This window comes from Chenopodium quinoa, unplaced genomic scaffold (genome assembly GCF_001683475.1).
Source record: "Chenopodium quinoa cultivar QQ74 unplaced genomic scaffold, ASM168347v1, whole genome shotgun sequence".
Classification (NCBI taxonomy): domain Eukaryota; kingdom Viridiplantae; phylum Streptophyta; class Magnoliopsida; order Caryophyllales; family Amaranthaceae; genus Chenopodium; species Chenopodium quinoa.
In genome coordinates, this window is record NW_018742418.1 from 1,042,783 (window position 1) to 1,104,863 (window position 62,081).

Sequence of the window (62,081 nt, forward strand, 5' to 3'; positions counted from 1 at the left end):
AATAATATAAGAAAATGTTATTCTAAAAAAACGAATAAATAAGAAAATGTAAAAAAAAAATAAAAAAAAAAATTGAACAATCACATGACGGCACGTGTCACAATTAACCTATCAAACAGGTTACCAACCGTGTCAAAGGCCGTTTTATTCCGCAATTATCAAAAGATTGTTTTATTTTTGAAAGACCGCTGAAAGGTCGTTTTATTTGTGATAATTTTTCCTTTAAGTTAAAGCCATACTTCTCTAATAAGATGTAGAGTCAAATTTAACATATCCTTTATTGTAGTTTTTCTTTAGAATTTCATTTGCATGAAAACTTTGTTTAGCTACATGGTTATAGCACGATCATGATGTAAAAAGGGATGTCAAAACGGATGTGAGTAGACGCGAAAACACAAGGGTGGAGAGGTTGGCTCGTCGAAGCCATGGAAGAAGGGAAACCATTTTGTCAAGGAGCTAAATATGTTCTTCAGTTGTTGCACATTGCTTCCGCAAAAAATAACAAATGCCTTATGCAGGTATGAAGTTTTCCTGGACAGCTAGTGTTCCTATCGTCCCCTTTCAATTTATGCAAAACAAGGTGACAATTCCATATACAAAGCAAAATTACATCATTTACAAAGTATACGCAAAATCTCATTGCATCGGACAACATTTTAACTAAATATGGCAGATCATTCCTACCTCTAACGTTGATGCATGAGGAACGCTGAGCGGATAAGAAGGCGCGCGACAATTTCTTCTCAAGAAATCATAACCTACATTAATCACAAGCTTCTTAACCCAACTCGAACCTGCCTTTGCTCTTACATGAGCATGCCCCAATATGTATGCTATTCCTGCCTCTCTGGCTTCCATTAGATCTTGAAGTTCTTCCCTAGATTTATCTTCCATCTTTGGTGTTTCGGGTAACAAAAATCTGACCCTTTTCTTTGGGGTGGTCAATGGAGATTGTATCTCTTTCAGCTCGGAAGTTCCTGGCAAGTCTTCGTTGCCTTCATCCATGTCTTCATGCATCTTTATCCCATCCACATGAGTTGAGGGACTTCCAACTACGGTCATCTTCTCATCGTTATCCTTGTCTGACTCATCCTTCAACCCATTCATCTTATTACCTTCGCCCCTTATGAACTCTGCTACGCTACACACGAGATCATTCTCAAACTCAAAGTCATCCTTGTGAAAATCGCGGTACCCATATCTCACAATACATCTATACAGCCGATATTCTTTTGGCCCAATGTGACCGACAAGGAATCGTTCTTCAGGCTTTACATGTGGAACAGGCACTGATTTAACACAGAGGAAGACTAGGACTTGATGGAAAGCAGGGAGATTGGTAACGAAGTGAGAGAATATTGCTGGGATACCAGATACAAGCTCAGTGTGGATCAAACCCATACCACGGACTCGTACGATACCCAAGCTCGGCCCTAAGCTAAGCAGCCAATTGATGGACACCTTATTTTGGACATCAAACTCATACTTCTTGAGAGTGCCATAGTGCCAAATGTACATTATAGCCATGAAAATTAACGAAAGGGCAACAGGGACCCAAGCTCCTTCAAGAAACTTGATCAGGGATGCAGAGAAGTATAACGCTTCAAAGGCGCCAAAGAAGAATACAAAAGCAAGTGCTACGAAGACACTTTTGCGCCAACAAATGACAATGACGAGTGACATTAGGCATGTTGTCACAAGCATTACTGTAATGACAGCCAAACCTGTTTAACCCATGAAACAAAATCTCACACTTAGCCTCCAATCCCACAATAAGGGGGCAGGGAAAAAAAAACATTTGCCTGATTCTAAGATTCTATGAAAACCTGAGAAACATACCTGATGCATTTCCCATACGCTTTGTGTCTCTAAAACCAATAGTGACGGCCAAGCATAATATCATCAATGTCCAATTAATCTCTGGGATGTATATCTGCCCATGAATCTTGGAAGATGTGTGCACAATCTTAACTCGCGGGAAGCATCCAAGGGCCTGACATTGCTTAATGATGGAGAAGGTGCCAGTAATTATGGCTTGGCTGCCAACTACAGCAGCTAGAATGGCTATTCCAAGCACTGGCCATCTTAATTTTTCTGCCAGATACAATTTCAACTCTAGATTTTAACTATACGAACAGATTAGCTCTGAAGATATACTCTATAAATCAGGGTAAAATGGCTACCTGGCACAGAAACGTAGAATCCAATTTGGTAACTTGTGGCCATCACATGGTGTTTTGATAGATAGGCGGCTTGTCCCATATAAGCAAGAATCAACGACGGATACACCAAAAAGGTAAAGGCAATCTGGACAGAAAATTCACTTTTAGACTAATTTAAATTTGCAGCCTCTAACATTAGGCTTAAAGACAGTGAAATGGATAGTGCTTTTAATTATTCTTAAAAAGCAGTCAAAAGAAGTGTCTAAGTAGTTTGTAATACAGCCTTCGTGCAGCGACCACTGTGGTTTTGAGAATTTAATACCAAATTACAACATCAAATTCCAAATAATGATTTGGAATACTGTGCATTTGGACTTCCGAAAGAGTAAGCTTAAAAAAACAAGACAAAGTAAGATGAAAATCAAAGTCACTCCTAGGCTAAAAGGAGGAAATAGTAGAACATGTCATACGAAAGAAAGTGTATAGCAATTGGAATATCTTGCTATTGAACCCAGAATGACTGACGAAAATGGCACATCACTCCACTTGTCAAAAATTATACTAAGAAGAGTGTTTAAAGTTAAATGTACCTTGATTGATGATTGTGAAAAGTGCCCGAGATCAGCAAACATAGCCTCTGAACCTGTACTTATAAAATTTCACATTGTGAGCTTAGCACCACAAAAGAGATAAAGGGCTATCACAAACGATTTTAGTAAAAGACTAAGATTTTTTACCTGTTATACACAACAAAATTCCACCCAAAGACATCCAACCCCCGGTTTGTGTTTTCTTCAGAAATTTGTACATGTAATAAGGGGAGAGTGCTTGATAAACATGTGGGTTCCAGTGTATAATATTATATAAACCGATGGCACTGATGCAGAAAAGCCAGGTCACGACTATAGGCGCAAACAAGAACCCCACTCGGTGGGTCCCAAAATGCTGGAGGGCAAACAAGCCAATAAGTATAATGCATGCAACTGGGACTTCAACATCTGCCTTACAAAGGGAGTACGAAGCTGTTAGGGGCAAAGATCTAATAAAAGCAGATAAAAAAGACTAACAGAGAGGTAAAACCAAACATATCAACCCTAAAAAACTGATGTGAATTTCACCTATTCAAAGTATATGAACAAGTTAAGATATTACTGAAATGCGATTCAACATTGATTTTTGTTGTCCCAAAGTGGGGGACAGCATAAATTCACTAAGCTACTCTTTCATAAGACTTTATAAAACATTATTATCCTTTGCCTTTAAAAGTGGAAAGACAAATGAAACCACGCTTCCTAATGTTTCCTGGAAGGTGATAGTTTTAGCCTGAGCAAGAGCTTCAGCATATAATGGTATCAAGATCGAAATGATTCCCGGACAGAATATATAATAACATGTTAAGTCACTACAGCTAAGTATAAGCATTAAATTGAATTAGGATTCTACAGACTGCAGAGTGACGAAAGTGCTAACTGTATCTATATTATTATTATAGTAGTTCAAAAAAGTCTAATAACAATAATTCAACAATAGGCGGATGCTAAAGCACAAGCCTTGATCACATCATGGAACATCATCCGAAATCCGAACATACTATTGGAAGGCATCAATGATAAAATATATGGTCATCTCATTGAGAAATTTTGTGCCTTGTGTTTAAAGGTTAAAATTTTGGTAGAAAGATACAGCATTACCTACTTCCAAAAGTTATTTGGTAGGCACATATCCCAGACAGTCAAAGATTAGCCGCTTCATAAAAGATTAAAAGATGCATCCTTTTCATTTTAAAGATTAGAATAAAAACAAGCCAGTGCATCCAATTTGGTAAATAAAATTTTCAAGCACCATCCTGGAAACATTCTCCCTTCTAACTTATATACAAAGCGGCTGCTGCTTTATTCGGGGGTCAGTGGTTGGTGGTCATACTGGTCAATGACATGTTCTTAAACACCCCAGTTGATAAAACAAAATTAAAATATATCCCAAATTAGCTCATCAAGTTTTGTAGCGAATGTAATGGCTGATCATTTCAGTATATTTTGTAAAAATTCCGGAGGCTCGATAAAAAATCACAGTTTGAGATGCTGCCAAATAATAAGAAACAAAGGATAGAACAATATTTGTCTCAACCACTTGGTTATATGTTATGGGTGAAAAGTTGACACTACCAAATAAAAAACTGGAGTAGATATGTTAATATTCTTTCAATATATCCTCTCGAATAATAAAAATTACAGACAAATTGATGCAAAATCACAATCACTAAAAAATATATGGAACCTAATCCACTAGCTATACAAAAGCTTAACACTAAAAGAAAGTAATGAATTTAGGAAATTTTGTCATGTTTAGAAAAGGTAACACAGTTTCAAATTAGACTATACTAGAAGAAGAACAAAACCAAGGAATCACAGTTAATATAACCTAACTTTATATTTAGAAAAGATATGACAGTCCATTATTCTAAGGCATCTAACAAAAATAATTTTATAAATTTAAATCTCATACTATATTTAAACCATAGGTCATACTCAAAACTGTTTAGTCTAAATCTCTGCCTAATTATAGTATTACCAAATAGTTCCTAATTCATGCACAACAGTAAAACAAGATAAAATAAAAAAAAAAAAAAAAAAAAAACAAGGATTCTTACATTTGTGATGCTCATGTGACATTGAAAGCTCCAACCCAGAAACTGCTGAAAAAACTGCAAATTCCAATCACACGCACAAAAAATCAATCAATCAACAAATAAAAATCCAACAATCACAAACCCACCTCCAATAACAAACCCCATATTACCCGGGGTGTTACCCAATACCAGAAATCAAATCTCGACTACATCAATGCCCTTTGATTCGCCGAAAATAAAGAAACAACCAATCCCCAAGTTCATTAAACCCATATAAAATGAAATTACCAGAAATTGCAGGGGTTAAGACACCATCTCCAATCACCATACAAGTTCCAATCAAAGCTAAAACAAGCAACAATTTCTGCAAAACTCTATACTTTTCCAAAATTGATTTAAGCCTTGACCCAATAGTTGATTCAGAAGGAATAACAACCCCATCTTTTTTATACTCAGACAAATCTTCATCTGCTAATTGACAATTAGGAAGCGAGTTAACTCGAGCATGTCGACAAAGTAGAGTATACAAAGCAAATGTCCCTCCTTCACCATTATCATCAGCTCTAAGAACAATGAACACATATTTAAGTAATGGAACAATTGTTAATGTCCAAAAAACAAAGCTCAAAACCCCAAAAATCTCTTCATTTGTTTCAGAATGTTGAATATCTTCTGCAAATGCACTCTTGTAAACATAAAGTGGGGATGTGCTCAAATCTCCATACACAACTCCTAAACTTTGATAGGCCAAGATCAGAACTTGTCTCCATGATTCCTTTTTCTGCATCATTACAGACACCCATTAGCATTGCAAAATTAATCGAGACCGTGCTTGATGGGCACGGCTCGATTTAAGATGAGTCGGAGTTTAATTGGGTCTGAGAAATTTTATTTTATATAAAACATGCAAAAGAACTCACCTTTACTTGTTGATTTTGAGAAAGCCCACTTTCTGGATCCATCATAAACTCCTTCAAAAAGAGCACAATATCATTTTTCTTGATAATTCAAGTGATTCAATCAAGTACCCACTTTTGCAAATACAGTTACCAATCAAATTTAATTTAAAAAAACAGAGTATATTTTGTTTAATGAGAATGGTGTATAAGACTGTGAGTTCCTAAAGCAGTTGAACAAACAAAGGCAGAAACTTTAAGACACTTTTTAGAGAGAGAAAGAGACAGAGAGTGGGTGATTAAGAGCGAGAAAGAGTAGAGGAGAACTTGGAATCAGAGAGTATATAAAAATGGGGGGCAGATTTTAAGAATATTTTGCGTGAGGAATGAGGAGTGAGAAAGACAAAGACAAGTATATCATGATTTGGTGACCCCCTCCTTCCTCCATTTAAATTTTTTTTTTAATCGTAATAATTGAATTTCAACGCCAATTAATTAATTTGTGCGTTTTGCGTGCGGCTAATCACTCCATATGACCGCTTATAAAATAATAGAATAACACTAACTGAGTAATTCCTGTAATTCTGAACAAGTAATACCTAAAACACTAACCGAGTAACCTCTATTACACACAGTGACCAAGTAACCTTTGTACACTGACTGAGTAACCCCCAATAACACTAAAACCCTCATAATGGCTTGTCAAACGGTGTGGTTATCATTAATAAAGATAATAACGATTGAATTTTTGTATTGATAAGAGTGAATAAAAAACAAGTCAATTTAAAAAAATAAAGGAACTAAAAATACAGGTAAAAGCTAACGAACTTCTCAGGGGCGTTGGATAAGATAATTAAAAGTAGAAATATTAACTTGAAATAAATATTAATTACAACGATCGACGCGTGATTTTGACATGCATTCTCAAATTAATACCATTTTAGAAACTATTTTAAAAGGTTATCTAACATCCCAAAGGCGTTCGTTAGCAAGATCCTAAAATATATAATAAAATAAAGTTGAATCCGTAGTATATATAATTTTAGACTTATGCATTTAGAATTTGACATATGAAAAACTCAAAATTGTTACAACGATAAATTACCTTTGCAAAGATGTGACTATAATATATTGTAGGACAAGCGAGTAGTATTATTTGATTTAGAAGAATAAACCCAATTGTAGAATATACAACCGTTATATACAAATTTTGCCGGTATGATTAGGAGAGAATTATCCCACCTGGCTTACAGAGAGTGAAGTGGTGGCAAAAGAGGTGTGCAAGTGTATTAATAATTTCTCAGCGGATGCGGAGGAATTGCATCTAAATTTATATCTCTATTATATTCATTTCATTCACACTTCAAACGGAACAATATATTGATGTTGAGATCTCTGTGTTTTTATGAACTTTTTCTTGCTCTCTAGTATAGTATGTGATTCTTATGCCTTATGTGCAACTGTTCACTTGTGGGATTTTTGGGTTTAAATAGCTAACCATTTACGAGATTCCATTCTCAAAGATGGGCTCATATACAGAACGGATAGTACCTATGACAATTACATGACATGAGATTAAATCTCGTTTTTTATCTGAAAAAGAAATAATGCTTCAAAAAGTAGGGGTAATTTTTTCATTGCTCCCAACAAGTAACAACCATGGTTATAGAGGAAGAGTAAATAATTAGGTTAATTATTGCAGCCAAATTTGGTAGGATAGTTATTACTAGGGTGATTTCTTCTTAGACTTTGGTACAAGTAATAAATGTTATTCCCTTGGTTCTTAGCTCTTAAGTATATTTCCATTTTAGTGGGCTTTTGCATATAGGGAATATATAATTAAAAGTGTAATTATTGGAGTATTATTTAGCTTAAAACTAAGCTACAATGCATATTACATGAGAGCTTATCTCCTCAAAAGAAAAAAGATAAGAGTTTTGAATTTTTGATTACCAATGACGAAACTAGGAGCGATTACCATTGAATTTGCTAAATGAAATCAAAATTCCACAATTATGCTACACATTATCATCTTTTAATTTTTTTTTCCGGTTCAGAACAAAACTGCTAATTGAGAGCTTTTTTGGATCGTTTTTTGTTTTATGTCCACACATCATTCGTTTTTCGTTGTTTGGAAACTAGGGATCCATTCGGTAATACTGTAATTTTGTGTTTTTTGGTATTTTATTTTTTCAGAACCATATGATATATAATGAATTAAAAATTGGTTAAATTTATTAAAATTCTGATAATTTTGAAATCTGACAACAATAAAGTGGAAACAACTTTTTCTAATTTCCTATGTTTGGGTTTGTGTTTCTAAAAAATTGATAACTGAAAACAAAAAACGATCACAAACAAACCCTAATTAGTTATGATAAGTTCAGGTAAGTGAAAAACAGATAAATAAAAACATACATTTAGTTTAAAATGTAGGGCATACGTTTATTACCTTCCAAATCTATGAGTATATGCTTAGGTTCCAACTTCCAATCTTAGTCTGATAATTCACACTAACCAAAAGAATACAAAAATGGAGTTTATATATACATAAACTACAAAGATAAAATAGTTATTCAAAAAAAGAAAAAAAAAAGAAAGATAAAATAGTTGGTGGTTGTGATTTAGTTGAAGAATGTGTGGAAAGAAAAATGTGTTGTAGTTCTACAAGAGTCGTCGAGTCCATGTAATTGAACGAGTGCTAGTTTTGTTAGCTATAGAGTTGTCCCATTTTCGTTTTTACTCCACGCTAAGGAATTCTTGCCTACTATATAAGTCAAGTTACTTGTCTAGGAGAATTAATATGATGTTCGTGTTTTCTTGTATTTGATTGTATAACCTGTCCTTTTTACGCATTAAATTAACTACTTTTGCGTCAAGAAAAAAATATATAAAACACCATTAGATTAATTTAATTGAAAATAATTAAACAGAAGAATTGTACGTCATCCATTCCAAGAAAACATGCTTCAATGAAAAACGAGGAGCTAGCAAAATAGTAAATACTAATTGAAGTTTGTGGACTAATATAGAATGATATAAGGAGTTGCCCAGTTGGGAATTCAATTTATAATTCTCTATTCTCTATTTCCTAATTTTTTTTTTTTTTTTTTTTAAATTTATATATTGTACGGAGTATACAAGTAATTGATAACGAACAAGAATTTATCTAAATTATTTTTTTTATCGAAATATTTTGTCCTCCTTTTTGTTAAGGGATTTGTTAAACATCGCCCACAAATTTCTACATAAAGTCCACAAAATTAATATGATTTGACAGTTTTGCCCCTTTGTCAATTTTCTCTTAAAACGAAAATTTCACTCACTGAAAAATGTGGAGTCGTACGGGGATGCCGGGGGAGGCCGGAGAGCCGGGGGACGACGAAGAGCAGTCGTCGTCGCAGCAAAACGAGGTGAGAATTTAAATGTCATCGGAAAAGACGCCTGGCGTCCGGAGGAGCCGCCACCACCGTGGCACCGGCGCCTGGCCGGGACGCCGCCACCATGGCGATGGCGCCTAGCCAGGACGCCTGTACCATGGTTGAGGCTTCTAGGCCAGGCGTCATGACCATGGTATTGGCATCCCGGCTAGGCGCCACCACCATGGTACAGGCGTCCCGGCCAGGCGCCGGTTCGAGGGTGGTGGTCCGGCCAGTTTTGAATTTTTTTTTTGGTTTTTTTTTTTTTTTTTTTTAACATTTGACTTGCTTAATTTTCAAAATAAATAAATTTTCTCAATTTCCAACAAAAAAAAAACACAATATTACACAAAAAAAGAAAACAAAAAATTATCAATTTCCAACAAAAAAAAACATGATATTACATAAAAATAGAAAAAAAAAAAATTCTCAATTTCCAACAAAAAAAAATATTATACAAAAAAAAAAAAAAAATAACAAGACAACCACGGCTGGAGGTGGGGCGCCTGGCCAGGACGGCCGACGGCTGGTGGTGGTGCCAAATCCGGCAGCCACGTCCACCGGCCTAGCGTCTGGGCAGGACGCCTAGCCACGGTGACTGGCGCCTGTCCCAAACGCCACTTACCGTGGTTGGGCGTCCTGCCCAGACGCCAGACCGGTGGACGTGGTTGCCGGATCTGGCGCCACCACCAGCCGTGGTTGTTTTGTTATTTTTCTTTATTTTTTTAAAAAAAAATTTACCTTGCCGCCACGAGCCAACCCTCCCTCCTCCGCAGCCGCCGCCAACTCTTTGCCTTGCCGCCTCGACATTCCCGTACTTTGATTTTTTTTGAGGTTGTGTTTTTTTTTTAGGTCAAGGGCAATATTGTAACTTCAATATAAGTTTGTGGGCTTTATGTGGAGATTTGCGGGCAATGTTTAGCAATCCACTTTTGTTAATCATGGTCTATTTTATTGCTTGAGTTAATTAATTTTAAATTTCACAGGAATTACATCTATAATTTCTTTCAAAAAGATACTCCGTGGAATTCATCTTTACAATACTAATACTCCACCACTCATTTTGTAATAATATCTCATCGGTTAAAAAACTTTTATTAATAAATCCGTGAAATATACATGAATTATATTTACAAAGTATATGTTTTCATTTACATTCTCATTTCCCCACTTTTACTAGTAGTAAACCCGTAAAATACATGAATTATTATTATACTCCATTGTACATACATATTCAATTTTTATTTCCACCAGTTCCCCTCTTAATTAACACTTCACTAATATAATTAGTCAGAAATCAAATTGGATTAAGATATCGTGCTCGAGTTAATTAGCTATTCATTAATCTCAATAGTCAGAATAATCATCAATTAAGTATATATCAAAATGGCCCATAACAAGTAAACAATAGGAGTTAATTAGAAGAATAACTAAGAAACTAACAAATTATATAAGTGATTAAGAAGCTAAGCACCCCAAAACATCACTTTCAATAATTAATAATTGGAAGAAATGTCTGGAAGAAAAGGTTTTTAATTTGTTTGATAAGTGATGTTAGATATGAAGGGTTAGCTGGGCAACCTTTTGTGTTTTTCTTTGGTAGGACCATTTAATTTTACTATCAAACACAAATCTAAGAAGAGAAATTTGTCACGATATTTTTCCTTACTACAGTATCATTAGCTAATAGTTGTTGATAGTTTTAACAGTAACTTTGATGTCTAGATTTAAGAAATGTGATTAGTAGAGCAATCCCATCTCATAGTTATTTGACTTGCATTGTTTCTTAGGGAGTTACTAAGTTAGGGTTGTTAGTACGTACTTTAGACTAGGGTTGTGCATAGGTTGAAAATCCGAATCGTTATTGTTTCCGGATAGATTATTCAATGCTTAATATTTTGTATGTATCCTATAATGAAAACAATAATCGTTAGGCACGATCCCATAGGATTAAGATACCAAGAATTTTGGATTGAATATTGAATATCTATCCAATATATATGATCCAAATTAGCTTAAAATTTATTTTTATCACATCCCTATTTCAAACATAGTAGCTTAAAAAATAATCACACTTCATTGTATTATAAACAAAAAACCTATTATTATTTGCTCAAACTAAATGCAATTAGTAACAACTAAAGAGTTTATGCTTTTCTGAAAAAAGCAACGAAAACTAGTACAAAACTTAAGAAACAGCTTATTGGATAGGTTACTAGGTAGCCCTTTTAAAATGATAATTGTGAGTTTGTAACCATACATAATAACTTAATGTTCAAATTTACCCTAATTTGTATATAGTATTGCACAAGCACAACCTAGTTTGAATGGTATAGTTTCATATATGGCCATATTAGGCTATTAATTTTAAGTACTGCTCTACACTACTATTTATAGCTTTTAAAAGACAAAACCAAAACTAAACTATATAAAGTTAAATTTTATTTTCTTCTCTGTCTTTCTTTTCTTTTCTTTTTTGAGCAAGTGACTACAATAATATGAAGTATATAGATAACTATAACTAACGACCTAACGTATATAGTAATTAACATCTAATAGCTACTCCGTATGAAGTACAAAATAACAAGTAATATCAAGTTATATGATAGAAATTATCCGTAGTATTCTCCTCCTAGGTTTAGGATATATTTTGTATAAAAATAGTAATATGAAGTACAAAAAAATAGGTATTGACAACCCTGTGCAATCAAAGAATCGAATGTGGTTGGATCTAGAATCCTAAAGACGCCCTCGACATTACGTCACGCTTTCAACATCTAACTACTGTATGTAACACACACATTGCTCTCTTGGTTGACCCTTAGCCATTTTGCTTGCTCCCAAGAAAAGAAAAGAAAAGAAGAAAAAAAATTGATAAAAAGGGGTTATCGTTGTATAAGGACACTGCCAAATTGTATGATATGCTGAATTGAATTTCATTTTGATTTGGTCATTATCTTATGATAAAAATTAAAGTATATTCTAATTATTATTTGTGAAGATAATTGCTTACTTTATAGTAGGTCATCTTTTTTACTTGATAATGGACCCTTAATAGCTTTAATTATGGTGACATTTAGGTGGACAATAATAGGGCCTTATTTTTTCACCTGGTCCCATCAGTTTTAGCAAAATAAACATAACTTTTGAACAATTACACCTTAAGTGAGTTTATTTTTAACTTTATATGCATGTTTAATTTAGAGGTCATAATTAAAATTATCAGTAACATAACTTTTGAACAATTACACCTTAAGTGAGTTTATTTTTAACTTTATATGCATGTTTAATTTAGGGGTTATAATTGAAATCATCAGTAGTTTAGTCACCGACCTACGTGATAAGTTTACTTTAGTTGGAATTAATTACATTGTTTAACCCCTTCTAAATTCTAATTACGCAACTATTGGTTTTACTAGTATCTTAATTATAGTTTCAATGAAACAAAGTGAAACTTCATGGGAAGCTTGACTACTTTCAATGAAACTTACCATGATCAACCAAATGAGTTGTTGTAAGTATTTATTTTTATGCAAATTGAATGAACCAAAAGAGCATTACAAATGGAATGAAGGAATTAAGCCCATGATATATCACTTAATCTTAACCACTGGATCAAGAACTCACCGATAATTGTTGCAATACATGAGTTGGAGAATGAAATTACATGGACAAATCAGCTTTATAGGTAACATAATGGCATTAATTCCTACATTCAACCTAGTGAACGTGCCAATTTTAGCCGTTCATACCCATAATATGCAAATCATAAGATTTGAATAATGACGTACAATTCGCTATCGAAACAATTATATTGTGATGAAGAAATATTTGGGCACAACACTAAGTAAATCCACATGTTATACTTTGTTGTGAATCTTGTGATCGTATAGTAATGAATGTGCAACTTTCTTCAAAATGAAGACCTTCACACACAGACACACTATCTAATATAATAATATTCAGAACGAAGTATAAAAGTATTAGATATGCCCCCTAGCTAGGAACGACTTGACAAAGGGTTGTATTTGTTATGTACTTATGTGGTCTATTTTTAAATTTTTTATTTTATTTTATTTTATTTTATTTTAAGCTTATTATGTATTTATTCTAGGAGTAATATAATATATACTTATACTCCTTATAATATAACCTAGCTCACTTTGCATCTCAATCATCCACCCATCATTATCAATAATGACATTTATCATTTCGTTGCTTGTGGATGTAGCCAATGCATTATTAATTAGTATCCTTTTTATATCAGTGAAACACATAAACTGTTAGGAAATAAGGGTGGAATTGTTTTTGAGTTATGCGGAAAAAGTAATTGAAAGATAAGACCGAGAAAAGCAATAAAGAAAATAAACAAAAGGCACAAGGAGGATTTACGTGGTTTGGTCAAATTAGACCTACATCCACGGGTGGGGGATTCGAGAGCTTCTTTACTACAATAGTGAAAGAACGAGAGATTAATACAAGGAGTCCTAATTTCAATGGCTCTATTAGGTGTGATCTAATTGATCACCTTAAGGGTCCTTTTATAACACAAGGAAACCCTAATAAAACCCTAAATTGTTCGCCAAGTATATCTCAACTAGCCGTCATGTGGAGAAATTAGATTTTAAGAAAATCTTCACACGGACTACATGGTCGTGTGTTGAGAACCACACGGCCGTGTGAATTGCTAAGTAGTAGCGTAGACTACATGGTCATGTATCATGATGAATTACATGGTCGTGTACCTTTTTGGTCACCGATTCAAGGCATATTCCAACATAAACCTATGCACGTGTATTTTAATAATGATACATCATACAAGTAACACTTTGTGTCCCATATCTCTATAATTGAGATAATTTAATGCAGTTGGTGAATGGTGGTGAACGATGTTGCACGTACACAATAATCAAAACTATTGAGACTTACAATGAAATACCATGCGATAATAGAGGATATATATGCGGAACCTTGTGACCATCTTTGATCTGGCCTACCCTTTGCTGGTCCCTTAAGCTTTGACTTGTGTTTCTTTAAAAAATAGGAGAGTTTAGGAAAAACCTAATTAATAGTACGTATATTTTAAGAGAGAAACCTAAATTACTTGATTTAATAACAATAACGAGCAAACCTCAGTTCATAATCTAGAAAAACAAATTATGTTTATCAAATAACATTTTAGTAAATAAGTTGAATTAAAATCTGTGTTTTTTTTATTAAAAAAAATATTTTTACTATTTGTGGGCCATTGTGATAAGTTGGACAGAACTTTTAGAGTTAACAACATTAACTCCTATTCACCTTCTTCTTCCTCCCACCTTCTTCTTCAAGTTCATCTTCTTCTCCCTGTTCATATTTTTTCTTCCTCCCAACCTTAATCTTCTTCCTCCAATCTTTACATACCCACTTTCATCTTCTCTTTCAAGTCGATTTGACTCCATTTCCGCCGATTTTGCCGACGAAATTAAACAAAAACCCTGATAACAAAAGGAGAAATTAATAGCATGGTTAACCCTAAAGAGTAGTTGAGTTTTCCTTCCTCCATTGTTTGATTTAGCACCACCATTTCCGGCGGCAAATAACAAAGTGAAAATAACGGGGTGATATTTTCTGAAATCAGAGAGAAAATCTAAAGAGGATTGAGAGAAATCAAGCTAAATAGAAACTGTGTGTATTTTTCATTATGAGTGAATGAATAGATTATTACAGCTTAGAGTTATATATAGATTATATTACATAAAGAAAGATCTAGAAGAAAGCCTAACAAACTTTCTGAAAGAATAACAAACTCTTATCAAGTTGCTGTAACAACCCGGGTCTAGCTGGCAGTCTGCATAACAAACTCCGATGACCTAGCAGCAGCTTATAACTACCTTGCTGATGTTTATGTACATGCTCAATTCTTCCCTTCAAGTTGGGCAATGTATGATCCTGAGAATGCATTCCCAACTTGTGCAGAAGAGAATGTAACTGAGGTGAAGGTAGAGTTTTAGTGAACAAATTAGCCAGTTGATGATATGAAGGAATATAAGCCAATTTGATCAAACCTTCAAACACTTTATCTCTTGTGAAGTGATAGTCGACCTCAATATGTTTGGTCCTTTCATGAAACACAAGATTGTATGCTATATGTTGTGCAGTCTGATTGTCACAGAATAGTATGACTGGCTTCAAGTTTTAAATACCAAGTTCTTCAAAAAGTCGAACTGCCTAAGTAAATTCAAAGGCAGCATTGGCCATAGCCCTGTATTTTGCCTCAACAGAATATTTAGAAACCAAACTTTGCTTCTTGAATTCCAGGCAACAGGAGATTTACCAAGCAACATCACACATCTAGTAATAGATCTCCTAGTAACAGCACAGCTTGCCCAGTCAGAGTCTGTAAAAGCGTACAAGGAAAGTGCATATGAGGCTCTTAGTAAGATGCCCTGTCCCTTAGTATGAGCTACATAGCTTAGGGTGTGAATAAGGGCTTGCAAATGAGAAGAGTGAGGATGCTGCATGAATTGGCTTAAGGCTTGAACAACAAAAGAGAGATCAGGTCTTGTGTGAGTGAGAAAGTTTAGTTTTCCCACCAAAGATTTGTAATGTTTAGGATCAGGGATAGGATCACCAGAATTCTGTTGAAGCTTTAAGCTTAAAGGAAGAGGTGTGGCAGCCCTATTCTTCAGCACTAAATCACAATCATGAATCAACTCTATGGTAAATTTCTTTTGGCTTAACAAAATGCCATCTGAAGTATAACCAACTTCTAAACCAAGAAAATAACTCAGCTTCCCCAAGTCTTTGATGCTGAATCTCTAATGTAAATCTGATCTCAAGTGCACCATGGCTTCAGTATCTGTGCCTGTGAGAATGATATCATCCACATAGACAACTGCCACACATATTAAGCCATCTCTTCTTTTTATAAAGAGACTATCATCATTCTTGGACGGTTCAAAACCCATTTCAAGTAAAGAATGAACTAGCTTGTTAAACCACTGTCGGTCTGGAAGCTTGTTTAAGGCCATAGATATATTTTCTAAGGCTGTAAACCTTATTATCTGGGTTGTCAAAACCATCTAGCACTTTCATATAGACTTCCTCTTTCAGATCACCATGTATAAAGGCATTGTTCACATCAAGTTGGAACAAATCCCAGCCTTTGCTTGCTGCAACATCAATGGGACCTCTAATTGTATACATCTTCACTACTGGGCTGAATGTTTCCTCATAGTCTATGCCATAGTTCTAATTAAAGCCTTTAGCAACCAGCCTATCTTTACACCTCTTCAGCTTACCATTAGCTTTTAACTTGACTTTAAACACCCATTTACAGCCACTAGCTTTCTTACCCTTAGGCAAATCAACCAAATCCCAAGTGCCATTATTGACAAGAGTTGTAATTTCTTTCTCCATAGCCTCTATCCATAAGGGATTAGTTGTAGCTTGAGAATAATTGAGAGGTTCATGAATATCACAAGTATGAGCTATGAAACACTTATGGTCTTCAGGAAAATCATTGCAAACAACCAGATTACACCAGTGTTCTGTATCTGGCTCTTCAAATTTTCGTTCTGGTATAAATGCTGAGTAGCATTGATATATATCAAAGTGAGAAGGAAATTTGTCAGGTCTGGAAGATTTCTTAATCAAATTCTAATATGCATTTACAGAATCAGAGTTTTGAAAATCATGTGCATGCTGAGAAGGAGAAATAGGAGGAGAAGAAGAAATATCATGAGAAAAGGAATGTGAGAGAGAAGAAGAGTCTATAAGAGAATGAGAAGAATGTGAGGAATGAGAAGGAGTAGGTGAAGTAGAAGAAATATCATAAGAGGGAAATATAAGATCAGAATGAGATGTATCATCAGACAGAAATGGATTTGAAGTGGAAACAGGAAGATATATAGCATTTGAAAGTACAAAAGTAGGATTCTGACTGATGTAATGAAGGTGATAGGGAAAGTGTTTTTCATGAAAGACAACATTCCTTGTCACCTTGATTTTTGAGCTAGAAAGTTCAAGAATCTTGTATCCTTTCTAACTCACAGAATACCCAAAAATACACATGGCTCAGCTATTTCAGCTAGCTTGTTCCTATGCACTCTACCAGTGGATGCAAAGCACAAACACCCCAATGTTGTTAAATGTGAAATATCTTGAACAAAACAATTTAACCTCTGAAAAGGAACTTCATCATTAATCACCTTCAGAGGCATTCACTAGTAGAAAAACTTAAATGGGCACCGCCGAATGCGCACCGGTTTTTAAAAACCGATGCGAAGAAAAATAGGCGGGATTAAGGGAAAGAGTTTTCGCACCAGTTCTAACCAAACCGGTGTGAAAAGTGAGTAAATCGCACCGGTTCAGTTCAAACCGGTGCGAAAGCTATTGTAAAATAAAAAAAAACCGGTTATTCTTTCTTTCTCTTTTTATTTCTTGATCTTTCCTCCTCTAGCTCTCATCTACCTCTCTCTCCCCTCTCTCTCCTCCATTGAAGCATACTCGAAATTCTCCATTGAAGGGGCTTCTGAGCTTTCTCTCCTCCACTAAAGTAGTCTCAAAGGTTAGATGCTTCTTTTTCTTTAATCATTGACCTAATTTAATTAATTAATTGTCACTATATACTCAATTTAGGGTTCTTTGAAGTTGGATAATTGAACTATTGGTTATAGATACTTGAAGAACTTAACATAATTTTTGGAGTCTAGTTTGATAATCGAGTCAATTTTGGTTGCTAATGTGTTGCAGGGTTTGGTTTGTGGAACGTACTCGAAATTCTCCATTGAAGTGGCTTCGGACTTTCTGAGCTTTCTCTCCTCCATTGAAGCAGTCTCTAAGGTTAGATTTGCTTCCTCGGGATTCACAATGAGGTCAGTTTTATCAAGTTCTAACTCTGTTTCAACTTAAGTAGGGGTTTTCAATTTTTTGGAATTATTTTGGATTTTTTGGTCGATTTGTTCGAGAATGTTCACTTTTTGTGTTCCATGAATCGGGTTTACAAGATTTGAGGAATACCTAGTTCAAAATTTGATGGTTTACACTGTTTTTTGATGCTAAATTGATGGATCAAAACCCTAAATCTTCAGTTAGGGTTCCATAAATCTCAAGTACTGTTGTTCATTTCGTGCATTTTGCTTTGATTTTCTTTGTTTCGGGATTGAGGGGAAATTTCTTTGTTAAATGTATTGGCAGAGAAATTTAAGAATATTGCACAAGAATTTTCTATCTTAACATCACATATGCGATTTTCTGAATATTGAAGCTATTCTCTGTGTAAAGAGTTAAAAGTATGTTATATTTTAGCTGCAAATACAATCTTGATATATTTAAAGGTAATGCCTTATATATTTACATTAGCCCTTTGTTCATTGAACTGGGAGAAAAGATGAACAAAGTGTGTTCATGATCTTTGGTTCGATGTATGCTGCTGTGTTGTTCTTGGGACTAAACAATTGTTCTACTGTTATTCCATACATTACAGCAGATAGAACTGTCGTTTATCGGGAAAAATTTGCAGGGATGTACTCCTCGTGGGTTTATTGTTTTGCACAGGTATAGAATCTATTCATGGTCCCATTACTCCCATTTGAACCTTTGTACAATTGTCTAGCTCTTAAAATTACAAGGAAACAGGTTCAACACACTAGTACATTGGTATAACCCAAAAAACTTGTTTTGCTTCATCGTAAAGTAGTCTCAATCTTTTTCAATGCATACAAATGAGTATTTAGGTCTATTTTAGTTACATAATTCTCCCACTCCATATATTTTTAGTCATTTTCTTTGAAATTTTTTTTCTTTTTCCCTTCTTTATTATGCGGTGATTTGGTGGGAAAGGGGAAGGGGGAGGGGCTTGCTTTCTACTTTGGTCAAACAACTTCATCTGTTGCTTTAATTTATTTTATGTTCCTTCATTTTCTCATTTCGCTTATTTAGCTGTTGATTTGTAGGTCACTGTTGAGCTTCCTTATCTTCTTACGCTAGCTCTAATATTCACAATTGTTACAAATCCGATGATTAGGTATTATTTATCAGCGTACAAGTTGTTCTGGTACTTCTATGCCATGTTTTGTACTCTGGTGTATTCGATATGATGCTCGCATCATTGACAGCGAACTACCAACTGGCTACAATTATAGGAGCATCTACCTATTCGTTGATGAATTTATTTGCTGGATTTTTGATACCTCTACCGGTTAGTCACCTCTTTCAAATGTTCCCTTAACATACTTTAATCTATGTAACATTATGTCCCCAAATTGGCTACTGATGTTGCCAAATAAATGGTGAAGATGATGAAAGGAAGGCAGGGACAACAACAAGATATAGCTGGTCCTTGTAGTACTGTGAATTTTGCAGGTATCATATCTGTTTCAAGTGCTAATTCTGCTTTGACATGTTTTCAAACATCAGATTGGATATAGTTGATACTGGTGCTACAGATCAAATGGAGTGTGATAAATCTTTGTTTTCTTCATGTCATATTTTGCTTAAGCCTATTATAGTAGGGTTACCAGATGGTTGTACTAAACATGTTACTCATGTAGGAAATGTGGTTTTATATCTTTAAATTTCTCTCAAAAATGTCTTACTTATTCTGGATTTTAAACACAACCTTCTTTCGGTTGGCAGACTTGTTAAGGAAAATAATTTGTTTGCCATTTTTAAGCATGATTCATATGTTTTTCAGGATTGTACAACTAAGCAAATTAGAGCTCTTAGATCTAAACAAGCTGGATTATACAAGTTCATTTGTTCTTTTTCTTTTCCTGTTTGAATAGTTTTTCTTTTTTACTTTCCCTGCAAGCTAGTGTTTCTGTACCTAAGCTTAGTTTATTGCATGCTAGGCTTGGTCATATTTCTGTACAGAACATGTCTAAATTGACTGTTCCTTTTGATTCTAATAAGACAATTGATTTTTGTTGTGAATCATGTGTTTTTTCTAAAGCTCACAAATCTCCTTTTCCTTTGTCAAAATCTCATGCTACTTTTCCTTTTGAGTTAATACATGTTGACCTCTAGGGACCTTATAGGCAAGCTACCTTAACTAGTGCTCATTACTTTCTCACAATCCTTGATGATTGTTCAAGGGTTACTAGAATTTTCACCTCTCATCTGGTTGTTGTGTCTACAAAGAGCCCAAGGTCTGATAAGCAGTATATCTGGGAAGCAGCAGCTGATAGTAACTCATATGTAATCAGGGAAGAGACCTGAAAAGATCCTGAAACATGGAACAGAAATCACACTTACAGTAATTTCATATGTTTTATACTTGCTTATTCCATATGTTGTTACTTACAGTAATTTCTACCGGGGTTTAAAAATTCTTTCATGTTTGTGGGAACTTTGATGTGTGTGCCGTTTACATTTCCTTCTATGATTTCTGCAATTTGCATATTGGCTGGATAAATCATTTTTGTTCAAGCTAGAAGCACATTTTTAATATGCCTTTTGTATGGCTTAATAATCCCTATTAAGTTGCATAAGCTCATTTGTTTAGTTGCTTACTAGCTTGTGTGTCGTGAGGAAACTTGAGTGTTTTCTTGCTCATATACTTGCTAATCCTTTTTTCATTTTCCGATTTCCTTTCAGCCTGATGACAATATGAAATCTCAAAGCCTGCCAGAATCCAGAATTTGGTGAACAACTATTCACAATTTGTTTCATTTCCCATCTACACATGGCTAGAAAAATCAAGAACTGTGGAGGTAACATGTTTTTCCTTTTACATGTAGTAATTTCTATTTTAAGTTTATGAGAAACATATAAATGATACTTGTATAATCCTGAATCCAATGGATTTTAGGTATGACAATCGATCTAATCTAACTTAATTAACTCAGCAGAACAACAGTAGCAGTGCAGACAGAAGACACACAACAGCAAGAACACCTTGCAACACACTGCATGCAACATAACAGGCATGCAGAAGCAGAGACAAGCTAGCAGCATGCAGCACAGAAACCAGCAGCCTGAACCAACACACACCACACACCAGCCAGAAACAGAAAGCAGTAGCCAGCAACAGCTAAACACACCCTGCAAACAGAAACCAGCAACCAGACACAAAGCAAGCAACACAACCAATAGAAAACAACAGCTTACAAAAGGAAAGTAGACCTTGCTGTTAAATCAAGGGCTCAGCTTCTCCAGACCTTGATTCTGTAGTTGGGTTTTTTTTTTTTTTTTTTTTTTTTTTTTTTTTTCCAGTTTTTTAAAGTGTAATATTACAAGTTATTGAAGAAAATATATGTGTCTTATGTATATTATGATTATATATAAGTATTTGGTACAATTTAAGTGAAAAAAATGCAAATTTTTTTTATTTATTAATTTTTTTTATTTTTTGGGGCATTTTTGGCACCGGTTATGAAACAGAACCGGTGCTGAAAGTTTTTTTAAAAAATTTTTTGGGCCATTTTTCGCACCGGTTCACAGCAAAAACTGGTGCTAAAAGGTTTTTTTTTTTTTTGGGCTATTTTTCGCACCGGTTCACAGCAAGAACCGGTGCGAAATCTTTTGGTTTTGGCATCCCTCAAATAGAGAATGGTTCAAAACCGGTGCTAAATGGGGGTTTTGAACCGTTGTCCATTTGTATTTTTCACCTAGTGATTCTATTAATCAAGTAAACAACACACAAAACACTTTCCCCCCAAAATCTATCTGGCACTATAGACTGAATATACAAAGCTCTTACAGTCTCTAAAATATGTCTATGTTTCCTCTCTACCACACCATTTTGTTGCGGTGTATCACTGCAATTAGTTTGATGCAAAATACCAAACTGATGAAACATAGCATTCATATCTCCTTCACACAAATCTTGAGCATTATCTGACCTTACAACTTTGATTTTGGAATCAAATTGAGTAGAATTCATGTGAATGAAATCAGACATGATATTGACTGATTCAATTTTATTACTCATCAAATGCACCCAAGTAAATCTTGAGTAATCATCTACAATAGTAAAAAAAATCTAATTACATCCAGAAGGTATTTTTACAGAATGTGGGCCCCAAACATCAATATGAATCAGTTCAAAAGGTGTAGTACTCTTTATTGAACTACTAGGGAAAGGTAACCTAGCTAGTTTGCTTTGCTTTAAGACACACTTGACAAATAGTGTCATTTAAGCAAGCCTTAACATCACAGTCAGGTCTAACTACCTTAAGTTGATCAAAAGACAGATGTCCTAATCTCAAATGCCACAGTTTTGCATCTTCTATTGCTGCTAAATAAGTCTTATTCCCAGCTTGAGCAGAATTGCCTACTTCACTTCCCTGCTGCTCTTGAAAATTGTACAAACACGCTTTCAAACTACTAAGAAGAATCGACTGACCTTTCTGTGTGTGCACAAAACACTTATCATGAGTAAATGCAACTCACACAACATATGTTTGCATAATTTGTGCACAAAAAAAAATTGTACTTAAAATCTGACACATGCAAAACATTGTTCAGGAAGATATAATCATTTAGTTTCACCATTCCTATATGTTCAACCAAAACTCTACTTCCATCAGGTATAGCTATATAATTTTCCAAGTGTGAAGCAAATTTATACTTAGTGAAAAAGTTCAGATTAGAACAAATATGGTCAGTAGCACCACTATCAAACAACCATCTAGAATTTGAGCAAGATAGGAGACAAAGATTACCTGCCATCATAGCTAAGATGTTTGAGGTTTCTGCCTTGCTTATCACCTCCTTTATGAGAGTTCAGAAGTGTCATAATTTGTTTGTACTGCTCAACAGTGATCGGTTTAGCAGAATCATCTTCCATATAATCTGTCTCACTAGAATTCATTGCTGCAATTCTCTTATCTTTGAATCCTTTAAAACCTGGAGGATATCCATGGAGCTCAAAGCACCTGTCAACACCATGCCCTGGTATCTTACAATGAGTACAGTAATACCTAGATCCAGGCCTATCAACCTTCTGATCTCCTGAAAACTGCTTATACTGAGAATAATTGTTCTGTTTCATTGTATTTCCTACTGAATAATTCTTAAAAGACTTATTCACTCCAAGATTGGCGAATTTTCTCTTTTCTGCTAGAAATGTCATAGATTTAGGATTATTATTCATCTGAGAGATTTCTCTGTGCTTCTCCTCTTGAGAAAAAATTCTATATGCTTTAGTAACCTTAGGCAAAGTAAGCATCATAAGCATATTGCCTCTAATAATCCTAAACTTATCAGAAAGTTTCATCATAAACTGTATAACCATCTTCTGCTGATGCCTCTAAAATATCTTCTTAGTCAAGTTACATGAACAATTATTGCAGGTACAATAGGGAAGAGGATGTGCTTCATCAATAGTATCCCAAATAGACTTGATTAAGGTGAAAAATTCAGAAACAGATTGATTTCCTTGACTAATATCAGCTAATTTCTATTCCATAGCATAAATATGAGCTAAGGAAGTGTATCCATACCTCTCTTTCAGATGTAGCCATACTTCTCGTGCAGATCTAAAAAATATCACACTTCCAGCAATACTCTTATCAAGATTGAACAAAATCCAGGAACAAACCAGATCATTGCATTTCTCCTAAGCTTTGTATTTTGGAGTTGTCTCATCAATCGGTTTGCAGTAAGTTCCATTGACAAAGATTGCCTTGTTCTTAGCGGATAATGTCAACATTATAGCTCTCTTCCAGCTCGTGAAACCTTCACCATTGAACTTGAAAGAGACTAATTGAGCAAAATTAGCATTAGAATAGCATTAGAAGGATGTATGTAGTAGATACTTGCAGGATTCTGATTCAGACAAAGAGAATTCTGATTATGTGTGCTATCTTGCATATTTGCTTATTCTTCAAACAATCGAAGCAAAATTACCAGAAAATCAAAGTAACAATTATAATCGGATCAAACAATCTCAAGAAAAATCAAACAAAGCTCAGAGAAATGATTTAAACAACAATCAGAAAGAAATCACAAAGGATTTCAAGGAAATGTATAAGAAAAACAAGAGAATTAGCAATATCAGTAAGAATTTTAGGATAAAAAACAATACAAAATCAGGATTTCTGCTTTGATACCATGATTTTTCTGAAATCAGAGAGAAATTCTAAAGAGAATTGAGAGAAATCAAGCTAAATAGAAACTGTGTGTATTTTTCATTATGAGTGAATGAATAGATTATTACAGCTTAGATTTATATATGGATTCTAATACATAAAGAAAGATCTAGAAGAAAGCCTAACAAACTTTCTAAAAGAATAAAAAACTCTAATTAAGTTGCTATAACAACTCGGGTCTAGCTAGTAGTCTGCATAACAAACTCTGATGACCTGGCAGCTATAGACATCTACTTTTGGTCCCCTGTCCCGACCGGAAGTGCTATGACGATAAATAATTTCATCTTTCGTGCTTTGACCCAAAAAACAAAATGAACCAAAGCTTGTTAATACTAAGCCTAATTAGCAATTAGGCCTAATCCCGAGATTAAACCTAATTTTGACGGATTTAGAAGCGCCTAGGTTAAAATCTAGGGTTGTCGCAGGAAAAACCGAGCGCAACTTAAGGAGTCACGCTAGCCTGGCGCACGCAACTAACAAAGTTGTGCGTGACACCTAGCGCAACCTGTTGAATTGCGCGCAATAGCCGTGCACAACCTGTTGAATTGCGCGCAATAGTCGTGCGCAACCTGTTGAATTGCGCGCGCCACCTGCTGCGGCAGAATGTTCAAATCCCTAAACTCACCCATTCCCTATAAATAGGGGTTCAATACGAGCTTTGAAACACACAGAAATTAACCTAAAAAGTAAGCAAAAACTTGTGAGCTTATGCACTAATCATCCCCTTGTCCTAAACACTCACCCTTTAATTGTTTGTTCTTACGTTGGAGGTTCCCGAACGTACAAGAAGGAGTCCATAAGTGTTCTAAACGAAGATCTAGCAAGGAAAAGTGGTAAATTCCAAGCTTTTAGATAAATCACCTTTTTTTTCTTGCTTAAACAACTTTTAATTAATTAATTAGTGTTGTTTGATCACCTAGAATAAACTTTAATTAATTGATTTCACATAGTATTCTTTCGTTAATCAAGACTAGAATTTGAATAATTAATTCTTATTTTATCACCTAAGCCAAGGTGAATATTGTTTATTTCTTGCTCTTTTTACGAATTTGAATAACAAGAATAACGACATTTGTTACATTGTAGTCTTTATATGATTAATAATGCTTGTAAATAAAACCAACTAACTTAGTTTTAGGTATCATGTTGCATATATTGTTTGGTGATGAAATTGTGAAAAAGGAAGAGCTAGTGGAGGCCACACTTGGGCTAGAATAGCGACTTCCCCCTAAAGGGAACGTTATTTTAGTACCCTCGCTCTGCAACTCATTTCTGGTACAAGTAGACCAATTTGGACATGGGTAAATTAAACTTATGATTCATGCTAAATATCACCTGGGAGAAAGGCATGAACGAGGTTTATGAGTTTTCCTAAAACTCATTGGCGACTCCTTATTATTTTCTTACAAAAAAGTGTAATGATAGAATCAATTCTAATTCAAGGTCCCCCAAACAGTCAGGAATTCAAATCCTAACACACTTCAAAAGTGTAAAGTCTTAGGCTTTTAAAGGGCCATGGGCACAGAGGAAGTGGGATCCCCAACGACGGGCTACCCTCCTCACAGCAGTAGCTTCTAACTACCTTGCTGATGTTTATGTACATACTCAATAAAGGGCATGGTTAACCCTAAAGGGTAGGTAAGCTTTTTTTCTTCCATTGATTTCGACTTGTTTGATGTCAAAGTGAAAAGGTGTATTTTCCACCATTGAAATAGAAGATTGAAGGAGAAAAGAGAAAACAACAAAAGGTTAAAGAAGGAGAGAGAAAATCACAAAAACAACAAAAAGTTGAAGGAGGAGAGAGAAAACAACAGCTAACCAAAGTTAGATGTAAATTACATATACACCTCTTGATAAATATGAATTGTTTATCAATTATAAGGTTATAAACTTGTATTTTCTCAACAATAACTAATTGATTAAAGATTTGTATTGGAATGAAATTCTCAGCTCGTCGTTCCCAACAATGATATGGGATCAATTTTTAAAAGAGCTTCGTATATCGGTAACTTGTTACCCTCCTAGGCCATTCTTTTTAAATCTTTATGTTATGAATTAACAATATGGTATGAGTTATAATTCTTACATGCATATCTTTGGTCACGTATATATTCAATATGGTATAAGTAACAATCTTACATGCTGATATTTTTTGAAAATACATTTAAAATCAAATTTAACAAGATTTCACATGATATGATTATGATGTAAAAATTTTACTAGTAAAAAACTTAACCATAAAAGAAAAAATAATGTAAAAAAACAAAAAGGGACGAGGGAAACACTTTTCTAAAATTACGAGTATATATAGAGTAATGCACCGGGGCAAAAAGTTTCCTGGTCCCTTAAGTATTGGACAGTGAATGATAACCTCTTTAATTTCCATTTTACTAATGTACTTGTCTAGCTAACATGTTGAATATTGATGACTATTTGATTAAAGACTAATTAATCGGATTATTCTTTTCAACTTTAATCTATGACCAAATTTGAAGTGTCTTTGATTCATGAACTATGTTACTATGGTGACTTTGTTCAACGAATTTCACCATCCTATGGGACGCACGTTTGGCTTGCTTGCCATGCATAAAGATTACATTAATAATTTTGCTAAAAGAATTGTACACACATTATTATGTGTTTCGTAGCAACATTCAAATCAAAAGTTGTTCCATGCATGACTAGAATCAATTTTATTTAATTTGTTTAAAATATGTTTGATAGAATTTGGTAGGGATCAAAAGTTACATTACTTGCATACTTCCTTTTTAATTGGTAGAATCATATCTTTGGAAATTTTAGCTTAGCTAGAATACGTGTGACAGTTTGATGATTGTGATATATCTTAATTATTTTAAAATTATGGTATAAAATAACACCACAAATAACAACTGTATTAGTCCTAATTAAATTAATTCTGCCATTAAAATAATAGTACGGTTTATTTTAAGGCTTTTAATTTGTTAGGTTATAGGGATTAAAAAAATCCAATTCGATGGAGTATGACATATGTACGGTTCAAAACTATAACCCTACCAACTTAAGTCAAAAGACTATTAAATTATTATGCTATGATTAGGACATATGAAAACGGGCTTGTAATTTTCCTTAAGAAAAAAAATGCATTCACAAGGCTCCATAGCCTCCATTTGTTTCGACGGAAATATCTTTTACAATAATCATTTTTCACATATTCAATTGCTTGGTTTATAAAGGGTGAAAAACAACTTTTAAGTTTTTTAAAAATCATCCTTAAAGATCGATTTATGGTGTATTATACGGATTACTATAAGTTTATTTCGAATTGCTAATCTAAATTTAAAAAAGGCAAAAAAGAAACTATGGTGTATTACATTCTTGTTAATAATTACTCCGTAAATAAATTAGTACACGCAATGGCAACACAACCTATGCAATGTGTATTTGTGTAGCAAATATATAAGTATATATATAACCAGAATACTAATGATTGATAGTATAGTAATCAGTAATAGGTTAATTGGGATACACTACATATAGTTTATTTATTTCATTTTTAATTTTCGAAAAACTAGCTTAGTTATAATTGTAACTATTATTAAGAGATAACATATACTCCGTTACATATATATGAAGCAATTATATTTGTTATTCAACATGAACATGAGTAAAAAGTAAAAATCGTGAAAAATAAGCACATTTCCAATAAAATGAGACGAATAAAGTATCATTTATGCTTGAAAATCACCCTGTTGATTGATTATAAACGATTAATAAGTAGTCGAAAAGAAATGACAATGTCTTGTCAGCTAGCCCTGGCCTCAAAGTTGGAAGAGTTGGGTATAAAAATTGCAAGTTGATAAGGAGTAGAAGTATCAAGTGATTTGAGATATTATATAGTTTTCCACTTACTAGATAAAATCATAAATATTGCATGCGCTGGAATATAATAGAATGCCAAAACTTAGTTGATTTGTAATTTGTATTAGTGGTTGTAATTGATATGTCACAATCATAATATAATTGCTGTTATTTATTATGATTTTTGTCTTAGTTGATTCGTAGTATCAGGATTAGATTAGATTATGTCATAAGACAATTATAATATGTACGATTTTCTTCGTTTTCTTTTGTTGTACTCATTTTTTGTAATCTCTTTAAGAAGAGTTAAATGCATGTATGGTATATAGTATGGCCATCATCTTGTTTGTTTTGATCTAACCTAATACGAATTATATATGATTTAGTTTGATTTCATTTGATATTTTTTTTCCATATTTTTTCCTTCTATTTTACTTGACTTTGCTTTTATTTTATATTAATCTGTAAGAAAATAAAATTATTAAATGAGATGGATTAGATAGGATTGCAAATTAAAATCGTTTGAAATCCTATGTATAATATAGAGGTTAGAGGAATTGTATTTGTAACTTTCACTACAACTTACTCTTCAAATACATACTCTAATTCTCCAAACTTATACACTCTTTAAAAAATCAATTTCCTGCAACCTCATTTTGCTATAATAATTGTTGTTCTTTACTAATCATTTATATCTTGTACATCAAATGTACAATTCAATGCCCCTTCATTTTTTATAAATACAACATAATGACAAGTTTTTCTAATACAACACTCAAAGATATCAAAATTGAGATTCTACTTTGAATCAAAAAGGGCTCTCACAATCGAATCGTAAAATCAAATTGATTCTACGGACATGCATAATCAAGACGTCATATCCAAACTTAATTACTACCTCCGTCGCATATTATGTGCAACTTTTGAGTTTACAAATAATACCCAAAAGTTACACATAATATGTAATAGAGGTAGTAAATATATTTAAATTATGAGTTTTAAACCTAATTATTAATAGAAATTACCCATTCAACCAATAATTGACAATGTATATTTATAAATAATTTTGTAAGCATGTTTTAAACTTGTAAGGATTTCACTAGTTAAGAGATATATGTAAAATCAAGTAGAAACGTAAATCGAATCATATGACATATATAGATTGTAAAATCGTAAAATTCTAAAATTTATATCGGAATTTTAATAACATATTCTGTAGATTGCAATACAAGTATACTCTGTATATATCATTAAAAACAAAAACAAAAGAAGTATATAAGACGAGGGATCCGTTATTAATAATACCAAAAATATGTGGGTACAAAACCAAGTTGGTGAAAATTAGGGGACCCAAAATTAGGGGTGAGCATGGGACGGGTATCCGTACCGTTAATACTATCGGTTCGGGTACCCGATAACCAATAACACTAAAAATGATATCCATTACCCGAGCCAATAAGTTCGGGTATCCGAACTTCGGGTACCCGAACTTCGGGTACCCGGATTTTCGGTTCGGTTATCGGGTACCCAATATGATATCCAATAATAAAAATTTAGACTTTATAATATAGTTATTATGATATCATTCAACACTAATTAGCAATAACACCACATGATCATGATCAAATTACTAATAATTACTAATCATTTAAATTATGAAGTGATTACGAAGTAAAATAATTGTTTAGATTTTGAATAAATAGATTTAAGTACGAAAAAAAAGAAAAAATTGCTTATCGGAACGGATCGGGTAACCGTTAATTTTAAAATGATACCCGATAACCGTACCCGATAACAAATTATCGGATCGGGTACCCGAACCGTTATAGTTATCGGAACGAGTACCCTAATTTTCGGTTCGGTTACGGTTCGAATTTTCGGATTTTCGGTTTTTCGGATAATTTTGCTCAGCCCTACCCAAAATTGCACGTAAAAAGGCCTTTACCTAATTTTTGAACGTCCAATGTCCCCATGAAAGTCGTTATCAAAATTCTTGATGATGTGACTGTTGCTCATTTTACTTTGTATGTTTGCACACCATGACGAAATGTTGTGTATTACGCGGTCGATTTTAGATAATTGGAATTCTGACCTTCCTAACTACTCTTATTTCTATTTTTATCCAGCACTCGTATGTGTATCCATACTATTCAAAGCATATTCTATCATCATAATAAAATGAAATAATAAATATCCAAATTCTTCAATAATATGAAGGGCGGATAAACTTAAATTCATGTTCGCTTCATTGTCCAAATGATTTTCACTGCATGTATATTATTCGCTTATGATATCAGAGCTTTATTTTACTTTATTTTTATGATATTTTAAATTGTTGTGAACTTGTGATACAAATCGAGCAAGGAATGAGTAGACAAGAAAATACGGATTAGGCAAGTGAATTTAGGGCAATTGGATATGAGGCATGAATAATTTCAACTCCTCTATCTATTCACCAACCAAATTCATATTATATCTATCTCCAATGGGACTAATGCGATACAACAAATTAACACATAAAATTAGTAATTTAGACTAAGGTATATTTTATACAGAGTATTAGATTAGACCATATCAAATCAGCCTAGATTTTAAAAAGACGAAGTGGACTTAGAATAAAAATGCTTGACATGTGTAATTGTTAAGTTGTCCTATATTTTTGGGGTAATAGCATCAATATCTTACAAGCACCTTTTTTTTTTTTTTTTTTTAATTTTTTTTTTTTTTACTTTAAAAGTTGGGCCACTTTTGCAATATCTACAAGTAATTATTCTAGAGATTGTGAAGGGGCTGGCTGGCCATTTACAGCTGTTTAGATAAAGACTCTACATATTACAGTGCTAGTTTATTTACAAGAATGTTTGTTTCTTGCTTTGAATTTATTTATTCATTTACAAAACATATGAAATAAATAAAAAAAAGTTGAAAAGTACAAATTTCAGATATGGTCCAGCCCAACTTTCTTCCCTTAGGTTGAGGGTTTTGGCCTTTCTTTTGGGCTTTCAACAAAGAGATATTTACATGCAAAAGCAAAAGTGTACTAAACCGGCTTTGTTGAAAGTTTATAACTTTTTTACTTCAATATGATTATTTTTAGAAAAATAACTTTATTATTTTAAGTTTGTAATTTGTACATGAGGTGGTTGTATTACATGTATGGTAAGATAAATATGGCACTAAAAATTAGCAAAATTTATGAGTTATTTTTTTACTGAATAATAATAAAGTACTTGTAATATCTTTTCATCTTACGATATAACATCGTCTGTCTTATAATATAATTTGCATACATTCAATTTATAGAGCATTAATATTGGGACTCAACCTTAGCTTCCATTAATAATTTTTTCAACGTTCCTTACAAGAAATAAGTTGATCTAGGCCTAAAAAGGTCAAAAGTTAAAGTTTTAAGATCCATAAAAGGTTGCAAAAGGCTTTTTATTGATGGATAACTCCTAAATAAAGGACCAAAACCTCTTCACTTATCTCAATATGTCATACCTCACTACCTCCCGTTCAATAGAAAAAAAAGGGTCATGCAAATATACAGCTCCTTTAATTTTAGAATAATTGACATAATTTATTATATTTTAACTTTTTTAGAATAATTGACATGATTTATCATATAATAACATTAACTATAATTTTTTATTTATTTATTTGTTTTTTTTTATTATGTACTTCGTACGCAAATAATGTCATATAAAATGTTGTTAAAAAGATATTAAAATAAAGTTTAATTTATCAATTTTTTTTTTATAAATTTATATTAATATTAATTATATATATTTAGGGTGATTAGTATATTGACGAGTGTGTTAAGTTTGATCGTGTTCATTATTTTGGAACGCAAGTAGTATACCTAATATCTTTTTTACATGGTGAGAGTGAGACTGCTATTATTTTTCTTTAAAATAAGCGAGAAAACATTATTTCCCAACTGATGAGTGTAAATTCTCACCTTAAAGTATTAGTAAAACCACTAAGGTAATCCCACATATGATATTAACTAATCTTGAAATTAAGGAGTGGCATGTATTATTACAATTTCCATTTTACACTCGGAAGAAATGTAAAATGAGGATATATGAAAGGTGTAATTTATACATAGGATGGACAATCGAAACGATTTGTGACAATGCCCACATCAAAATCCCTTTAGTTTTGGTGTTAAGAATGAAGGTTCGTTAGACAATTTTGTTGTCGGCAATTGTATATATTAAGGGACCATTGAGATTGGACCCTCAACGCAATCACAAATGTCATATTCATGAACATCATTTCTAAAAGAAAACATGATGTTAAGTGGCGTAACAAAAGCCACAGACAATGAATTTGTACCTTTAGAATAAAGAACATCCTTAAGATCATCTCTTTATATACGTATTAATATCGAGTATGATAAAATGATGAACAAAATATGGGCAATCTGACCTAAAGACTCAAAGGTAGTGCATGAGTGAGAAGCCGTAAAGAGATAAGCAAAACATCAGACTACTAGTAGGTTGAGATTGCGATTGAGCATAGAGATTTCCTTGTGCCGTTGTTATAAATAGATACCCATTTTGCTATATATTTGAGAAAGATCCTTAGGGATTTGAACTAGTAACTTATCGAACATAGGTCCTCAGTCTTAACCTCTAGGTCGAGACCTCATTGATATAAATCAACCATATTATAAATTAATTTTACAAAACAAAGATCCTTTGAATTAAATAATAAAACACATTTATATTACTATAACATGCTTGAAGGCCAATCCATAAACGATTAACCTCAAGAAGCCCACATCTTTATGTGGTAAATTTGCCATGAAATTAAACCATGTATGTAATTCCAACTTCTATGATATTCATGTGTGGAACTCTCAGTACAGCAGCGCCCCTCCGGCAATTTTTTCTCAGGAAAGCATAGAAGTAGTTGATGGCCAACTTCTTAAGGAACCAAGATTCTTTCTTTGCTCTGACATCTGCATCTCCTAGCAGATATGTGAAACCTGAATCAACAGCCTCTCGAAGAGCAGATAATTCGTACTCTAAGCTTGGATCCTCCTCTGTTGACATAACACTCGATGGCAACTCCTCGGTGTCTTCTGACTTCAATGGCTGTCCTGACTCTCCTGTTCGTTGATCATGCATCAATGGGACTCGCAGCTCATCATCAGGGTCTACTGCATCTGCTGATCTCACTGAAGCACTGTCCATATCCAGTTCATTCATGTTGGCCTCAAGAGAAAGATCTCGGGCCTCATTGTGCAGAAATTTTTTCAGACTTTCAATTAGAAGATGTTCAAATGAATGATGGTCTTCCTTTCGTACATCTTTGTAACCATAACGAGCAACACAACGGAACATATGGTAGTCCCTAGGGCAAATCCTTCTAAAGAGAAATCGTTCTTCTTGAGGTACTACAGGTACCGGAACATATTTGATGCTAACAAAGATAATGGTAGAGTGAATGGCAGGAAGGCTTAGAAGAAACTGCCCTAGAATGGAAGGAATGCCATAAACTAGCTCATTGTAGAGTAATCCAATTCCCGGAACTCTTACAGTTCCAAGAGTAGATCCGAGATCATGTATGAAATCTATAGAAATTTTATCCCTGACCTCGCTCTGATACTTTAGGACACTTCCATAGTTCCAGGTGTACATTACTAGTAAGAAACACCCAGCAAAGGCTAAAGGAAGCCAACCACCCTCCAAGAGTTTTGATAGGACTGCCGATAAATAAATGAGCTCAATTGTCCCAAATACAATAGGGAAAGCGAGAGCTAGGAATATGTTAGTTTGCCAGATCAAAAGCATGACTAGTGTCACCAAGGCAGTACTGACTAGCATGACTCCAACTTCAGCAATTCCTGAAATAACATTGGTTACGCCATTTGAGATCTTTCTTCAACAGTCGTGTCATGCATATTGAATTAAACTAATACTTAAAATGCTTAAGTGATTCATAAGTAAACTTTGTAGGAGTAATAGAGGGATTGGAAAACGTTCAAAAAGAGGTTCCTTACCATATGCATTTGCAATGTCCGTGGTATTTCTGAAAGTCGCAACCACTATAAGGCACATTACCATCAGAAACCAGTTGATGCAGGGATATATATCTGACCCATCAGCTTCTTCGAGGTGTGAATTACCTTCAGCCTAGGGAAACATCCCAGAGCCATGGCCTGCTTTATGACCGAAAAGGTAGCAGATATCATAGCCTGACTGGAAATAACGGCAGCAAGTGTAGCAATCACAAAGACTGGCCTGAAAAATCCATCTAGTCACCAGAAAGTTTTGTAGAAGTGTCAGCAAAAAGCTCATATGATATAAGACGATAGAGAAGTAAGTTTTCTTAAAGGTTCACCTGGCACACTATCATAGAATACTCGCTCAGCTGAGGCTGGAAATCTCATCAAAAATGCCGCTTGGCCCATGTAAGCCAGCAGAAGGCAGGGGAACACAACAGAAGTAAATGCAATCTGAAAGTTCCATCATTCATTATAAATAAACAAAAGTAGTGAGCCAGTGATGGAACTTAGAAGTACTATACGCTAGAAAGACCTGCCTGAACAGATCGTACGGAGAAGTGGCCTAGATCAGCAAACATTGCTTCAGCTCCTGTAATCACATAGTTCACAAATTACACTGATAGCATAGCTACAACTGTACAAGGATAATATGTGATTTTGGGCTTTCAGCAACGTATGCTAGTAAGATATGAACAGGAGAAATAGTTGCAAGACTTGCAACAGCCCAAGAAAATGGGAATGTCTTATGCTGATTATGTAGAGCAATGATTATGAGGAATTATGCTACAGCAAATAACAACAGTTTGCTTTGATAAAAAAGTCAAGATTGAATGGTTTTTAAAGCTAAATTTAAGGCCTAATGTGCTGAAATTTCACTGCATAAAAGGCTGAAGGAACCACAACTCGAGGTAGGGCACAAAATACCTGTGATGCACAAAACACAGCCGCCAAGTGAAGACCATGCTTGAACGCCGTTCTTCCTAAAGAAAAGGTATATGTAAGCTGGATTCAGGGCCCTCAGGACAGTAATATCATGTTTGAGGAGGTTGTAGATTCCAATAGTCGCCAAAGATAAGAACCACAATGACAGGGCAGGAGCAAATGAAAAGCCAACTTTGCTGGTCCCAAATTGCTGTATGCTGAATAATCCAACCAGGATGATCATCGAAACAATGACTACAGCATCTGTCAAAACAACATAACAAATCTTCAGTCCCATGCTTAAAGCATTCAATGACATTTATAATTACAGAAGCCCATCTAAAAGACCAAGAAATACTTGCATTTTACATTCTGTATAATAAAAATGATAACAGGGTTGAAGTGTTTAGATATGCACAGATCAATCAACACTTGAAATAATCAAGTTACTCCTTTGATCATGTGTTTGCTTGTTTGTTCATAGATAAAAACCATAAACCCACCTGCTTCTAAGATGTTTGATTAAAATTAAACTACTGTGTTTGCATAAGGGGTGAATATACTTACTAGGACCAAATCCCTTTATCTCGCCCTGCAAACCACTAACAGCTGACATAACTGCACAAGGAAAACAGTAAATTAAATGAGAATGTGAGGAAACATTAGAAAGCTAATTAACAAGAAAGCATGCATAGTCTATATGTAATTCTAGCACTTATTTTCATGAAGTTCATTGTATGCAGAACCTTAAAGGACTACAACAATTGTCATCATGTAAGAGCTGGCGATGCAGAGGCAAGCAATTGCCTGGGCTCGTAAAGAAGTGGCTACGTGAATATAAAGCTTTCCTATGCTTTTTTTTTTATTATTTTTTTTTTAATATTGCTCTAAAGTGGTCAGATAAAACTATATCCTATAAGATATTGGACAAGTTTGAGCACAGCCAACTCGAAAAAGGCTAAGAACACAGAAAGGAAGTGCTCACAAAGCAATTATTTGTAACTTATTCAGTTAATATTGTTGAACTTTATCTATGGAAGTTTGATGTTTATTGAGTAGCAATTCCACAATTACTATAATCTCTGTTAAAGAAAGAGAGAATATTGAGTAGCCCACGCATACTCTATTTTTAAATAGATGTGCTCATTTGAAAAAAATTACATACCTGACATAGCCGGAGTCAGGATACCGTCCCCTATAATCAACGAAGTTCCTGTAAGAACCAAAAACAGTAGAAGGGTTTTCATGAAAGCTTTCCTTTCCAAAATCTCTTTAATGTTTAAAGCCCTTTCAAGTTCCGGAGTGGGTAGTTTGAGCCTATAGCTAGAGATCTGTTGGTCGGCTTGTTGTTGATTTGGAAGCTTATTCACTTTGGCGTACCTGCTTATAAGAGAATACAGGGCAAATGTCCCTCCTGCAGCCAAAAGTAGCCTATTATTTTTAGATGCAAAATAACTCATGATAAAGCACATAAGGCGAAAAGAAAGTTGGAAAATCATTCATGTACCTTCCCCGTTATCATTAGCTTTAAGCACTACAAATACATATTTTGCCAAGGGCACAAGGGCTATCGTATACATTATTACAGACAGAGCTCCCAGAATATCAACTTCTGATGTTATAGGCACCTTGCTAAACACGTCAGTGAAGACATATAAAGGACTTGTGCCCACGTCGCCATACACCACACCAAGAGTTTGGAATGCCAATGAAAGAGTATGCCATGTAGATAGTTCCTGCACAATAATTGATTTGTACTCAATAACACAAACAACTTTTTTAAAGTAGTTTGCCAAAATTTCGTCCATGGGAAGCTAATAAAAAATCCCAGAGGAAAAGACTAAGAGCTCAATCTGATATTGTATTAGCATTGGAATGCAGAACAAAACTTCATACAATATTCATTCCTAGTTTTTCTGTGAATCAGACAATATGATGATTAATTGATTATCTCATCACAAAATTCAGAGCAGCAAACATAAACGATTTGAGACATAATTCCATCTGTCAGATGCCTTATCAAAGACATTAATATGCCACATTTGATTTGGTGATTAAAACTTCGCTAACTTTGAAAATAGGTTAATTGAAATCAATCGATGATATGATGCAGATTTATGGTAAATGCATTCCTTTAATAATTTCCAAAATTTCACCAAAAAAAAAAAAAATAAATCATTATGAGAATATCATGGTACAGTGATCAAATATAATACTACCACAAGAAATATATGATCTCAAAAGTGTCACATAGTTTAATCATAAAATTAAATGTGGCTTAAAGCACAACCACAATCACACCCCTATTCTTATGCACATTTCATCCCTCACTTGTCTGAAATTCCCAGAAATCTCAACACCCTTGATTAATGAATTACTTGAATTTTTTAACTCTGACAACAATTGCAATAATAAAGACATTAAACATCTAAATCAATCCTGTATGAAGTACTATTGTCGGAAATATATTTAATGCTTATACTTTGCCCTTAGCACTACATATAGCAAAATCGATATGACACGACAAAATTAAACCATAGGGAAAAAGAAACAAAACCTTAGTGTGATGAGCATGAGCTTCAGCAATCTGCATAGCTTCAACATCTAAAGAATTAACTCTTTTAGGCCTTTTCACAAGCCTTCTTTTCACAGACCCAGAAGAAGAACCATATCTATTCCTAAATTCATTTTCATCCATTTTTGACCAATTTGGCATTTCTTCTGAACTCACTTCACTTCCATCAAGTCATCAACCCAACTTGAAGTTCCACTCCCACCACTTCCAACCCATGTCAAACTACTACTCTCTTCAATCAAATCTCCTCCCATTTTTATTTCATCAAATTTCTCAACAAAAAAATATATCAAAATTCAAATTACCTGAGAATCAACTTAAAAAGATCAAATCTTTCATCAATCTTGTAAATGGGGTATGAATTTTGTACTACTTAGACAACCCACGATAGGTAATCATGGTTCATGTAGCCGACCTCACCCTTTTCGAAATTAAACTTTTGAACTATTGTAACAAATATGGATTTTGTAATGTAATTGTAAGCAATAAGCATACAAGTTACACCCAATTATGTAAATTTTACAAATTGTAGTAGGTAGTCCGTAGTTGTGTGTATTTTTGTTATCTTATGTGATTTTTTATTATTTATTCAATAATTGACGAATTAAGATACTGCACTGTCACGGATCACAGTGATGGGGGAGTACCGAAATTTGCATTCATATGACAAATCGAGCCGCACAAACAAGAACTAATCAGCGGTTGCCACGTTATTTCATAGAGAAAAATGGTATATAAAAAAAAAAAGGATAATTCTCTATTTCTCATCGTGAGAGGTATGTGTCAAGATTTGTGGCTCCCATTCATGACACATACGCGGTCTCCACCAATGAAAAATATTACATTATTTTCAAAAATGTCATTATGAGAAACATTTTTATAATGAGGAACTGATACTCCCTTAAAAAAAAAAAAAAGAGAGAGAATAATGCAATTAAAGGTTGTCTATTGATTAGTTGAAGAGAGGGTGACTTGAGCTTTGACATCAGCTCAGATCTCTCAAATGTGTGACTTTGTTTTGACTTCTGGCTCCTTTGGATTAAAAATATTTTGTAGCAATTTCTATTGTAAAACCGGTAATGATGTACTATGTAATATCAATGCCTAATAGCTGATCATCATTTACTTTGGACCTAATGGCAAAAGGAGTATTTTCGATTGTAGAAATAGTGAATTTTATGTTTAAAATGTAATATTTGTAAAATCCTAGACTAAAATATTTTATTTTTTTTTTAAAAAAAAAAAAAAAAAAAAAACTCACAACAACATAAAATGTTCAATTTTTAAACAAAACTAACATTCATTATCACGTTATTTCATAGATGCAAATAACCCATGCTCCTCACGAGGAAGGCATTCGAAACAATTCACTGCCTATTCCCCAAAGTTGTTGCAACCTCCTCTCACCTCCTCCCCCAATTCACATTTATCCCATATCATACGAGCTATAACACAGTCACGCAGACAGTGTAGCTCCGATTCATCCATCACCCCACACACTCCACACAATGCATCTTTGCATGGAATTCGCTTGCTCAAACCCAAGGATGTTGGCAGCACACCCTTACAGGCCCTCCAAAAGAAGATTTTAATCCTTGGGAGAGTGTCAACACTCCATACCTTGTTCCAAAAAGACGAAGCACATGACGACGACGCAACATTGTCCATCTCACTGTCACCAAATATAGCTCTATATGCCGAGCAAACTGAGTACTCACTGTTGGAATAAAGGAAGGAAATTCAAGGTAGTTTGATCCGAGTGCCCGACCGGGCGTGAGAGTAATCGTGAAATCTGAAGTTTCATCGCCCGACCGGGCGAGCTCCACCCGACCGGGCGCGAGGGGACGTTGGATTCCAACCGTTTCCTTGGATTCTTCTTTTGGTTTGAGTTCTTGTAACCCCCCACAAAAGAGGTGTTTTATGGTGATTAACTCACCAAACTTTTCCTGATTTTTCATCCCTTTGACTTCTCCATGATCTTCCGTCTTCCTCCTTTCTTCTTTATATATTGAAGGTTGATTTTCTGATTATATGTACTTGAGAAAAATACATCAAACACAAGAAGCAAAACATATTAAGCTAAACACAATTCCATTTCTTTGGGCATAAGTTTCCATAGACTCCACCTCTCACTCTAAAGTGTCTTAGTGTGAGAGTGGTGTGTAATCTTAGGGGAGGATCCGGCGAATACAACTGAGCACCCCGGTTGCGCCGGAATTCGTTTTCAAATGCAGTGATTTATCACGCCACACCAAACTTCCTTTCCTATTTTACACATGCTCATGCCTCGGAATTTTATTCTGATTTTTTTTTTGTGTGACTTTAAAATTAATTCTAAATTCATTTTAGAATTAATATTGAGCAATATTGAAAATAAAACAAGTCCAACTTAATCAAATTCAATTTTAGTGCAAAAACCAAAATTAATTCAAGAACCATTCTTTAAATTATTTTTGGCTCAACTTGATGCTAATAAAATTAGGGTTGTTCTCACAATTATTTAACCAATATAAATTAACAATGAGATTTGACAAAATAGTTGAATAAATAACCAATCATCCAATGAAATAATTTATCTAACACTTATGCACATTTGAATATTGTAATCTTCCAATATGAAAAACAATAGAATTTCAAGCACAAGTATGAACATTTAAGATTTTAATCAACTTAAAATGATTAAAACCAAAAATTAGTTCATTATGGACTTTAACAAGTTACGATCCAACCAAATAAACAATTAAAGATTGAATCTTTAACATTTTAGGGGCTTCAAGAATCATATTCACCATAAACTTTCACACTCCAAGCAATTAATTAATTTGCAAAAATGTGAAATTTTAAGTTTACGTGAAATTAAGAGCCCACCAAATGAAGCACCAATATGACTTCATAAACATGTTTAATAAGGGTTAAAATTTCAGAAGATTAATGGTATAATCAAAGACATAATCCAACAATTGCATGCCATAATTAATCAAGGTTTAAAGATTTAAAAAATTTTGTTTCAAACGAAAAACCCCACGAAAAACCACTTTCTGGGTGGATTTTGGCTTCTAAAAGGTCGTTTTTAACACTTTGAGGTTAAATAATGATTTAGAACGTCGATTCCACCCAAAAGTCACTATTTTTGAGTCGAAATCGGGGTTCGTAGGCCAAAATTAACATAAATACGATTTTAATCTAATTAAAAATGAGGTCCTAATCTAATTAGGATGCTTAACCAGAAATTTAAATCCATTTAAATCACCTCAATTAATTTTTAGTTGTAAAAATTAAATGCAAGAGACTCTTATACCGCTGTTGGTTTTGCAGTGTCTGACACCGCGCGAAAACAAAATCCTAAAACCAGATCACATGCATAATGATTACAACATAAACAAAAGCATGCAAATGAATAAAACACGAACACATAAAGAGAAGAGATAAAAAGAAACTCACCCTAGACGCGTGCTTCGCTCACTCAATGAGCTCGGACTTGAAAGCTTCAAGCTCTGGAGGTGCAAAACCTCCAACGGCTCACACCCTCGTTCACCGAACCAGAACTGGCCTCTACCCCGTGGCTTAGACGGGGCTAGACCAAAATTAACTTAGAGTTTACGAACTAAGGTTTTCTCGCTTTTGGAGATCCCTTAGAGTTCACCAACTCAAGTGAAGTTCCCAATTTCCAATTATTGGTATTTATAGGGAAATGTTCGCAAGAATTCCCATCATCTTTCAATGTGGGATAGTTGGTAAAATGCCAAAAGAAAGAATTAATTTAATTCTAAATTAAATTAAAATGGCAAGGCAATCATCAAACAACAAGTGTCACAAGGAGAGCAAAGGGTTAGATGAGGACTACAAGGGGAAGACCACCTTACCTTCCCCTTGCTCCCAAGAAAACCGCCACTCACAAACCGGCACTACTCACAGTGCACCAGCTGGCGCCTAGCCTTGGGCACCAAGGCAAGCCTTGCTGGTGGCCTGGTGCTCGGCTTGGCTTGCCAGCTTGCTTGTGTGTGTCCTCGGCCCAAGCAGTAGCACAACCCACGCTAGAATACACGGGCTGCTAGCGCTGGGCGCTGCTCTCACTTGCGAGGCCTGTTGCTAGCGCTCATGTGCTAACTCGGCACCACACGCCCAGCCAAGAGATGCGATGCTTGATGGGCTTGCGGCCAAGCATGCGCTATACGGTAGCAGCTCGGCTAGGCATCCTATCCCACCTTGCCTTTGCATGGCTAAGCCATTATACGAGGCTAGGGCTTTGGTGCACGTTTACTTGTTGTTTGACTGATTTTTCTGTCTCGTCGATTCTTAAATTCGACTTGACTTACGACGCTCGGCTTCGACGCTCTAAGCTCAGACTCTGACGTCTTAGTTCGTAAAATCTCTATCGAATCATTTAATCCTTTGGATTAATTCGTCGCTTTGGTTTGGTTACACAATTGGGTGTGACCCATAGGGTTCAGTCAAGAGTAAGTTGTAATATTAATTATACATTAATATTACTGATCGGAAGCGGCCTCCAGCTATGCATTCCGATCACTTGACCTCACTGAATAATTAGATTTCCTAATAAATTCCGAACCCTCTATCGGAATGATACGCTTGTTCGAAGGACATCATTCCTTTCAATTTAAAGTAAAAGGAGAATACAAACTCGCGTTCATGTCGCCGTTCACCTTTTGCTCAATACCCTCCAAAGCTACTGCCATTTTTGTCGGCTTAGAAGAGGTGAATAAATTCTGGAAATAGCTCACAGCCACTCGATATACACCCTCCAAGTCATTATGTAAAATGCCATCTTCCTCTTCCAACTGAACAATCATATTTTTCTGCCTTCTTTAAGAAGCCTTACGGGAAATTTTTTTGAGTATTTTTCACCTGAAGTCAGCCACAATACTCGGGATCGCTGCCTCCAATAAAGTTCTTCATAGTGAAGGAGATCATTAAGCTCCTTAATTACTCTTTTCCTCTCCTTGACCTGATTTTGACTCCTACCACCTATATTTAGCACTTCCAATCTCTTTCTTTTTTCTTTCTGATTTCTTTAAAAACATAGCAAAATTCCTTATTATTGCTCCAAAACTTCAGCTCTGCTGCACAAAATGTCAACTTCGACTCCACCAAACTCCAACCACTATCCACAAAAATTCTACAACCTCTTCACACTTTTCATGTTCTGTCCATATTTGCTCGAACCTGAACACCTTTTCCTTCCCTCCTACCGTATCACCCCTCTCCTCCAAAGTGAGTTTGATAGGCGCGTGATCAGACCAGTCACGCTCTAAATTGTGTAGTTTAGCCTTCGGAAAACTCTCCAACCACCTCGAATTAGCCAATGCTCTATTAAGACAGCACTGCACATTATCCACCCCTGCTTGACCATTGTCGAATGTAAACACATAGCCTACATACGGCACATCACACAAGTTACACACATCAAGCGCTTCTCTAAAGTTTTCCATTTGCCACAAATCTCTATCATTCCCACCCTTCTTTTCCGATTCAAACAAAATTTCATAAAAATCACCGATACACACCCAAGCCTCTTTCCCTCTCCCCGCTAACTCACCAAGGAGCTTCCACAACAAGTGTCTATTTTACACCTTTGGCCACCCATAAAACCAGTCAACCTCCACTCTACATCACCCATCCTCTTCTTAATCATAACATTAACATGATGCACTGACATAGATTGTAAATGCACCTCGATATCCTTAAGCCATAAAAGAGCAATCCCACCCGACCTCCCACAACTATCAACTGCAAGGCCATCATAACCCACAAATTTTCTCCGAATTTTATTCATCTCACTGCTACTCAATTTTGTCTTCATAAGAAAAATAAGAGAGACAAGGCCTCTCTCCGGATCAAGTTCCAGAGATTATTAACTGCAGATGTATTGCCCAGACCTCTGCGAGTTAATGCTTAATACACTCATTAAGCTTGGCGGGGCTGCTTGTTCACAGCCGCCGCCACCAACAATCCGGAATTATCATAAAAAAAATTAATTGCTTCTTCTACCCAAGAGCCCCTACATCACCACAAAATTCCATCTACCTTCCATGCTTCCCCAAAACAACATTATCCCCTAAGCTCATGTTAGTATCAAAATTATCAACCTCTCTGGTCACTTTTCTCCACTTCCTACATTCCACTGTCGCACCTCCCTTATTTTCCCCACTATCAATTTTATCTCCCACTTCCCCTTTCTCCCCTGCATTCTCACAAACCCCCTCATCACTCGCCCCTTTGTCAAAGTTTTGACCCCCATCATAACCCTTCTCTCATCCCCTCACCACTTGCCCCTTAATAGACAACTTCTCTATACCTAGCTGCTGCTCAGTACCCAATTGCTTCCTATCACCTCCTAATCCCACCTCCAACACACTACGATCATCCTCATGCTCCTTCTCCCCTACTTCCGTTTCCTTCGTAACAAATAATTGCTTACGAGTCGAGATCACTACTTGTAATTCTTCCACTTCTTTCTCTCTGCCTTTTCTGGGAGAAGCAAGAAGCCACCGTCTCTATCCTAGTTTTGCTTTTTTGCTCTCCTCCGACACCAGACCATGCTACAATCCTTCTCCGCTTGTCCAATGACACCACAGGCAAAACCGAAGAAAGGTAAGCACTCATATTCAAATTCAACGCATACTATGTTACCACTTTTGTCTAGGATTCGCTGAAATCAACGCAAGGGTTAGTAATATTCATCATAACCTTAACCTTACGAAACCTGTCCAGTCCAAGCATATCCTCTTCGAGTTCCATCACCTCACCCCAGTTTGATACAAGCTCCTTAACATCCTCATTCGATCTGCAATTAAACGGAAGATGTTTTATTCTCATCCAAAAAGGAGAATGGTAAAGAGGTACCTTCTCAGGTTGCTCATCTCCTTCTACTTCCTTCAACACCAATAATTTATTATCTCCAATTAAAGAATTGAAAGGCATATAGATCAGGACCAAACACCTTAATTACTAGTTTATTAATTAAGCCCCACACTTTTGTCATAGTATTCTTAAATGCGTCAACATTGTACGGCCTCCCTGTCACCAGTATACCAATCAAAAGTAAATGGAATTTCTCCTTCGAAAGCGGCGCATTCACTACCTCTAAGTCAACAACTCCACCATCTTCATCCTCAAGTCAAAGGTTCGGATATCGTTTCGCAATCTCATCCGCCATAGCAATCGTAGAGCACAAGGAAATACAAGCCCTAGCTAAAGTCAACGACAGCCAAACCCTACTTCTTAGAGAGTACACCCTTTCTTTCAAGGGAGATTTTATGATTTTTTTACATACGAAGTAGTATTAAAAATCATTAAATCAAGTTTCACTCAAACACCCTTAAATAAAAAATTAATAAATACTCTTCTTTGTTAAAAAAAAAAAAAAACAAAAAAAAAAAACCTTTTCTTTAAATTTTTATGGAAAAATTAAAACTAATAATCTCACCTTTGGCTCATCTTCTCAAAACAATCCCACCTTTACATATTATGAAAACAATCCCACCTTATACCCCCATATTCTCAAAATGAGTCATTTTACCTTCAACCTGTAAAACAAGTTAGATTATTTATTTTTTTTCCTTTAATCCCTAGGCTTCTTCTCTCACCTTACCCCCTACATCCCTGTCAACCACCTCCACACCACCACCTAAAATCTTAATTCGACAGCACCACCACCACACACCAACTCCCACGCAAACACCACCACACACCAACATCCACAACACGTAAACACCACCACACAACCACTTGTCCCTGCTCCACCGTCCACAACAACAACAACCACAACTCACGACCAATCCCCACCTTCTGCAACCCCCACACTCAACTCAACACTGAACTCAAACTCCCCTACCCAGTCTTCTTTTACCAATGCACACCACCTGCGAGCTTAGCCACCACCAAACGCTGACCCCAACTGCCGCATAACCCAGACAACCGCCGTATTCGCCTCGCTATTCACCCAAACCAACAACAACAACAGCGCAGCCAGCCAGCCACTAGACTGTTAGGTTTTCAGTAATTCAAGACAAGAATTACTAATAAATGTGGGAACAAAAACCTAAAATGAAGTATAATTCAACTAGATTATACAACAATCAATATTATTCAAAATATTACAACCAAACACCAAATTATCAAAGTATTACAGAAAATACTAAGAAAAACACTAATGTGAAAGATATTACATTTGCCTCAACTCCAAGCCTTTGAGAACGAACATGAACATGAGAAATGCTATGACCACTCGAGTCTCAATCCTTGATACACTGTCTTAAGCGTGTGAACACTTTCCTAAAGAGTTTAATTTCCCCCACAACGGTGTTTGGGTTTAATCCAAAAATACTCTTTGAGATATAAAAGACAACCAATCGTTCTTTGCACTAAGAATCGAATTAAAGATGACTAATTCACAAAATTGGATTAATTGAAAGAGTTTTCTCACAAAAGTTTGCAAGAAATTTGAGAGAAAAGTGTAGAGAATACTGCTTGGGGAGAAGAAGAAAATCAGTGTACCCTTTTCTTCATGAAATAAGCCTTTTAATAAAAGACTCAACAGTAAAAAAAACCGCAAAACAGGGAGACGCGGGAGCGCCATCAGGTGGAGCGAGCGCTCCTCATCAGAAATGCGAAATTTCCACTGGAAGGCAGAAGAGGGCGCGGTTTAGGCGCGACCGAACGCGCGGGCGCGCCAACCTTACCCTTCCAAAGTTCCAAATTCCAGAGAGGTACGCGGTTTAGGCGCGCTCTCTGCGCGGCCACGCTTAACTTGCGCGAGCGCTCCTTCATGGTCGCGATCGCACAACCATCAACACTCTAATTATCCAACAATCCTCCCCCATTTAGAGTGTTCCTTAAAACATTCTCCACTTCTAACAATTAAACCACATCTCATGCATCAATGCCAATGTCCCTTCGGATTGAATTGACACCTAGTACAACACACTTAACGATGATCATATCCCATGATTTCCATACGAATTGAATCACGCGTATATATCCAACCATTTGAAGGTGAAGTACACACAAGACAAATCGAATTAATCATCACTTGACACTTTTATATAGCCATGTGTCCGTATCTTTCATAAGTTCATCAAAGTCTATATGTCCATCTAGACTTCTTGAAGCGGCTAAACTTCGAACTTATATAGGTATGTTCTCATATACGTAATAGTGCCCTTGTGATAAAACACCTTCATTTAGAGCTTCTCAACTCTAAATCTTTGAGAACTTTAAATAAACGCTACCTTACACATCACAAGTAACATAGCAACATGGGTTAACAAACATTGCTAACAAACATAAAAAATGCAATTCAACCACATTGAATCTAAGACTTGATGTTTCTTCAAGCGTTAGATTGGGTTTCACAAATTTGTGTTTTTGGACATAAACCCATTCCATTCATGGCAAATATGATGGAATGCCTTGGCATTGCTTTAGTAAAGCAATCTGCCAAATTCAATTTCGTTGGAACATAGTCGAGACTTATGACCCCATCATTGATAAGCTCTTTCACTAGGCTATGCCTTAGTGAAATATGCCGAGACTTACCATTGTACACTTGACTATAAGCCTTTATCAACGCCGAATTGGAATTACAATGGATTGCCACCGGTGGCATTGGCTTTGGCAATAAAGGCAACTCTATCATGAGATTCCTCAACCACTCAGCCTCTTTACTAGCTGAAGCAAGAGCTATACTCCGCTACCATAGTAAAAATCGGCAATGCAAGTTTGTTTCTTAGAAAACCATGAAATGACACCTCCCCCAAACATAAACACCCAACCACTTACAGAAGAGTCACCCTCTTTGTAAGTAATCCAACTTGCATCAGAATATCCTTCTAAAACTGAAGGAAATCCACTATAAGTTAGACCATAGTCTAATGTACCCTTAAGGTACCTCAAGACCCTCCGAACTGCAAACCAATGTGGTGCACCCGGGTTACTAGTAAATCTACTTAGTTTCCCCACAGCCAATGTAATATCCGGTCTTGTACTTGTCATGGCATACGTCAAGGATCCAATTATCCTTGAATATTCCAATTGGGAAACCGTTTTCCCCGAATTCTTAACCAATTTAACATTAGGTTCCATGGGGGTGTTCACGGGACACTTATCAAACATATTAAACCGTTTGATCATCTTCTCAATATAATGAGATTGACTTAGGATAAGTCTTCCATTGTCCCTAATAATATTGATGCCCAAAATGACATCCGCCTCCCCCACATCCTTCATCTAAAAAAATGAGGATAAGAATTCCTTGGTCAATTCTACTTGTTGTAGACTTGTACCAAAGATAAGCATATCATCAACATATAGACAAATGATGACACCATGACCTTTGTCATCAAATTTTCTATAAGTACACTTATCATCTTGATTCACTTTGAATCCAAAGGACAAAATCGTGTCATCAAATTTCCAATGCCACTGTTTTGGTGCTTGTTTAAGTCCATACAATGACTTAACCAATTTGCACATCTTATCTTCCTGTCCTTCCAAAACAAATCCTTCGGGTTGTTTCATATACACTTCTTCCTCTAGATCTCCATAAAGGAATGCCGTTTTGACATCCATTTGATGAATCACTAGATTATATACCGAAGTCATTGCAATCAATAACCTTAGGGAGGTAATTCTTGCAACCGGTGCATAGGTATCGAAATAATCAACACCATGCTTTTGCCTAAAGCCTTGGATAACCAATCTGGCTTTAAATTTCACTATGGAGCCATCCGGTCTCCTTTTCCTAGTGAAAATCCACTTGCAACCAAGAGGTTTGCAACCGGGAGGTAAATCCTCTATGACCCAAGTATTATTTCCCATGATGGAATCCATCTCATCATTTATAGCTTCCTTCCAAAATGCACTATCTTGGGAAGATATAGCCTCGCTATAAGTCTTTGGGTCACTATCCATATTGAAACAATATGGAGTAGTAGAACTAAGGACATCCCTAGATCCTTCAACCAAATAAATTATGAAGTCATCTAGAGGATTCCTAATTTTCCTTTCTCTAGTACTTCTCCTCACTTGAGGAGTTTCAACATTCTCATTATCGAATGTACTTTCATGAGTTTCAAGTTAATCATTCAACTCTACTATCTCCCTATCATTGGCACTGATCCGTAGATCTTTCGGTCAACTCATTGATACTCATTGATGAAAATAGATTTTCATCAAATATTGCATCTCTTGACTCAATAACCGAATGAATCGATATATAGTCATTTTTTTCTATTACATAGAACCTATAGGTTTTGCTAAGCTCAGCATAACCTATAAATATGCAATCCAAGCCCCTTTTACCGAGCTTTCTTTTCTTGTTGTCGGGCACTCTTACGATTGCCCTACAACCCCAAACCTTGAGATACTTCAAGTTTGGTTTTCTTTTGTACCAAAGTTCATAAGGAGTAGATTGTTTTCCCTTAGTGGGAACCCGGTTAAGAATGTGACAAGCTGTCAACATTGCTTCACCCCAGAACCCTTCACTCAAACCAGAGTAAGATAACATGGAATTAACCATTTCTTCAAGAGTTCTGTTTTTCCTTTCAGCTACACCATTTTATTGTGGTGCATAACCAGTTGTAGTCTCATGAATTATACCCAAAGATTGGAAATAAACTGGATCATAATATTCCCCTTCCTTATCAATTCTAATTCTCTTAATTAATGATTCTACTAGCAATTCTACTTCTCTTTTATAAATATCAAACTTTGTTAAAACTTCATCTTTGGAATGCAAAAGATACACATAACAAAACCTAGAATAATCATCTATAAACGTTATCATGTATCTTTTGTTCCCCAAAGAAGGAGTACTATGAAAATCACACAAGTCACTATGGATTAGTTCTAAAATATTAGAACTTCTCTCAACTCTCTTAAAAGGAGTTCTAGTGATCTTGTTCAACATGCAAGTAGAACATTTATTAGGAGAAATATCACAAGAAGGAATCAATTCTTGTTTGGACATAAAAAGCATTTTACTATAATTCACATGTCCTAATCTAGAATGCCATAAGTTAAACAAACTCAAATCAACATGATTATCATTGACATCAACATTCAAACATAAACCATCATCAAATACATACTTGTCTTTCAAAGAAAGTTTAAACAAACCATTGTCTACATAACAACGACCAACAAATGTTACACCCCTAGTAATTATGCATCTATTAGCTTCAAATACAAGCTTATTTCCAAGACTATTCAAGGTAGGCCCGGATACAAGGTTCCTACTAATTTCCGGAGCATACAAAACATTCCTAAGAATTATTGTAGTCCCCGAACTAAACACAAGCTCAACTTGTCCTCTTCCAAGAACCTTGATGGTAGAGTTGTTCCCCATGTAGAGGTCTTCTCCATCAACAACCTTTTGAAAGGTTTTGAACTAGTGTTTACTCTTGCATACATGCCTTGAAGCCCCCGAATCAATCCACCATGAGTCATCATCCTGCACCATTAAAATGTTAAGATCCGTTGCATTTAAATCCAAACCAGAATTAAATTCAACCTCATGAATTGGATTACCTTTGGTGGGTGGGTTCTTGCTTTCATTAGCACGACCCTCCTTAGCTTTCTCCATCCTTTTCTTAAAAGAAAAGCAGTCCTTCTTGCGGTGACCAACCTTACCGCATTCCCAACAAGCAAACTTGTTATTGTTTGCTTGCTTTTTGGACTTTCCTTTGGAAGAATTATTATTCTTCCTCTTTCCACTAGTAGATGCACTAGCTCTCCCTTCATCTACCATATTAACAGTAGATGTGCTAGGATTTCCATCCTTAGCTCCTTCCATGGCACGAATCCCTTCTTCAATTTGAAGATGGGTGGCCAAACCGGACAATGTCATGTCCTCTTTCTTGTGTTTCAAGTTATGCTTAACACTTATCCAACTAAGGGGTAACTTATCAATGATACTAGAAACAACAAACAATTCATTCATGGCTATTCCATGTTGTTCCAAGCTACCATATATACGTTGCAATTCATGAAATCGGTCCATTATGGACCGACCATCAACAAATTTAAAATTATTAAAATTGCTAACCAAGAATTTCTTACTTGAAGCGTCTTCCGCCATGTATTTGCTCTCTAAGAACTCCCAAAGCTCCTTAGCCAACACAATGTTTTGGTAAACATCAAACAAGTCATCCTCCATACCATTCAAGATATGACCACGACAAATGAAATCATCATTGTCCCATTTCGATCTTTCCCGAACGGATTCCAAGGTCTCATTCTCATGTTCATCCGGCCTTGGAGTACTAATAACATAGGCTACATTCAAAGATGTAAGAAGAAAATACATCTTCTTCTTCCATCTTCGAAACTCCACACCGTCAAACTTCTTGAGTTTGACAAAATTTGTGATCAATTCTTTCACACTAGACATGCTTGCTAAAGTATTAAACTCTTTAGATTGTTAGGTTTTCAGTAATTCAAGACAAGAATTACTAATAAATGTGGGAACAAAAACCTAAAATGAAGTATAATTCAACTAGATTATACAACAATCAATATTATTCAAAATATTACAACCAAACACCAAATTATCAAAGTATTACAGAAAATACTAAGAAAAACACTAATGTGAAAGATATTACATTTGCCTCAACTCCAAGCCTTTGAGAACGAACATGAACATGAGAAATGCTATGACCACTCGAGTCTCAATCCTTGATACACTGTCTTAAGCGTGTGAACACTTTCCTAAAGAGTTTAATTTCCCCCACAACGGTGTTTGGGTTTAATCCAAAAATACTCTTTGAGATATAAAAGACAACCAATCGTTCTTTGCACTAAGAATCGAATTAAAGATGACTAATTCACAAAATTGGATTAATTGAAAGAGTTTTCTCACAAAAGTTTGCAAGAAATTTGAGAGAAAAGTGTAGAGAATACTGCTTGGGGAGAAGAAGAAAATCAGTGTACCCTTTTCTTCACGAAATAAGCCTTTTAATAAAAGACTCAACCGTTAGAAAAAACCGCAAAACAGGTAGGCGCGGGCGCTCCACCAGGAGGCACGGGCGCGCCATCAGGTGGAGCGGGGGCTCCTATATTAGGAGCGGGCGCTCCTCATCAGAAATGCAAAATTTCCACAGGAAGGCAGAAGGGGGCGCGGTTTAGGCGCGACTGGACGCGCGGGCGCGCCAACCTTACCCTTCCAAAGTTCCAAATTCCAGAGAGGTACGTGGTTTAGGCGCGCTCTCTGCGCGGCCGCGCTTAACTTGCGCGAGCGCTCCTTCATGGTCGCGATCGCGCAACCATCAACACTCTAAATATCCACCATGGACTGCCGCAAACCAATACCTACAACACTGATTCCGTCGCGCACAACACTAACAACTGGTCACTAATCCCAACAACAGTCACATCATACTTTTCGTTCGCCAAATCAGCAATTGCAGCCCCAATTCGGCCCAATTTCAAATTAATTGAAGCCCAATTCAGCCCCAATTCTGCCATTGAAGGAGTGGGGGAGGTGGGAGGTTTGATGAGAGCTTTAAAGGAGGAGAAAGAAAGAGAAAGAGGATTTTGAGTGGTAAGAATGAAAAAATGGTGGGAGCTTGGATTCTAGTGATGGTTTAGGTGGGGAGTGATAGGGAAGGGGAGTGTTGCAGATTGGGGATCGGGAAGGTTGATTTTGTTTTGTTTTTTTTTTTTTTTTTTCGGTGTGAGGGTGGCTGGATGTGGTGGTGGTGAATTGGTTGGGAGGGAATCAAGGAGGGGGACTGCCCGCTAGGTCAGGTTGTTCCGGCGGGCGGCTGATCAGGCGAGGGGGGGGGGGCTCCGACAGAGGAAGGAAAAAGAAGGGTTTTTTTTTTTGTTTATTCCTTTATTTTTTAAAAATAAAAAAAATTTAAATAACCAATTAGAAGACAACACGTGGCAAAATATCTTGAGAATATAAGGTAAAAGTCGGTGACCAATTTCACTAACAGGTAAAAGCCTTATTTTGAGAATATAAGGTATAAAGCTGGGATTATTTCCAACACAAAAATGGGATTGTTTTGAAAAAAATGTGCCACAGGTGGAATTATTAGTTTCAAATTTTTTTATTTAATATATTTATCTATTGGGCTATTCTAAATATGGCCTATACAATTGGCAATAGTCCATCAAGTCATATTCCATTAAAGCCCATAAATTTTTATGTACAAATAACCCCTTAATCAGAAGTTTGTAACAGAAACTTGTTTTGTATTGCAAGTTTGTAACTGCAACCACCGAAATTCCCCTCTTTTGATCAAGCCCTAGGTTTTTCCCTCTCCTCACTTTCTCTACTGATTTCTTCGTCAATTTCTTGAATTAAACCTTAGAATTCATTCTTAGTTCCTCGAATTTGTGTTTTATTGAATTCTCATCGATTTTTGTCAGCTATCAAATTTCAGGAATAATGGCTCGAGTTTATGTCGGTAATCTGGATCCTCAAGTCACCGAACGTGAGCTCGAGGATGAATTTCGAGTTTATGGCGTTCTTCGCAGGTTAAGATTTTTTTCCTTTTTCTGTATCTTATACAAAATTTTCAACCTTAATTTTGATTCGAGTAGTTTAAACTGGGATTCCTTTTTCGTTGTTCTGATTCTGAAATGTAAATGTTTGGCAAATTTGTCTATCTTTATAATTGGGTTATTTTACATTATTTTATTTTTATCAAATTAGATGATTTTAGCTTTGATGATGATTTCTTATGCTAGCAAATTACCAATTTACCATGATTGCAGTGTGTGGGTTGCTCGAAGGCCACCGGGCTATGCTTTTATCGAATTCGATGACAAAAGGGATGCACTTGATGCAATTCAAGCTCTTGATGGTATCTTTTCTTCTTGTTTGGTCTTTAATTGAAGAAATTAATTGGGTGGAGCATTTTTCGTTCTTGAATTTATTTATCACATGCTTGATACATCTCTTCCAATTGTATTTCCTTTGTTATTATGATTCTTTAATGCTTTGTTCCTTTGGAGTTGTCGGAACCGGGTATTATCGATGATCCTTTTCTCAGACTGCTATATTATGTAACTTGGCTTCAATTTGTTGCTAGCCTTATATCAAGATAAGCTGTTCATATGTCCTACCATGGGAAATTTAGAGAGCGGCTTAAAGAATAGTGTTTTTTTTTTTATTTATTTTTTTTTTTCATAAAAAAAAACATGTTTTTTTTTGTAAAGTTTGCTGAGAGGTAATAGGTTTGGATTCCCGTTCTTGGCTGTTCTTAATCTTTCTTACAACTTTGCTGTTTATGCCATTGTGTATTACATGGGGATTACCTTATGTCCCTCTGGTTGTTTATAGCGCATAATTTTAATAATCATTGAATGTTGTAACTTGTCATGAAGTTTTGATTGTCGACTATGTCATTATCACTATACACTATTTGGTATTTTTATGGTTTTGGATCTCTTTTTGATGTTTGATGGAAGTTTGAATTGCCTACATTATGTCTGAGTTGGCCTAGTTGCAATGTGAACTTGGTGTTGCCAAATACTTTCCCCCGTTTCATAATAATTAACACACTTTGACTTTTTTTTCTGACTATTCATAATAATAGCGCGTATGAAAAACAATTAGTATCATGTAATATGTTTTTAAGTAGATATTAATGTGAAGTTTAATAATATCAGCTTTTTATTCATGTTAAATTAGATATTAATGTGAAAGATTAATATTTTCAAACTCATACATCGGCATGTGCCAAGCCTGGTTGTGTCAATTATTATGTAACGGAGTCAGAATGTTGTTTTGGATTATTATGTTTGCTTTGTTATGTATTACCATGTTGGATTACTCATGAACAAGCTTATACAACAGGAAGGAATGGCTGGCGAGTGGAACTGTCTCGTAATACCAAGGGAGGTGGAGGTCGTGGTGGACGTGGGCATGGGGGTGATGATATGAAATGCTATGAATGTGGTGAACCTGGTCACTTTGCTCGTGAATGTCGCTTGCGAGTTGGTTCAAGAGGGGTAGGTGGTGGACGGCGTCGTAGTCCTTCCCCTATTCGTCATCGTGGAAGTCCTAGTTATGGCCGCAGGTCTGCTTTTGTGATTTAGTGAATGCTTCTCTATTTGTTTGTTTTTCTATAAAGGATGGTTGTGTTGATATTTTGGAAGTTCTTTCAGTGTTTTTTTTTTTTTTATTTTTTTTATTTATTTATCTATTTTTTTCCAATCTATTGTTGCAGCTCAATTTTGGCCAATTGGTTCTGTATTTTTTTCTAGTTATATCATAAATTTGTTTAATATAACCTGTTGCCTAATCTATAAGATACTTTTTGTTAATTTCGCCTGCCATCTGATTTTTTGTCACTGTTTTCTCGACTTGCAATGATTGATGTGATGAGGTTATCATGTGGCAGGAGTTATAGCCCACGTGGATACAGCCCACGAGGAAGGAGGTCACCACTACCACCAAGGAAACGGAGCATATCACCTGCATATCGTCGTGGTCGAAGCTACAGTAGATCACCACCAGTTCGTCGTGCTCGTCGTGCCTCACCCTATGCTAATGGGTATGTGATGTTTTTCACATTAATCACCTTACCATGTTATTGCTATTTATTGTTGATAAAATGTTCATTTTCTATTACTGGCAAAATATATTCTTAGCTGATAGTTGTTTGATAATCAAGATGTGAGTTTTAATGTCTCTAATACCCAAAAGGTTACAATTGCTGTGAATTATTATTGGCAATTGCCTATTCGGTAACAAGTGTGGTTTAATCTCTATCTAGTAAAGCTGTTATGTGACTGATGTGATTCACTTAGGTTTTGAGGAGTACTATGGTTTTCTCCTATTTTTGGAGGTTAGACAAAATACAGGGTGTTGTAGAGTAACTTGTAGTGTAGACTTTTATGAAATTGTGGAAATATAATTATATATAATTACATTAATTTACTGTTGCCCCCTGGTCGAGCTTTGTGTGGTATATTTATGTTTGTAATAGCATTTACCGCACTAAGTTATTTGTCGCCCTATATTAGATACTAATATACACTTCGATCTTGTATTGCAGACTATATCCTTGAACTTTCTCTGTGCTTCACTGCTTCCAGTCTTAATTCATTTATATATTTTTTGGTTGCAGAGTTTGATGCTGATAAATGGTGGTGGAGCTTTTTTGGAGGCAACAATTGCAGGATCCAACAGTAGTACTACTAGGAATAGAGACTCTTGATATTACTGTGCATATTGAAGGCTACTAAGTGCTAAAAGTTTGCTTCGGGGGCTTGGATGACTTCTATGCTGTTTTAATGTAGGAAGTTTACTGGACATCCGTTCTGCATCAGTTTGCTCTCTACAGCTCTCTGAATGTTGTAGGTTTCTGTTATGATTGCCATCTTATTGCCTTTTTATATTTTACTATTAGTATTGTGATCAAATGTTGTTTTCTTGTTCTATAATCTTCTTAGTGTGTGTGTATTCTATATGAAGTTGGTATTTCTGAAAGACTAAAAGTTCATATTTCTTTTGTGAAGTGTGATTTAGGATGCAACGGCATCGTTTCGACTCTTACTGCTTATCGTGCTCCGTTTTTTCAAATCTGATTGTCTGCGTCATCATCTGCTTGTCATCGCTTCTTATCTTCGTGTCATCATGACTCTGGAACCCCAGTACATTGGCTGCCCTCAAAACTTAAACTTTCATCATGTATGACCAAGCTGCTCCACTTAGAACACATGCACTATGCTTGCCCTGGTTGAAGGAGATGAGATCTCGTCATTTTTCATCTAGCTTGGTTTTGAGGGCCATAGGAACCATCAAAAGTTTGTTTCTGGAAGATCTATAAGCATAATACACAAAGTGTTGAGAAGGAAATAAACTGCACATGCCTCTTTTGCTTTTAAGATTCGCAATATAGTAACATACTTCTCAGGGGACATTATGGACTTGACGTCCCTGCTTGTCAATGAGACTTGGTAAAAGTACTGCTCCAAATGTTATGTCCTCAGGGCAAAATAACCTTTTCTCTTCCACAGTTTGCAGGACATCAGTCGAAGGCCCTCAGCAGGTAAGGTTGTTTTATTTGCCTGCTTGCTATTTGGGTAAGTCGAAAACATGTTTCTTAGTCACTAACATGACATTGCTTTTCTCATCCTCAAATTATAGATGTGATGTGAACATGATCGTTGCATTGTCATTTCTTTTCATATTTTGTTTGCCCAACATCATTTGATATTTGCATAGTTTGAGATGGGGACCTAGGAAGGATTTATTCTCCTTTTGGTGTGCTTCACTGGTAGTAGACTATCAAGAACCACTGAATTGTTTTGAAAATAGTTATCTGCTTTGAGACTGTTTCCTGCCTAATATGCTTAATAAATCAGGCTAATGCTTATTGGTCTACTTCTTAAATGTCTATGGAACTTTTTCTTGGGATTTCTCAACTTGGCTTGCCTACAACTTACACAGAGGGCTTCTTTTTTATTTTGACTTGGAAGAGTATCAAACTGTGCAAGTCTTTAAATGATAAAAATTAGCATGTTGCTTCTTTGCTTTCTTTTGATTATTTTTGAATAGATATTGAATGTTATTGTGATTAGCTTTCACATGAAACTGAACACGTATTATATATGAAGTAATGGCTGTGCTAATGGCAATGAGTTTGTGTGCAACTTGCGTGGAAGGTCCTATGTTAAGCTATCGTTCTATTCTGGCTGGTACAATTTTATTTTTTTTCATAGCACTTGTGACATCTGTGCATAATTTCACCTAAACGCCTGTGTAAATTGCTGCTTGCTGTATAGATGTTGGTTGGTTTTTTACCTTAAGTATGAAGAATCCAGTGCTTCTTGCTACTTTTTCCATGTGATGTTTGGGGACATCTTTCGTATGACCTCTTCAAATTCAAGTGAATGATTGTGGATATGCTTGATAACCCCAGACAATTGTTCTAAGCTTGGAGATGGAGACCAATTGATTCTGTTTATTGTCACCGAGCCGAATATTAGTTACACATGGTTCTTAGTGTGATTTATGTCTCGTATTTGAATTAGTATAATTTTTTTTGGTAAATTATGTAATTAGGGGTGATAGTCTTGGTGTATAATTTCTTTACTTTTCCGAGTAGGTTTGTATCCGTTATGTTGTTAGTACGTAAATTGAATAGTAAATCTCAATTTATTCTTGGTTCAAAATTTAACCTGGCACCTATTCCTTATGTTTTGATCTGCACTTCTCATATGATTGCTATATAATGCTTCAATACTTTCCGTATGCAGTTGTTAGTAATGTCACTAATGTGAATGTTAATCCCAAAATATCTTTCAAATTTGATGTCCATATGTAATGACTGCACAAATCTACAAAACACATTAAAGGCATCTTTTAGAAGACAAAATGTGCGTAGTGCATTTTGTAGTTATTCCAAATGTATTTCACACACGATTTTCCACTCCCTCCACTTCCCTTCGTTCCGGTACAAATTGAGAAATTGGCATGACATTTTGGGATGGAGGGAGAATGAAATTGTAGGAATAGTGATTGTTAGAGAACCATTTCAACCAACAACTTAAGCTAATGATTGATGTCAAGAATATGTTTTATAATCTATTACGCCCCTAACACGAGAGTCTGTTGGGTTTGAAGTGTGGATGCAGCACCTCCTTATACCCTATTCCATTTTGAAATAAGGAGTGGATGAAATTCGAACCCGTTATCTTTATGTCACGCTAGCTTTGATACCATTAAAGTGTTTGGGAATATTTTCTGTGATCGTATTCCTTAAGCTAATGATTGAGGCTTAGGAATATGTTTTATTCTTTACTAGTGATGATAAGTTCTTTCTTATTTTTGTCAATTTTCAAGTTCGTTATTGCAAGGAAATTTCATGTCAAAGGACTTGCCACAACATTCCACAATCATTATTTTGTAAAAGCATAAGGTGGAAAAATTCAAAGTCAATGGTCAACAATTGGATACATTATATTAGTCAAAGAGAAGGAACGGGCATACAAGTGGTGGAAATACAAAGCCAATGGTCAGCACCTAATTCAAAGTATACTGATGATAGATTTGGATGGCTGATTGACTATAAAGTTAGCTATAGTATAAGGCTTATCCAAGTTAGATGCAGGCATACAATTTTAGACATGAATTCAGGGAATGTTGAAGCTTCCTTACTGCCCAAACACGATGATATCGAGTCACAAAACGAGAAGCTGCAAGGGACGGAAGAAGGAATTGGGATCGATATCAGGAAAGCTATCGTTAATCTCAAGAAGTTGAAGTCATTTGAAATTCTGAAGTCGGCTTTGAAAATATTTACCAGTAATACCAAGTTTATGCTCTTCATGATATTATCTATTCTTCCTCTTTTTGTTTTTATGGTCTTTTATGATATAAAACTCCAGAAATCAATAAGTTTTCTTTCATCAAACCCACTACTACTGCATAACTACCCCATGTCTATAACAACTATGTACGCATTTAATTCCTCAGTAAACAGTACTGCTTCAGCCTCACTAGATGATTATCAAGTCGTGTTGTACGATGGTAATGAGCTCATTAATACAACATATTTTGATCAAAGAAGGGAGTTTTTCATAAACACATTCCAACTTTCTCTCTTTTATTTGCTTCTCTATCCCTTTCTAGAGTTCTTTAGCTTGAGTTTAACTACGAAAATTGCATCGAAAGTTCATGCAGTTGAGAAACTGCCAACTCTCAGAGAGCTGTTTCACCAGAAAGTTAATTTCGGCAGTTCTTTTATTACCTATCTCTGTGTTCACTTGCTCTCATCTGCGACATTGTTAGGTCTTTCTTGGATAGTATTATTTCATAATCTTTTCTTCTCAGGACCTAGCTATTCCGAACAGGCTATTAATTTCTGGTATTTAACGGTTTGCGTACTTCAGTCAGTGATGTTTCTAGCTTTGCTTTACAAGTACCTTGATTGGAGTGCATTTTGGAATATGGGAATGGTGATTTCTTGTACAGAAGAACAAACTGGGGTTGCTGCGCTAGGATTGTCAGACTATTATGGAAGGCATTCCAAGAAAACCGGGTTTCAATTGATGCTCGGTTTTTTTATATTTGGTAATGTTCTGAGGCTCCCTTGTTTGTATGCCGGATTATGTAATGGGAGTTTTGCTGGTGTTATGATCACTTCCATTGTTATAATGTCAGTTTCAATTGGAAACTTGGTGAAGTGGATTGCTTTTCTATTGTACTTTCAATATTGTAAGCAGCAAACGATGGAAAAGAAGGTTGATGATCATAAGCAGGGGAAAACTGTGAAAGCAGCTGGGGATCTATCTTGATGTTTTAATTTAGTTTTGCTTTGAGGCTATCCTTTCTACTTGCAAAGTTGTGTATGCTATTGATAGAACAATGTATACTACAAGAGGGGGGGGGTGAATTGTAGTGTATGTAGACTATGGTAAATTTTGCGGAATTAAATCTACTACTAAGAGAAAAGACACTGAGATAGGCAATGAATAAATTCACTATGTAAAAATGATTTACAATCACTAATACGTTGCCTAGACTCAAGTTCCGTGAGGAACTCAAGTTACCCAACTGTGATCCCTCAATCACAGTTTCTCACACTTTGTGATTCTACTCCGAATCACTTGTACAGTGTAAACAACTCTCTCAAATCTCACACTTTACAACTCTCACAACCCAAACCCAATTACACAATGATTACAAGTATTTTCTAAAGAACTTAAGAGACTAAGGATGGAAGGAACTTCTCTTTTAAACACTTTGAAACTCTATGCTCAGAATACTTAAGATTGTTTTTCCACACTTTCAAAACTTAACGTTGATCTGTTTTTATAGGGAGATTATCCAAGCTTCCATCATGTTCCTACTTCCCCCTCAATCCCACGTTCACCTATACTGGGAAGTTGGGATGTAAGTGGAGGAAGTTGAGAACCATGATTTCACTAACTTGACTCCCAAATCCAACGTGCATCCTGTTTTTAAGCAAACAGAATTTTACCAAGTCAAAAATCAGTTTAAAAGAACATTTATTAAAAAGATAAATATTTATTTATTAAAAAGATATTTAAACAATTAATTAATTTAAAATAAATTTATCTTTTAAATTAAAGAATTATTTAGATTTTATTTATTTATAAAATAAATCTTTTCAACTGATTTTATCCCAATATTTTCAAACTGATTTTATCTCTTCCTGAAATTAAGGATTTTGAAAACTGTTAAAAACTTTTCTGAGTCATCCGTCAATCGTCAAGTTCCTTCAGGAACTTCAGGTTCCTTCAGGAACTTCATGTTTCTTCTTAGTTCCTTCCAACACTTTTGTTTCTTAAGTTCATACACTGAGTAACTAAGTATATAGAGATATGAGGACATCTTGAAAGCTTGCATTCATCATCAAGTCTTCCAAACTTTGTTGTTCCTACTCCGGAACATATTACTTCAAACCTGAATCTTCTGCTTAACCAAGACTCTTTTAAACATCATTAGTCGGAGTTTGTTTTACGTAAGTCAATCATCAAAATATAAGGTAGTCAATTCAACAGCTATAATTTGATTGTTTGAGTTGTAGTAACTGCAGTTCGTGTTGGGTTGGTTGTGGAGGGAGTTTAGTGAACTAAGTTCTTGTAAACTTGTGCTGACATTCATGATTGAATGGCGCAAGTGTTGTTATACAATGTTGTTGAGGAAGAGCGCAAAGCTTTGCAAACTGATGTATCATTGAACCATCTATTGTTCTGTTTTCGGAATATTTCAATGTTCATAGAACTATAAACATGAATAGAGCAACAGATTTAAAAACTTGAATACTAGTGATACATGGGAGTGTTAATTTAGTCTTTGGTCTGTGTTGTCTAGGAAGTTTGTAACAAAATATATGGAATGAACTTTATATGCCAAAGAAGCAGTTTTATGCAATTTAAGTTCTTCATTTGTTGTGCAAGGAAAAGAGAAGGAAATTAAGAAGACAAGGATGTAAAATGAGAATCTGCAGCAACCATGAGTGGGAAATCAGCAGTATTTTGTATCCATGAGAAATAGTTTTCATGCACGAATTTAGAACATGATGAAATTTTCCAATAAAACGAGCGAGCCAATCTCAAGTCTAGAGGCTGCAGGGAAAAAGGATCGGTATTGGCTGGATTGTTTTGAGCAAGCTGTCTATCCATTTCGAGCAGTTCCAAGTCCTTCGGAAATTAAAAATCAGTTCAAGTTTACAATGTTTCCCTTGGTTAGAAGAAGGAATATGTTGAGGTTTTGGTGGAGTAATTTTCTCTATTCTGTGCACACAATGACCTGTATAGTGATATGGTGCTATTTAGCAAGCGAATGGGTGCGCAATGAATATGAATCACTTCAAACGCAAGCATTTTGTGCACACGTCGTGACCGGGTAATGAGGGATTGTGGGATACATATATACTTGAATAGAAGCTCCAAATCTCTTGAAAAATTTAACACCTTATCCCCTCAAGTAAGTTAGTGTGACCTTTCCCAAAAGAAAAAAAAGTTAGTGTGACCAATATGGGCATAATCATCTTGATTTCATCAACTTGCAATTAGGCTGATAATGTGGAAAAA

At 35.4% G+C, this 62,081-nt stretch overlaps 5 protein-coding genes across 8 annotated transcripts; 3 read left to right on the forward strand and 2 right to left on the reverse strand.

The window, feature by feature from the left end:
• Nucleotides 1–443: 443 nt before the first annotated feature.
• LOC110708381 (potassium transporter 6-like) lies at nt 444–6,107 on the reverse strand. The gene is made up of 8 exons (XM_021886512.1): nt 5,712–6,107; nt 5,080–5,572; nt 4,813–4,866; nt 2,900–3,160; nt 2,753–2,805; nt 2,184–2,307; nt 1,840–2,094; nt 444–1,724 (listed from the first exon to the last, which is right to left on the reverse strand). The coding sequence occupies exons 1-8, from the start codon at nt 5,754–5,756 to the stop codon at nt 661–663; spliced, it is 2,349 nt and encodes a 782-aa protein (XP_021742204.1). The 5' UTR covers nt 5,757–6,107; the 3' UTR covers nt 444–660.
• An 11,459-nt stretch (nt 6,108–17,566) lies between these two features.
• LOC110708391 (ABC transporter G family member 41-like) lies at nt 17,567–21,261 on the forward strand. 2 transcript variants are annotated; one of them, XM_021886524.1, is made up of 6 exons: nt 17,567–17,657; nt 17,843–18,646; nt 19,116–19,289; nt 19,387–19,453; nt 20,687–20,802; nt 20,941–21,261. In XM_021886524.1, exons 2-5 carry the CDS (start codon nt 18,497–18,499, stop codon nt 20,689–20,691), a joined length of 396 nt encoding a protein of 131 aa, XP_021742216.1. In that variant the 5' UTR covers nt 17,567–17,657; nt 17,843–18,496; the 3' UTR covers nt 20,692–20,802; nt 20,941–21,261. The 2 variants fall into 2 exon arrangements, with proteins under 2 accessions (XP_021742216.1, XP_021742224.1); XM_021886532.1 differs by lacking the exon at nt 17,567–17,657 and having other exon boundaries at nt 17,795–18,646.
• Nucleotides 21,262–32,652: 11,391 nt separating this feature from the next.
• Nucleotides 32,653–39,148, reverse strand: LOC110708409 (putative potassium transporter 12). The gene is given in 11 exon segments (XM_021886542.1): nt 32,653–33,880; nt 34,037–34,117; nt 34,120–34,290; nt 34,378–34,492; nt 34,579–34,631; nt 34,967–35,227; nt 35,531–35,581; nt 36,129–36,377; nt 36,471–36,699; nt 37,521–37,706; nt 37,709–39,148. Coding segments are annotated over 11 exon segments (2,520 nt in total). The 5' UTR covers nt 37,793–39,148; the 3' UTR covers nt 32,653–32,840.
• Nucleotides 39,149–52,702: 13,554 nt separating this feature from the next.
• LOC110708419 (serine/arginine-rich splicing factor RSZ22-like) lies at nt 52,703–57,715 on the forward strand. Of its 3 annotated transcripts, XR_002508722.1 has the most exons (7): nt 52,723–52,814; nt 52,935–53,042; nt 53,283–53,371; nt 54,367–54,589; nt 54,914–55,066; nt 55,643–55,871; nt 56,034–57,715. XR_002508722.1 is itself a non-coding variant. In XM_021886560.1 (6 exons), exons 2-6 carry the CDS (start codon nt 52,954–52,956, stop codon nt 55,647–55,649), a joined length of 561 nt encoding a protein of 186 aa, XP_021742252.1. In that variant the 5' UTR covers nt 52,703–52,814; nt 52,949–52,953; the 3' UTR covers nt 55,650–56,019. The 3 variants fall into 3 exon arrangements, 2 of the variants coding, with proteins under 2 accessions (XP_021742252.1, XP_021742240.1); XM_021886560.1 differs by lacking the exon at nt 56,034–57,715 and having other exon boundaries at nt 52,703–52,814; nt 52,949–53,042; nt 55,643–56,019; XM_021886548.1 differs by lacking the exon at nt 56,034–57,715 and having other exon boundaries at nt 55,643–56,019.
• A 791-nt stretch (nt 57,716–58,506) lies between these two features.
• Nucleotides 58,507–59,960, forward strand: LOC110708438. Its single transcript, XM_021886570.1, has one exon. It carries the CDS (start codon nt 58,647–58,649, stop codon nt 59,814–59,816), a length of 1,170 nt encoding a protein of 389 aa, XP_021742262.1. The 5' UTR covers nt 58,507–58,646; the 3' UTR covers nt 59,817–59,960.
• Nucleotides 59,961–62,081: the final 2,121 nt, after the last annotated feature.

Coding starts and splice junctions, on each gene's coding strand:
- LOC110708438 (XM_021886570.1), top strand. CDS start 58,647: ATGAATTCAGGGAATGTTGAAGCTTCCTTACTGCCCAAACACGATGAT.
- LOC110708381 (XM_021886512.1), bottom strand. CDS start 5,756: ATGATGGATCCAGAAAGTGGGCTTTCTCAAAATCAACAAGTAAAG. Junction 4,867..5,079: donor CTTAACCCCTGCAATTTCTG/GTAATTTCATTT, acceptor TGGAATTTGCAG/TTTTTTCAGCAGTTTCTGGG. Junction 1,725..1,839: donor GCGTATGGGAAATGCATCAG/GTATGTTTCTCA, acceptor TGGGTTAAACAG/GTTTGGCTGTCATTACAGTA.
- LOC110708391 (XM_021886524.1), top strand. CDS start 18,497: ATGATCTTTGGTTCGATGTATGCTGCTGTGTTGTTCTTGGGACTAAAC. Junction 18,647..19,115: donor GGGTTTATTGTTTTGCACAG/GTATAGAATCTA, acceptor TCCGATGATTAG/GTATTATTTATCAGCGTACA. Junction 19,290..19,386: donor GATTTTTGATACCTCTACCG/GTTAGTCACCTC, acceptor TAAATGGTGAAG/ATGATGAAAGGAAGGCAGGG.
- LOC110708419 (XM_021886560.1), top strand. CDS start 52,954: ATGGCTCGAGTTTATGTCGGTAATCTGGATCCTCAAGTCACCGAACGT. Junction 53,043..53,282: donor GTTTATGGCGTTCTTCGCAG/GTTAAGATTTTT, acceptor CCATGATTGCAG/TGTGTGGGTTGCTCGAAGGC. Junction 53,372..54,366: donor TGCAATTCAAGCTCTTGATG/GTATCTTTTCTT, acceptor CTTATACAACAG/GAAGGAATGGCTGGCGAGTG.